This window comes from Silene latifolia, chromosome 11 (genome assembly GCF_048544455.1).
Source record: "Silene latifolia isolate original U9 population chromosome 11, ASM4854445v1, whole genome shotgun sequence".
Classification (NCBI taxonomy): Eukaryota; Viridiplantae; Streptophyta; class Magnoliopsida; order Caryophyllales; family Caryophyllaceae; genus Silene; species Silene latifolia.
Genome location: NC_133536.1, coordinates 203,810,935 through 203,883,023, shown reverse-complemented (window position 1 = coordinate 203,883,023; position 72,089 = coordinate 203,810,935). Strand labels below are relative to the sequence as shown.

General features: G+C 37.7%; 3 protein-coding genes across 5 annotated transcripts; 1 reads left to right on the top strand and 2 right to left on the bottom strand.

Moving 5' to 3' along the window:
- Window positions 1–16,198: 16,198 nt before the first annotated feature.
- On the top strand, window positions 16,199–18,167 carry LOC141614709 (uncharacterized). Its single transcript, XM_074433454.1, has 2 exons — window positions 16,199–16,768; window positions 18,024–18,167. The coding sequence occupies exons 1-2, from the start codon at window positions 16,199–16,201 to the stop codon at window positions 18,165–18,167; spliced, it is 714 nt and encodes a 237-aa protein (XP_074289555.1).
- Window positions 18,168–19,065: 898 nt separating this feature from the next.
- Window positions 19,066–23,758, bottom strand: LOC141612380 (uncharacterized). The gene is made up of 3 exons (XM_074431141.1): window positions 23,376–23,758; window positions 22,357–22,740; window positions 19,066–19,867 (listed from the first exon to the last, which is right to left on the bottom strand). Exons 1-3 carry the CDS (start codon window positions 23,649–23,651, stop codon window positions 19,226–19,228), a joined length of 1,302 nt encoding a protein of 433 aa, XP_074287242.1. The 5' UTR covers window positions 23,652–23,758; the 3' UTR covers window positions 19,066–19,225.
- A 28,182-nt stretch (window positions 23,759–51,940) lies between these two features.
- Window positions 51,941–67,927, bottom strand: LOC141612381 (uncharacterized). 3 transcript variants are annotated; one of them, XM_074431143.1, is made up of 3 exons: window positions 67,042–67,631; window positions 66,386–66,494; window positions 51,941–52,536 (listed from the first exon to the last, which is right to left on the bottom strand). In XM_074431143.1, exons 1-3 carry the CDS (start codon window positions 67,428–67,430, stop codon window positions 52,528–52,530), a joined length of 507 nt encoding a protein of 168 aa, XP_074287244.1. In that variant the 5' UTR covers window positions 67,431–67,631; the 3' UTR covers window positions 51,941–52,527. The 3 variants fall into 3 exon arrangements, 2 of the variants coding, with proteins under 2 accessions (XP_074287244.1, XP_074287243.1); XM_074431142.1 differs by lacking the exon at window positions 66,386–66,494 and having other exon boundaries at window positions 67,042–67,612; XR_012529078.1 differs by lacking the exons at window positions 51,941–52,536; window positions 66,386–66,494 and adding an exon at window positions 65,306–65,748 and having other exon boundaries at window positions 67,042–67,927.
- Between the last annotated feature and the right edge of the window lie 4,162 nt (window positions 67,928–72,089).

The following is a 72,089-nucleotide window of genomic DNA, read 5'->3' as shown; positions in this document are numbered from 1 at the left end:
ACCCATCCTCCGATGATCAGCAGATAACAACAATTATGAACATATGCAATCTCAATCAATTAACGATCGAGTAGGAGAAACCCTACCTTTTCGCAATCCGCTATGCTGCAATCAATCATACAATATGCATAACAATTACCACATCGTCACCTACAACAATGATAATCAACAATCACATAACGCAAACACTATATGCAAAACTCCATTTCCCCCAAATTCATAATCAAAGACAAACCCTAGAACAATCATCAACAAACATGGGGATAAAGACTTACCGACGGAGGAATAAAGGATCGAATGCGATTGCTACGATTATCCACACACACATAGAGAGATTCGGAGTGATTAGAGCGTCGTACGATGATTAGGTTTTGTAAATTATGTTTTAGGAAACTGCTTAACGAAATATATATCGTTCTAATTACTTCTGAATCAAACCACTGGAATATTACTCGCCAGACCGGATACTCGGTCGAGTAAAGTGTATACTCGGCCGAGTATCCTCTACTCGGTCGAGTATTCTTCATACTCGGCCGAGTATTCCTCGGCAGAACCAAAACAGACTACACCATTGACACTACTCGGCCGAGTAGGCTCTACTCGGTCGAGTACTTAGCTTATAAAAATCCGTAGTGTTACAATCTTCCCCCCTTAAAAAGAACTTCGTCCCCGAAGTTCAACCCATACATAAAAACGAACATACTAACTCGGTCAAGACACAACAATGCTACTAAGAACTCAAAACAAAACCCCAACCTATAAAACATGAAACCATGAACTCTTAACACCAACTCCACCAACTATTCCTACCTCCACACATTGCTCACGATATCGTGTCAACTACATTATAACTCTCTCGACACTAACTCCATACACTACCAACACCAACGCTGCTAGCTCTACTAACATATCATCCACTAGAAAATCCAATATCAAGATACTCATAACATCAAACGGAATGTTACATTCTACCACCCTTAAAAGGAACTTCGTCCTCGAAGTTTACTCACACTCATAACATCATCATCCAACTGTCATCACTATAGAACTCATAAACATCATCATCCAACTGTGAACACCATCGAAATATTCTCACACTCCTAAGCTTCACACTACTACAAGCACGGCCATGCCCTTTTAACAAAATCAATCACAACAAAGATCCATCCTTTATGCTACACCAACATTCTACTTCCAAATATACTACGACATGCACAACCCTCAAACGCTCTTTGCCGCATTCTACTCCTCTTAAAACATATGTTACGTCCTCGTAACTCACTAATACTAGATTCTCAGCTATGTCCTCTCATTATCTTCATCACCACCACATATCAAAGATAACCTCCTATACCCTCACACCTATAACCATTCCTATTTCCAAGGCTCTCTTACTTAAACAGTTCTCATACCTCAACTCATTCTGCACTCCATCTAGCCAATACCACAAAATCCTGATCATAACAAACACTCTAACTCTTCCACATTACCGCAACACGACATACCTCTCTATATAAACTATAAAAAACTCTTATCGCCAAAAGCATAACTCACGATCCACACTTGTTACGTACACTCACACTAGATCCTCAAGTTTCTTTCTTTCATTACCGCAAGACTCATACATAACTTAACACGACACTAATTACCCAACACCCTACTCTCACTGTCTCAACAAAGGATTATGAACCACCTACATATATCAGATCATTACCACACATGTTCTACGAATCACTTGCTATTACCATGTCTACCAAAGCCTCATCTAGAACAAGATCAAAATTACTGTAACAACCTATCACAACTGTGTCCCATCAACAGAATATCACTATACCATGACAACAATGAAAACATATACAACTCTCTTAAACTGGTAAGAAACATCAACAAACAAAACAACAGTCTACATGTCTAACTGAAACTCACAAGAAACAACAGCAACACAACAACAATCTGTGCATAACTGGTCTGTACTTTCGGAACTCAAATCGTAACCCCCCGTATACTCCACCACAACCGGTGACGGCATCGCAACACCGCCACCAACAGCCGCACCGCAGCGCAAAAATGTCCGCCTCACAACACGAAGTACCGTGCCCGGATCACCACCCGAGGCACAACAACCACATCGATAAACATCACACCCACATATAATTCCCACAAACACTGACTCAGTATAACTCTCCGGACAAGAAAACTTACTCAAAACTGCTTTACTTGATCATAACACAACATATTATACGGAATAAACATACAAGAATCTCATGCATATCATCTATACCTTTTCACGGAATGAACATGTATCATCAATATACATACGATTTTAACTATCCATGCCAGATCAATCAAATTATTACCTTTTGAACCTCATTCCATTAGTATACCGTACCAAACATAAATTACAAAACATTCATATAACAACTTTATAATTATCATACCATACCACTTCTTGTGAGGTCAGGACCTCACACAAACATTTACACATATCATAGACCCGTAATCACATCCAACTAGTTAATCCTGATCACGTAAGTTACCCCCCGATAAAGGTTACCTCTCGCTTGAGTTTAACTCGCATGCCCCTCATAACACATTCTCCCATTCGCATATCCATCACCCCATGCCAAATGTAACCATACCATTAATACTCAACCACTAACAACCGCCTCATATAACCACATCTTATGCTCTCTCACAACTATACACATCAACCTGGTCTCTACAAAATCAACCTCTTTAGAATTGCTACATTTCTAATAGACCATCACCCTTAACCACTAGTCAATAACGATAACACTACCATTGTCCGGACATCAGCCTCTTACACTCATCTCTAAACATCACGATTTCTTTCCTAACTTTGGTCAACATCCCTAGTAACGAACATCAAATCCATCAACAAAATTACCTCAACGTTCTTCCCAATACTATTCTTAGTTGTATTATTACCCGACTCACCACCAAGATTTCATATCGTGCAAATTCTCTACCCAACTTTTACTTTAATTAATCCCTCGAAACTCCTGACTAATCATGTTGTTCTGAAACTCCTATATAACCATTAATTCAAATCCTCATGCTAGTATCATACATCTCGACGATTCCTTACTTTATATCACATAACTCCGGTGAACATTTTCTTAGTTTACTCCCCTTGTTCTTTTCTTTTACCCTCGACAAACTCCCTTAATAATTCAACTCTTCGTTATTTCTATCTAACTCTCTAGTGCTCCGGTTACCTTCACATTGCTCCAAACTCAAATCCCATTATTTTTATGTCGATATCATCTCATTCTTTCTTACCATGGGTCTTCTATCATTATACTATAACTCTCAATTGTCACTAATCTATCCATAAAATCAACGTTTAATGTTCAAACAATTGCATCTTCCTTTTTACATCACTAGAAAACCAAAAATTCATCTCATACCGTTAATTGCCCAAGGAATTACTCACTAGGCTCACATCGTGATATTCCAAATTCCCAAATCAACTACTATATACTCATCGCGGCATAACTTGACCTCACTATACACTATTCATTTCCATCTCTCTATAGCGACCTTTTATCACATATGTCCTTAAGCAACTCAATCCAAACCGTCTCCCTCCATAAATCCTTACACATCCCGATACGCCACTATTCGTATCACTCATCTCAATCTTTCATTCTCACATTTCTTTACACTTACATCACCCTTGCCCATATGCATTTACTTTTATATTACTCAACCTATGACTATATCACTCATCATATCTCACAAAACATGCTCCTTGTCTCAATGAGCTCATCAATCTACTCTTTTCTTGTTCCACTAACGCTCACAACCACATATAACTCATGTCCTTTATATCCAACACATATCCCTTCATAAGCCGGCATTCTCCCTAACATAGCATTTGGTAACTTACGTATCAAGATCGTCGCATATATAAAAGAATAATTTAAGACCCAAAACATACATGTACACATACCCTACGACTCAAAACAATGTAAGAACATAATCAGCGATTAAAAATTATGGTAAAACATAGCCACCGTCTCAAAACGGCCGCCCACTGAGGTACTCGGTCAAGTACGTGGCATACTAGGCCGAGTACAGGGTACTCGGTCGAGTAACTATATTACTCGGTCGAGTTTTCGACTCCAGAAGCAAACTCAATTGTCGAAGAAGGATTACTCGGTCGAGTATTGGGAATACTCGGCCGAGTAGACCTTACTCGGTCGAGTATGATACTACTCGGCCGAGTTCACGACTCCAGACGCTAAACAGTATTATCACAGAGAAATTACTCGGCCGAATATGGAATACTCGGTCGAGTATAAAAGATACTCGGCCGAGTAGGGACTACTCGGTCGAGTATCGGCGCAGTTCTCCTCACCGTCCAGTTTTCGTAAAATAGTCATATCTTACTCGTTACTTGGTCATTTTGGGCGTGTGACCTATCGTTAGAATCGTAAGAGGACAAGATATCACCTCAACTTGGAATCACAGCCATATCATTTCTAGAACTCGACTTATGACAGTCTTAAGACAACCCTTCCGTAATCGGTTTTCATACAAATCAAATTTTCTCAACCAAAACAATTTGAACATGCATAAGGCAACAACAACAACTCAATACTTCAAGAAGCCAGTACATAGAGGCACTTTTATCATGCTCACATTAAAATTAAACACGACATTCACATATATAGTCGCATGACCTTAATCACCTGCTTCTACCAACAATCAAGCATTAAAATCATCATGTTCATATGCACATGTACCACTACCATACTTCATGTTCAACATTGTATTAAACAGGTAACATGATCACATTATTCATGTTCAATATCAACCAGATATGATTTCACAATTCACCTTTCATATTTTACCATGTTCCAACACTTAACATGCCAACATATTCATGCTCAATGTTTAACATCAACAATCCTCGATGCATCTTTCAACGACTATCACATTCCACTTCTTTCATCATTTCATCCAACCATGCACAAGATTCAAACTATAGATATCAAACTCACATGACTCAAACATACAACAGTTCCCCCCATGTGACCGGCTTGAGATCGTAAGGGCCTTAATGCGACTTCGGGACGTCTCCCAAGTCTTTGCGGCAGCTCCAAACAACTCTCCCCGGGTTCATTTTATTTAGACTCCCTAAGTTCATTGAGTTCATTAGTTTTAGGTGCCGGAATCGTCGGCTCTGATACCACTTTGTAACACCCCCTCATACCAAGGTACCTTACCAGGACTACCCCAGCATGAAAGGTTGTTACCATCTCGGTTGCCCGAGGTTAGTATATATCAAAAGCAACAGTCCAAACACATTTATTGATGTACGTAATTATAAAAGTTACATAGTCTCCAAAATCTAACAAACGAATTATCCGAATGGCAACAACTACAATAACAATAACTAAGGCTCATGATGGTGTCATCTAATCCAGCGTGGTGACTCTCCCATGACTGCCCCAAGCTCAATAAATGTATCACCCGTCACAATCGCTCACCATCCCCGAATGGATCACCGCAGTTTTACAAAACAACAACACGGAGTCAGTACTACACAATCAATATAAGACAACAAACAATACAACCAGTTGATCATCGATCTCACACAGTAACCGACTACACACCGAAGTGTGTAGCCCTGCCAGATTACCCATCGCAACAAGTAATCCTCGCCGCCAGTGGGTGACCGTAGCCCATCCCCACCTAGTCCAGCTCATCAACGAGCGACTAACAATCCCTGTCCCTTAATGTGCACATCCCCTCCCGTGACGGGTTCCACGGAGGGCGAACTAGGGTGTGAAGCCACTCCCCAAGTGACTCCACCACAATCAATCACACACCCCGATCATCCGGTTGTCACAACACCACAACCGTCACAACACAACCACATCAACACGGTCTCCACAACACCCATCCTCCGATGATCGTGAGATAACAACAATTATGAACATATGCAATCTCAATCAATTAACAAGATCGAGTAGGAGAAACCCTACCTTTTCGCAATCCGCTATCCGCAATCAATCATACAATATGCATAACAATTACCACATCGTCACCTACAACAATGATAATCAACAATCACATAACGCAAACACTATATGCAAAACCCCATTTCCCCCAAATTCATAATCAAAGACAAACCCTAGAACAATCATCAACAAACATGGGGATAAAGACTTACCGACGGAGGAATAAAGGATCGAATGCGATTGCTACGATTATCCACACACACATAGAGAGATTCGGAGTGATTAGAGCGTCGTACGATGATTAGGTTTTGTAAATTATGTTTTAGGAAACTGCTTAACGAAATATATATCGTTCTAATTACTTCTGAATCAAACCACTGGAATATTACTCGCCAGACCGGATACTCGGTCGAGTAAAGTGTATACTCGGCCGAGTATCCTCTACTCGGTCGAGTATTCTTCATACTCGTCCGAGTATTCCTCGGCAGAACCAAAACAGACTACACCATTGACACTACTCGGCCGAGTAGGCTCTACTCGGTCGAGTACTTAGCCTATAAAAATCCGTAGTGTTACAGTTGCAATCGTGGATCTATGAGTATTTTCCTATGTTCAGACCCGGTCCACCTTTGGCAATTGACCCTACTTAGCCTCGGTCGTGTTCTTGGAGATCCGTTGGTCCCTTCTCTCAAAATGCGGAGAAATTGTTGGAGTATCGGAGGTTGTTAGATGGGCTTACTTGTGCTTCCATTAGGTGGGATCCGTACGGGCCGCGTCAGGAGCAGTATCATCCTCGTACTTTGTATACCGGTTGTATTCGTTTCATGGACATAGCGGAGCCGTACCCGGCTGATCGGTGTTTCTTGACGTTTGGGTATGTGCAGATCATACCCAATCCCATTATGAGATTGACAAGCGCATCGTCCGGCCGGGGATAGGGTACGAGGTTAGGGCGGGGTTACGGAGACCGATCATCTTTGGGATTCTTTGGGAGGATCACGTGGTTCGGCTTTCTCGTAAATCGAGACCGATTACTATCCGGGTGAGACGGAGCAGATTTTGTGACTTGGTATAATGGGAATTCTCACCCGTTGATCATTGATCCCGACCACCATGACGCCCCCGCGCCACATGAGGATTTTGATATCCTGCCGAGGTAATAATATTACTTACAGTTCTTGTAATTATTGTTTAACTTTTTTACTATTCCTCGATAATGTTTATAATGTTTTAGTTGTTCTTGTCAATTTGCAGATCGCACGTCTTTGTAATGTTTCAATTTTACGAGGCCAAAAAAAAATTAAGGATGACAAGAAAGCTTGACTTGCCTTCCTCCGCAAGATGATGAAGAACGTCGCCCCATTGATTGAGAGGGCTGGGGATATCATACGTCAGCGAGGACCTCGTCAAACACCCGGTGATGTTGTTCGGCGTAGAGAGATGGTGTGTACACGATAGCGATGAAGAGGATGATAAGTAGTCGGGAGACTAGTTTGTGTTTGTTTTCATTTATGTTGTACGTTTTTGAAGACATTTTTTATGTTGGATGATTATGTTAGTTGACTATTTGAACGTTGTTTATTTCAAAAAACATGACGGTTTTAAATTAAAATTTCTTAAATTTCTTAAATTTCTTGAATACATAGCAATCGATGCAAATTCATACATTTATGGAAATAGTAACTACTTCATGACAATGGCCAACATAATGAAAACAAACAAATACAAGATACACTTGAAATAAAACTTCATCATCCTTGTCATTTCCGAAATCTCTTTTTACCTACCTATCACTTGCTCTTTCATGACATTTCCACTTGATGCATCATCACCTTCATCTTGACATGCTATATTCAACTTTGTTGTTATTGTTAAATGATCTTCAGTCAACCACGACACAAAACGATTGCAAGTTAGGCACTTAAAAAAAGCTTTCTTCGGATTAGTAGCTGTCCCGGAAATCATGATGATAGCGTTTCTTTGACAACGATTGCAAATTTGATTCTTAAAATCAAGGCCTTCAATTGGTCGGGTTCCCCACATTGAGGATGATGTTGACATAAGTAAAGATTTGAAGAAAAAAATGGAAGATGATGAAGATGATTGGAAAATAGAAAAGGTTGAAGATGAGTGCAAAATTACAACATTATGTAGATGTTTATATAGGGAAAAATGTGACCGTTATAATTCAAATTTTACCGTTATAATTCAAAAATAGCCGTTATAATTCAAATGTTACCGTTATAATTCAAATATTACCGTTATAATTCAAAATAACCGTTACAATTCAAAAACAGCCGTTATAATTCAAATTTTACCGTTATAATTCAAAAATAGCCGTTATAATTCAAATTTTACCGTTATAATTCAAATTTTACCGTTATAATTCAAAATAGCCGTTATAATTCAAAATAGCCGTTATAATTCAAAATAACCGTTGTAATTCAAAAATAACCGTTACAATTAATAGGTTATAAATAGGCCATTCTATGTCAATTTCAATCACAACATCCAAATCATCTTCACTCACTACAATACTAATTATTCACTCACAACATCCAATCCTAAAATGGTTCTCACAAATGCTAAAAAAATCAGAGTTTATCAAATAAGAATCGATTTAATTGTTCAAAATTTACCAATTCTAATTGAGCGTCTTGAATCGGTGGTTCCCAAAGTGACACCGTATGGCTCATGCTTGAAGAACCTCCAATTGGGACCCCCGTATAATTTTACAAGGAAATCCGGATCATGTTCTAACTCCGCAGATTAGAGATGAGGTTGTTTCGATGAAGTACTAAACGAGAAGATGTGGGAGTTTCGTAGGTTGAAAAGTGATATCTTTACATATTTTGAGCGCATTCTCACCGTGATCGATTACCCAAGACTATCGGACTTATGTTTGGTAGAGTCTTAGGGGCAAGGAATTTCAGTATCTCTACTTGAATGATTTATTGACTCAATATATGTCTACCCAACCTGAAGAAATTGAGATTCAAGATCATGAAGAAGATGAGGAATCGTCATCTTCATCATCGGAAGATAATTAAGTTCGGTAGTTATTTAATTATGTTATGTTTTAAGTAATAATCGTTTATGGTATGGGTTTGGGGTTTGGGGTTTAGGGTTTGGGGTTTGGGGTTTAGGGTTTGGGGTTTGGGGTTTAGGGTTTGGGGTTTAGGGTTTGGGGTTTAGGGTTTGGGGTTTGGGGTTTAGGGTTTAGGGTTTGGGGTTTGGGGTTTAATTATGTTTTCATTGGTTTATGTTTTAAGTATGTCAAAACGCGTTTTAAGGAATATTTTTATTAAAATATGTCAAATTATGTTTTAAGGATTGTTTTAATTAAATTACGTTTTAAGTCAATTAATCGGATGCAGAGGATAATAAACTACAATAATCGGATAATTAAATAAAAAAAATATAAGATACAATATTCAGATATATAAAATAGAAGGTACAATAATCGGACAAATAAAAGCTAAGAACACCTCGCGAAATCGCGCCATAATCGGATCTGATGTCGATACAGGCCATTATAATGATCTACGCTTGCATCATGTACCCAACAGGGGGCTATTGGAGGCATAGGTGACAAGGGGCGTACTCGGAGCCGCAAATAGTGGTTTCCCGCATGTAATACCCATAAGACACCGTATGGGGCACGTACTCCGGGGGGGGCTCGTAGAGGCAAATAAGTAAAACTACTATTCCAATGTCGCTTACTTAACTGATCGTCAAATGCAGAAATACAACATATCACCCAATTGTACATCGTAGCATAACCATATAGATCGAAACCGTCCATCCAATTACCCGAGCCACACGGTATCTGATCCATAAATGTAATTCTAGCTACCTCCGCATCAAATCTCCCTGGGCCATAGATATGATCACGGTAATCGGGACTACGAATTTCCCTAAGTAAATCTGTTCTAGCCATCGTGAAATGAGATTGGTCACCCCGAACAGCATGTGAGATAACTCGAAAACCACAATGACCGTCTCCGTAAGGATTAAACCATGCTTCTACATACTCGTGAAAAAATTAAGGCAGGAAGTCACGATAAGGAAAATACCTCAAATCACCAATGGTGTAGTCGACCTCAAATCTGGAAAATAATCGCTGAATCCCCGTCAACCGCCTCGATCTAGATAACTCCAACGAGTGTCGGATCTCAACATGTTGCGTTTCCATCAAAGAATGAAACCGACTCGGATGCTATCAATCGCGTTTCGCTATTCACCATCTCTTCAAATTCGCATGAGCCGACTCAACCCGGGATGTAGAAGTATTGCCAAAATGAGTTATGTTGTTCGTTCTATACTTGGCCCATTTTTCCAAGTGCGGGAACCATTGCCTCTCAATATAAGCCGCCACTCCCGCCCATTCCCTTGCCAATTTGCCCCACGCAACATTAAACTTATCTTCGGTCTCCGCCTCGACAACCGCAGTAAACAAGTTAAAAGTTACGTGCTTAGCCCAACTATCTTGACCCGTGATATCAAGTGCTTTCGTCTCCACGTTAGAATATATATGCCAAAGACATAGCAAGTGAGACGAATCCGGAAAAACAATGGGAATCGCGTTCAACAAACCTCTCTCGCAATCAGTAACAATAACATTAGGTTGAACGGCATCATTGAGCAGAGCCTTCAGTTTCCGTAGGACCCACAGATATTTCTCCTCCGACTCATGCGTCACAAGAGCATACGCGATGACAAAGCTCTTCCCGACGGGTGTGACTCCAACCATCTCAACAAGCGGAAGACGGTATTCATTTGTCTTGTACGTGGAATCGATCTGTACCACATAATAGTATGATCGAAACATCTTAACCGCTTCTGGATGAGCCATGAACACGTGGGTTAGCTCATCGGTCTCCTCATCAGTGACCCAATAATGAACGTACTTATGCTGAACCGCAAGTGCTAACATCTGTTGTGCCGGGTTTCTCCCATCTCTTTCCTCGACCCTTACTTTCTGAGAACGGTTGTAGATTTGTCGCCGATTAGGTCTTGACTTTTCCGGATTCCGCTGATGCAAACCCGCACTAATAATAGCCGGTATAACGTGAGCTCTAACTTGGGCATCGATATAAGCCAACTCCTCGTCATCAAACTTTGCAAAGTATCGTCATTAAATCCACAATACAACGGTAAACCATGATCATGAAACCGGATCTCATCACAAGTCGCCACTTATTCTCTTCTAATTCAACAACTTTCATTGAAAATTTGCAATTGCACCACGCGGTAGCGTGTTACCCTCATTAAAGAATCAAAGCATCCTTATTTACGGGACCTTTTCCACCCATCCGACAAACAAAATAACGTTGTCTCAAATTCGTGTTACGACCAACTTTCTTGTTGCTTGCTTTTTTTATACCAAACCCGAGTCGGAGCCCGATCTCATATGCCCAATTAAACGCTTCAATACTAGATGCAAAAAATCTGGTTGTCGTAAAATGATCTGAGTAATCAACACCGTCTCCATCGTTAATCACCTGCGCACGCATTTCAACAAGTTAGTTATTAATTCAATTATTTGCTACGGGACTAGTCGAAGTAAATATAAAATAATATAAAATTAATACAAACACGGTAATAAGTTATTTTTTACAAAACGAGTCGGAAATGTTAAAGATAAAAATTTCATATAAAGACGGTAATTAATTAATTCAATTGTTTTATAATACAAAAACGGCATTTAATTATTTTGTACACAACGAGTCGGAAATAACGGAAATTAATTATAATTATTTGAATTGTCGGAAACTATAAAAAATAAAAAATTTTAATACAAAGACGGAAATTAATTATTTTATACAAAACGAGTCGGAAACAAAAAAAAAAAAACAAAAAAAAAAAAAAAAAGTAACGAGAAACTCTAAAAAAAAAAAAAAAAAAAAAAAAAAAAAAAAAAAAAAACAACAATGGGCCAGACGAAGAATTCCTTCGTCCAACACCAAGCCCAGACGAAGGAATCCTTCGTCCAACACCAAGCCCAGACGAAGGAATCCTTCGTCCAAACCCACCAAGAGACGAGCCCTTGCTTCGTCTGGACTGGGCCTGGGACGATGAACCCCCACGTCTCAGCCCAGTTCCGTGTTCTTTCTTTTTTTTTTTTTTTTTTTTTCAATTGCTTTTTCATATAAATCCGTCACAAATTCTATCATAATTCCGTCTACATTCATGGCATCTATCCTAATTCGGGATTCAAACGATAATAAAACATAAATTTTTAACAAAACTAAATCGTAAACTAACCTCGTTACTATCTTCATTGTTGAAATCGTTGTTAAAATCGTTCCCGTTCATGTTGTTAATTACAAAACCCGACTTTTTTTTTTTTTTTTTTTTGAAATATTTTAGTGAGACGGTGACTTGTGTTTTAGTGAGACGGTATTTTCATTTCTATTTTGAGACGGAAATTGCATTTTGGTGAGACCAATATGGAGTCATGATATGGAGGGCAAACTTGGAATTTTACGTTAATTGTCGACGATATTTAGTAATTTGTCGACGACGTATAGCAGGACCCTTTTGCAGTAGGTTTCATGTGGTCTTGGACCATATGTGCCTTGGTCCTATAAACCCAATCACTTACTATTCGTCGTTGTCATTGGTAAATTATCGATTACACCCACGCTTAATCCACTTTTTTACTTTTAATTTTTTTTTATTAAATTACACCCAAATTAATATCTCATGTTATAATTTGCACCCAAAGCCATTTTCAGGTAAAAAAATTTATGAAGTGACGAAATTGTCCCCGCGTTTATAACTATCACACAAGTTGTGCCTCTTCATTTACTTCCCTTCTTTTACCCGTTTAACCTAATTTCATCAAAATATTTCCCCCAAAAAATTCCCCCAAAATTCTGCAATAATCCAAGTTAAACCGTAATTATTGATCGATTGTTCATCCATCACCATTTATCACTTTAGTAATTGATGTAAGTTGTCCTATTTCTTCTTTAGTAATTGTTCATCCATCACCATTCCCCCAAAATTCCGAAATTTATTAACTACAAATTAATTACACGGAAACAAAACAATGGAGGATGAGGAACATAATGAACAAAATCAAATTGGGGAATGAATGAGAGAGAATGATGAAGAAGGGAATGAATGAGGAGAAGGATGAACATATATGCTTTATAAAGGAAGGAATAAGGGCAAAATCGTCATAAATGAAATGTTTAAACCAAAAAATTTGAAATTTGACGGAAATTTGGCCTGAATCCGATATTGGGTGCAAATTATAACTTGAGATATTAATTTTCCATTTAAAATAATCTATACATAACAACTGTATTCCTATTATTAATTTCGTGACGGAAAAAAAAAATTATTTTAAAATAATTTGATGTAGTTAAAATATTTTCATAAAAAACACAATTCATGGAATTATTCAGTTCTTTTGATTTATTTTAATATTAATTATTTTTTATAAAAATTCGTGAGATATAAATCTAAAATCTATAACTAATGCACTAGAAATTAAAAGGCCTATATTTACCGCGCATTTGCACGGGATCTACACTAGTTTGGGTGTAATTTAATAAAAAAAATTAACATGAGAGTAAATGTAAAAAAGTGGATTAAGCGTGGGTGTAATCGATAATTTACTCTAATTTTGATGAAGTACCCAAACTACCCTTTCCCAAATCCACCTAAACTGGAAAGGATAACAATTGACTGAGACACCAAAAATAAAATAGGATAATAAATGACCGGGACAGAGGGAGTAATTTCGTTGATGACATATAGTAGCTTCCCTTGCACAAGTCTAAGGTAGCAGACTGGCAGTCTGAATGCTTCCCCCACAACTTAATCTTCCTGGGCAAGATTTATGGTTTATAAAAAGGACTCAGTAAAAACTTGCTCACTGTTGACATCGTGGTATTTTCAACTCCGTCTGACTCAATCGTTTGTTTACCTTTTCTAATTCTTGGTGAGAGTTAGTTTGTGTTACAAATCCAACATTTGGCTGTTTTTACAGGGGTTGGCCTTACTGAAAGCGTCTTTTATTTGAGATCATCGATACAGTTCTTACTAAGATCAAACAATGGCTGCAGTTTCCGGTACTTATCTTATTTTTCTCTATGCATTACTTTCATTTCCGTAAACTGCAGCTAATCACTTTTTTAAGTATGTGATTAACAGGGAATGAGGTAAAAATGAGCTTGAAGATTGTAGTAGACATCAAGGCAAGAAAGGTAGTATTCGCCGAAGCCAAAAAGGAATTTGTCGATATTCTGTTCAACATGTTATCATTGCCGCTGTCAACTGTCGCCAAGCTTCTTAACTCGAAAGGCATGATGCCATGATGGGGTGCCTTGGATCCCTCTATAAAAGTGTCGAGTCTCTCGACAGCGAGTATTTTGAGCCGAATCATAGCAAACATTCAGTGCTGAACTCTAAAATGCCTGTCATTGTTCCCTTGTTGTCTGTCAACGATGAACCTAGTAACAATCCAGCAATCTAATACTAACGACTCGTCTTGTTAAATAGTTTCCTATCGATTTCCTTGTGATTTATTTCATTATTATTTCTGACTGTAATTTTATGTCTTATTATTTCCTTATTGACATTTTGTAGAGTTAATGCATATATTGCTAATAAAATAAGGAATAAAATAATAAAATATAAATGCAATCGATTTCATTGTACTAATAGAAATTTCCTTTTATTTACTTCTAAAAATATATCATCATCGTCATTATATATAAACTAACTCTATGAAATTAAAGTTTAACCTAAAAAAAAGTTGACAAAAACCCCTAAGCAAAAGCATAGCCATGGTGACTACTAGATTTGTAGGCATCTTTGTGTGCATGTTCCTTGTTCTCTCCCTCCTCACCATCGTTAATGGTAGATTTTTATGTTCTTTTGTTTTTTTTAACATTGTTTTCGTTTTCGTACATTCAAGTTTGACTTTTACCCTACACAAATTCTTACTTAAGACCGTCTTAAGTTAAGACGACACTCACAATCGATTTAAATAATTTTAAGAATGAAAGAGATTGTGAGAGGTCTTAACTTAAAACCGCCTTAACATATTGATGGTTTTAAGTTGATGATTTACGTTGATTGACTGAAACATTTTTTTGTCATTTTTTACTTTTGTATATTTTCGTTTTTGTTTTGAGATAAACTATTCATGCATTCCGTGTTATTGTCAAACTTAATTATGCATAATATACTACCTAGCAAAATTATAAAAAAACTACTCCGTATTATTAACATTATTATATAGTCGTACATATTTTTTTTACCGTGTTATTCTTATGGGACAATTTAACGCATGGAGTTCTCATTTTTTTCCCCATATATACGAATATATAGATCCAAAGTTGTTTTAGGACGATAAGTTCATAATTGATATTGTTAAGTCATTTATTAGTCGTAAGTATAACGCTTTTTTTACATAACTTTTTCCGGTGGTGTTACTTGCAGGAGGGCGAGATCCAGCGTGCGGACCTAGGGTGGAATATATAAATCATAAGTTAGGAAGCAGGAAATTGATAACTTTAGATAGTTGCAAGCACTATGATAAAGATCAATGTATGAGTGGGGCTGACTGTTGGTGTTGCATGCAATGGCCAGGCGGTTTAGCTTTATGTTATCCAACTCCAGAGAGATGTCATTATTGTTGTGTCCCACCATAAATTGTTAGTCCGTATCACTTTTGGACTTATATAATAAAAATTTAATATTATTTACAGAATTCTTATTGTATCCTGATTTTATTAGTATTTTTGATGGTTATTTTACGTTAAGTATGTTCGGGACTTGTGAATGTGCATGAAATAGAGACGGAAATAAATTGAAAACATTTGGAAGACCATCTCTTTATTGTTTACGATGGTTATCTTTTTTACTCGATGCTAATTTACATAATGTGCTCCTAGCTTCATTCAACCGTTATATATTTTGAAATGGACAACTGTGCACAATTGGAAAAGCTTCATTGTACTTCGAATGTACTTTTCACCAACATCTTATATACTCTATTAATTAACAAAATAGCCAGGTTGATACAGTCAAATCAGCCCCTTGAGTAATGTGATGAGTCATTGATTGACCAGCATTACTATATGATGCTCTAACAATTCAACAGCATTGCTTCTGCAACTTCTGTCAAAGAAGGTTTAACCGTGATTTTCATCTAATTAAGTGCAGTTAAAAACATTTCAAGTATGGCATTAACCGGGAATGAGGTGAAGGTGAGCTTGAAGATTGTAGTAGACATCAAGGCAAGAAAGGTAGTATTTGCAGAAGCCAAAAAAGATTTTGTCGATTTTCTCTTCTACATATTATCATTACCACTATCAACTGTCGTCAAGCTTCTTAATGAGAAAGGCATGATGGGGTGTCTTGGATCCCTGTACAAAAGTGTTGAGTCGCTTGACACCGAGTATTTTGAGCCAAATCATAACAAACATTCTGTGCTCAGTTCGAAACTGCCTGTTGTCGTTCCCTTGTTATCTCTCAATGATGTTCCTAGTAGTATTACCTTTTACAAATGTCCTGCTCATCAGAGTGCTACTTATGAACCAAGGGTAGATTGTTGTACACGAGGAATGACTCTACAGAGTTTTAATTACCTGAAAGAAATATCAAGAAATGAAGGATTCGTTAAGGCGGTCGTGGCTTATATGGTGATGGATGATTTAGAGGTGAAACCGTTGTCCATTACTCTCATCAAGGACCATGTCAATGATTTCGATTACTTTGAGGAGATGCAAGTCCAAGTTGGTGTCAAGGAGGTAACATACTAACATTATTACCCCTTTTTTTTTTTTGCTATGTGAGACTTTTTCTTGATACGGACAGGCTCCGAACATAGATCATTAGTAGCACTTCTTAATGACTTTGTCAGCTGTAGATGTCAACAAGCTTAGTTGGTAAAGTCATGAACGGTGGTACCATGATCTGGGTTTAAACCCCATCAGCATAAAAATCGCCCTTGTGAGTTGTGACTTCATTTACACCAAAAAAATGACTTTGCCAGCTCGATAAAGGTGACGACCTGGTGACACCCCTTCGTTTTCTTTCTTTCTTTGATAATGATCCCAAACTAATTAAGGCGTTATTTGGTGGTTTTGTAGGCCTTAGCGATGTTAAAAGCTTCTTTGGAAACAAAGGCTGTTTTGACCACTGTCTTTCTAGGGAAGAGCTAAGGATCATCGAAATTTCAGTAATTGATACTCAGGAGTCAGGATCGACACGTCTTGTTAAACAGTTTCCTATCGATTTCCATGTGATTTGTAACGTCAGTTTGTGTGTCCTTTGGCACGTACTGTCTTGATCAAAAGGGCTTTTTAATCCAAACTCGTGTTAAAAGTGTACAATTTCCCTCTACTGTTTATTAATTCTGACTGTAAAATTAAGTATGAGATGATTTCTGTGTGCAGCTTACACATGATTTGTAAGATTGACAATCTGTCTTGTACAACGACTTAGTGCAGTGAAAACAACAGTAATACATCATCACCTCGGAGACAAGTATGACATCAGAAACTAACTCGTAACAAGCAAAAAAAGCGTAATTTGAAGAAGGTGGTTGACATTTATTCAGTACAACTGCACAAGCCTTTAAAAATGAGGCCTCTGTATAAATATTAACTCGAGTATATCTAGAAATCTCGAGTTTTAATGTATAGTTGTTCCGAGTATATCAAGAAATCTTGAAAGCAAATAGTTTGTGAAAGATGTCACTAATGCAATATTTCAAGCATGACTATGCCTAGCAGCATTCCGGAAAGCTAAGATTTATTTCAAGTTCTGTTCACGGAAGCAGGAAAACAGTGTCGATTTCCTGTTCCATATACTGTCAGTCTAGTTGCTGACGTGGGCGAGGGGATTCGAACTCGTGACCTATTGTCAAGATAACTTCCCTCTTTCATTATTTTTCTGACTGTAAATTTATGTCGCTGAGATGATTTATTGATTTACGGTCTGTTTTACAACCACTAGGCTTTTCGTCTAACTACAGTAAAACAGATTTACAGTCTGTTGTAGAACGACTGGGCTTTTCGTCTAACTGCAGTAAAAACAGGTCTAACTGCAGTGAAAACAGATTTACAGTCTGTTGTGGTCAACTGGGCTTTTCGTGTAACTGCAGTAAAAACAGCAGAATACACTATCATCTCAGAAATACATTAAATTTAGTAACTCGGGAACAAACGAAAAAACTTAGTTTGAAGGTTATAGACGTTAAATTTAGTACAAGCCTTTAAAAAGAGGCTTCTGTATTATATTATATATTAAATTAGAATGTTTTTCCAAAATGGGGCGTAAACACAAACAAATTAACGAAATAGGTTGAGTTTCAAAGTATTTACCCAAAATGGGTCCACGTCATCATCGAACCTAGACTCGGATTCAAGTCGCTCTCCCGCTCAACGACCTTACCCAAAGTGTCACTTAATGTCCACCCAAACCTCAGTATGCTACTTAAACGGCAAGTCGCTCCGGGAGTGAGCGATTTTAGCTCAAATCGCCTACCCCCACAGCGACTTAGGTGTTTGCAAAAAAAAAAAAAAAAAAAAAAGAAAGGCTGTTAAGGAGAGTCGAACACAGGACCTTCCACAAAACTAACACTTTATTCAATATTACCTAACCATCAGTGCAAGAAAGTTTATATGTTAAAGGGAAGTGATTAAAGATTATATTGAGTAATCGTTATTCAAGTCCCAAAACACATTTATTGCTGTTAGCATTAAATATGGAAATTTAATCCCCTTAATAAGACATCACTTTACACTTGGTGTTATGGTAAGGGGTGTGAAAGAAATGTTAGTAGGTTCCGTGTTCCATTCCCATCAGCTACAATTCACTTGTCTTTTTTTTTTCTTCTTTTTTTTTTTTTTTTTTTGGCTAAGTCGCCCAGCCGCTGAGCGTTTTTCCTTCAAGTCGCTCTCCCGCTGAGCGACCTTAATCCTGAACCTACCATCGCCAAAACCGAGCCTACGTGGACCCATTTTTGGTAATTAGTTTCAAAGTTACCCTATTTCGTTAAATTGTTTGTTATTAAAACCCATTTTGGAAAAAAATTCATTAAATTAAATTAAATCCTGTATATAGCTAAAAAATCCGGAGTTTTGATGTACAGTTTACAGTCATATGTGTACATTTGATTCACCCCTCTCCTAAAATAAGGCATTATATGAGTATTATAATTCGATATGTACAAAATGCGCACAAAATTTGAGACGGGAAGTTCATAACTCTCCACTGTCATCCAAATTTTCAGAATAATCATCATCAACAGCGACAACCTTTGCAGTGTTAACCACCTTAGGGTTAACAGGCTTGATGGCATTTCGCGCTTTTGTAGCTGATTTTGTATTCGTTGCTGCAACAGCCGGGAATGCTACTTCGTCGTCTTTATTCAGATCAGCCGGGGGTAAGAAGCAATCCATGGTCAATCCCTTGATGTTAAAGTCAACTTCTTCGATAGACCAAATCTCCTCCATACGCGTCCTGGAATGGTTTTCAGAGTTCTCGCCATATCTGAACAAAGAAACAGAAGTCTTTCCTGAATGTGCAATGTTAATACCGTCTATTGTCCGGTAGTCTTCGATTGAGGACTCCATAGTAGTCTCCCAGAAGATGCAGTTGCTTTTCGAGGCTTTTATTCTGAGAAGGTGAGAATCCTCTAACTGAACCAAGAGTCCTGTCCTTTGGCTGAAGTATCCCCATATTGTATGACGAATAATCTCTACGTTGCTGCTGCTCCTTGCTTCTAGTGTTGTCGGGTTTGCTTCTAGCTTAAGCACGAAGCAATCCTCGTCGTTTACAGTTCTTTCACCGATGCAGATAGAGTTGGTGAATAAATTTGCTGTTAGCCTTGGATCAAGTCCCTGTCATGAGAATCCCAGGGACTTGTTAGCAAAAAGTACAAATGTAAGGGATTAAACTTTAAAGGGTTAGTCTCAAATGTAAGGCCTTCTCAAATAAGCACATACAATGGCTTTTGTGACATTTAGGGTGTGTTTTGATAGCAAAAGTGGAGAGAAAGGGAGGGGAGGGGGAAGGAGGGAAGGGGAAGGGAGAGAAGGGAAGGGGAGGGGGAATGGAGTGTGGTTGTTTGGATACAATTTCCCTCCAAATCTTGCCTATTGTGGAGAGATTTTCATTAGGCTTGGAGGAGGGAAATTGGATCCCTCCAAATCTCTCCCCCTCCATTTCTCCTCACCCTCATTTGCTATCCAAATAAGTGATTTTAAATCCTCTACTCTCCCTCCCTTTCTTTTCCCTCCAAATACATCAATCCAAACACACCCTTAGGGTCCAGCAAAAGACCAAAGTAATGTTAAAAGAGCGGAAGTATGCGATACGGGTGCGTATTCAACTCTCAGACTCAGCTATTTTAATGAAAACACATAGTTTGGCTTTAAATGAGGTAGTTAAATGTCATACTCATGTCCAAGTATCGAGCGTTTGACAAGGGTGCGCGGTGGAAGTTACAATCAAGCCTTGCAAAATGAACATGACATTATTGAAATTGAGAACTATGTTACTCACTCTCGTTTAGAAGTATCCGACACAGGTATGTATCCAAGCTCAGACCCAACTATTTAACAAAAGTCAACATATTTTGACTTTAAATGAGATGGGCAAATGTCATATTCATGTGTCATGTCCATGTGTCGAGTGTCGGACACAGGTATGGAATTAGAAGAGTCAGGGTAACATAGATTGAGACTTATTAACAGATTGATTGAGATTGAGAAGGGTAGGGAAGTGCAACTAAGCAATGTTATGACTTTAGATAGTACTTAATCTTTCTTTAATAAAAAGGAACGCGCATTGGCATTGCTGTTGGGTTGGTGAATTAAGAAAGCAAGTTAGAACACATAAGGTCCTCTGTTTCCAAAAGTCAAAAGCAAAACCCAAAGTAAACAAAAAGTACCAACCTAGGATCCACATAGATAACAACCCACTATCAAAGAACCCGTTAATCGAGCACAGATTCTTAAATGAGGTGTATAAGTTATTACAACGGTCCTACGGGAGACTAACTGGGAAAGGAAATCTTTTTCGACATAAAAGAGAAGGCCCGGCATTTAGGGATGGCAATTATGACTCAAATCGAACCGAACCCGAATCGAGCCGAAGGAAAAAATTCGATCCAAACCCACTCTTTAAAACCCATTCCCGATCCACTATTTAAAAACCCATATCCATATCCACCATTGGAAAACCCGGACCAAATCCAAACCCGATCCATTCATACCCGAACCCGATCCAAGTGGATATTATTGAAAATTTAGGTTTTATTAACCTTGAAATTTAAATTTTCTTATATAAGATTAAATTTTTATGTAGTCAAATCAAGTTTCGTATTGGGTTTTGGATTATGTAGTGGATCGGGTATGGATTTGGAGCGGGTATGGGTTTGAAAAAAGTATAATGGATTGGGTATGGATTTTAAAATTTTGGATATGGATCGGGTATGGATATGGATCTGTGATCCAATAAGTAAATGGATCGGGTTTGGATCATGCAAAACCCGATCCAACCCGACCCATTGCCATCCCTACCGGCATTGTTACTTGCTTGCTATTTTAGACGATCGAGTAAATCGACTCATTATTAATGTAAGAAGATTTCCATATCTCAATTAAGAGTCTAGATAATAATCATTTGATAGTCAACAAAAATCATTACATAAGTTCAATGTTTTTCAAGAAGTGAACAGATTCTCAATTAAAGTCATAATTATGAATGATTATAACTAATGATCATTCTTTATCAGGACAAAAGATGCACATTATAGTACTTAATCACACAAATCAGATGATGGATTTATGCCCTGTTTGGTAATCAGCGGATTAATAATTTCAGTATAAGCAGATTGCAAAAGCAGATTATAAATGGCAGATTTTATAGAAGGTTTGACTAGCATATTATAATTAGCAGAATTGATTTGAGTGTTTGGTAATTGGCATATTACGATTAGTAGATTGTTAGTTTTCTTTGTAAAATGGGGAAAAATTTCCTATTTTACAATATGCTAACCAATATCTTTGGGAGTAAGCGAGATATTGTAAAACAAAGATATTAACCCCAAATATGCTGTTTCAATATGCTGTTTACCAAACACTAAAATTAGCATATTGATTGGTCAAACATGCTAAAAGCCTTGAATATGCTAAAATTTGGCAATATGTTTACCAAACAGCGCCTTAATATTCCCTCTGTCCCAATCATTTGTTACCTTTTTTATTCATTGTAAAAGGTATTTTAATCAAACGTAAACAAATGACTAGAACAGAGGGAATAATTAAAAAACACAATACAAGTATAATAAAATTGTGAATAGCAAAGGGAGGAAGAATGTGTATACCTGCAAGGAACGCCGGAGAGGCCGTGGCGGTCCTCGAGAAGCGTGTGAGTTATGCCAAGGGGTCTGCCTCCAAGCAACCTTACCATCACTGCCAGCACTAATCTTAGTACCGGAAACCACGAGCTCTAAACACCACAAATCAGGCCTTTTCGACCATAAAACAAACCCGCCTATTTCGCCACCATGTTTCTTCCCTTTGACCTTCACCACCTTGGTGTTATCCGCTTTTGGGTTGTTTGTCGCTAACCCCTCGCCTGCGCTGAATTCTGATGCTGTCATCCTTACCTTACCCATCGCGTACATGCTGTCAGTCGAGTTCAACGCGTGATCTCCTCCCATTGCTGCAATGTACTGGTGAATTATGTATTTTGCCATTGATGACTCCTGTTGTGACAAATTCATCAAAACACATGATGGTTTTTGTATAACCCATAATGAAAATTGAATTGTTTACGTTTTTCAAAATTCTCCTAGCTTGTTTTGAAAAACGTAAACAATTCAATGGAACAGAGGGAGTGCATCACATAAGGAAAAAAGCGCGCAGATAGTTCAACAAGTCATTTTCATTTATTCCATCGTAATCAAAACAGATGACGGTCAATATTAAACCAAAAAAACGCCCTCAATTCCTCAAGCACTTCCAAGACCGACATGTTAAGGGGTCGGACAATATAGGAAGACGGTTATTGGATGACTCATAATGAAAATTGAATCAATTAACTGCTACTTCTTTTATTCCATTGAATTACGTTTTTCAAAATTCTCATAGCTTGTTTTGAAAAAACGTAAACAATTCAATAAAACAGAGCATCACATAAGAAAAAAGCGCAGACAGTTCAATAAGTCATTTTCATTTATTCCATCCTAATCAAAAACTAAAAATAACAAACTTAAGAAAATCATACTTTATCAAAATTTCTATAATTACCAATTTAATTGTTTCCCACTACAGCCACGGCAAAACTAAACATAATTTCAGAAAACTCGAAAAAACGATACAAGAAAGAAATAAAGCATACAATTTGATGGTCTTTAGCGGATTTAGCGACTTTGTGATCAGAAGGGATAGGCAAAGGGATCAAAGGAGCGCCAATAACACCAAGAAGAAGCTGAATTTGGGAATTACGATCAGCAAAAGGTAATCTAGCCGGAGAATGACTCGGGTCGGATTTCATCCAAGATTTCATGTTAGGCCATTTATTCTTGGCAGCCGGGAACATTTCTTCGGGGATTGGGACTTCGAGAACGGTGTCAAGTCCGTCTTCCCGGTCGAAATTGGGACACAATGTCCTCATTTTTTTACTGCCTGTAAATTTAGGAAGTAAAAAACAGAGAGAGGAGAATAAAAAGATGGAATGTTGGGAGAAATTAAAGAGGTAGAGAAAAAATGAATAGAGAAGGTTGGTTTAAAAGGGAGAGAAGCTTGAAAGTGATGGATAGTGAAGAAGAGTATGATGGATTAACGTGGTGAGAGCTATTTGAATTTAGGTTATATATTGGGAGGGAATTTGTCAAGGCAAGCTTGTCTCTCTTTTTGATTTGTTTCGATCGGGATGTAACCGAGTCGATCTGAGCTCGAGTAGTCTAGCTTGAATGGGTTTGAGATAGGCTCGGATATCTCAACACAACTCGAACATTATATTACTTTCGGTTCTCATTTTGTTAAAATCTACTCCTTTATCCCAGTCATTTATTTACATATTATATATTTGGGTGTCTCATTCATTTGTTTACCTTTTTATATTATGAATGTTTTTTAAGGGTAATTTGTTCATGTACATAACCTATTGCTTACTTGTCAATTTTCATTCAATAATAATATCCACAAATGGTCTACCCTTCTTTCATTGGTCTTTGTGCTAAAATCAAAGGTAAACAAACAACCGAGACGATGGAAGTAACTAATAAAACATTTGTAAAACAAATAAAAACAAAATAGTACTCCATGTGTCCCAGTGAATGGTTTACCGTTGCTTTATTTGTGGGGGAAATAAAGCAAGTGTAAACTATTGACTAGGACGAGGAAGTATAATTATTATAGAATACAAAAATAAATATAATCTAAAATAAATATATTAGAAAATGTTCCAATTTGAGTCTTTCAGAAGTCGAGATTAGGTCGGATTTTACTCATTTACACTCTCATTCTCTATATTTCACCAAGTTTAGTTTTCCACTATTTCACAGAGTTTAATATGGTATCGTGACAATATCAACTAATTTAATTAGTAATCAAATCACAATGGTAAGAGAGTGATGACCTTGATTTGAATTCGTATACAAATTTGTTATCCTATCCGGCTTAAATTCAGAATAAATAAGTGAAATTACTCTCTAAAATAATTTATTTTAAATAACAACCCAATGACCCAACTAAAGTCAATTTGGATCCTATCCATTACTTTTTCTCTATTTTATCTTTAATCCACTCATATTTTAATATATTTTCTTTTTCTAATTATTAAAACTTTATTTTTATAAAACGATTACAATCATTGAATCATCACAAGTTTTGATCCGGACCGTTAATAAAAAATAAAGGCCCATTTCTTTTGAGAAAATGGAGAGAATCCGGACCGAACTCAAGTTACCATGCATTTCTTCACCCCAGTACTTTCTTTCTATAATCAATTCAATTCTTTACTCTAAATTTTTATACCACTTGCACACTTTGATTGTTTGGCGTAACTTTTATATTGTCACTTGTTCATCATCGTAGTAACTTCTACGGAGTAATTTGGTTTAGAGGGGATTCCACCACACTCAAGTGCATGACAAAATTAGAAATTAACTCATAAAGGTTAAAGGATCATAAAATTGCATATTCTCTCCGTCTCAATAATTTATTTTTTAATTAAAATACCCCTCATAATAATAAATATAAAAGATAAACAAGTAATCGAGACGGAAACAGTAATTATAGATCAAAAGTCGAACCATGCAATCATTATCATAACCCTTATGTGGATGAAGATAGGCTATTCAGACGGTTCAAGTCACCGAATTATGGCATAAATTAACGGGTTAGTTTGGTGTAATGTTTAGATTGAAAAAGACTGAAACAATAGAGTGAGAATAAAAGATTATAAGAATGCCTGTCTAATTGACGGCCATTGACTACTGCCTGCACGTTGTGACTTGTGAGTACCGGGTTGATAATGGACGTGCAATTTTTGATATCATATCATCTAATTTTCCATATATTTTTCATTTTTATTATTTTAATTTAATGATTTCATAAATTGGAATAATCCAATTTGCACTGTTTATCTTTTTTATTTTGTTTTTGTTTTCTCGAGTCCAAACAAGGGTATTTTAAGAGGAATAGCGCAAATATTGCAAATTCGAGATTAATTTTGGAAAAATCGTTTACAAGATTAAATCATTGCTCACATGAGATCTATTAGGCCCATTAAGGTTGTCTAGGTTTAGGGTTTACAATAATAGAGTTTATTATATATATGCCCATGTACTGAGTCTCAATGAATCATCAATAACACAAATCTCTATCTTTATGAATTATCATAAAATAAGAGATATTATTATTGTCTTATGGAATAAGTTTAGATCTAGGGTTAAGGTTTGAGTCAGTACTATAAATACGGTGTCATGTATTCATATCATAACACAATATTATCAATAACAAAAGTACGTTTATGAAATACTCTCCCTTATAAAATCTATCAAGATCACACTCTAGGTCTCTAGCTATACACAAAATCTCATTGAAGACGGGCGATATCCGTCACAAGCTTATGACAGATACCGTTCTCTCACAAAATGCCCATTGAGAGATGAGTGGGAAGCACATGGGGGTGCCCCACCTTGTCTCCTCTCCTTTTTTGTGAGAGATCACAAACTTTTGACATAATTAGTCTGTCACAAGCAAGACTAGCTGCTAGCTATATACTCTGCGATTATGCAACCCATTTGATATAGACATGACTAGTAGAGTAAAAAGTTGGCTAGCAATAGATACATCAATAAAAACTAAGTTCGACTCACATTCTCAGCTGATATTGGTAAGGAATAATCGCAAACTAAATTTTTCTAGGGGATTTGGTATAATTCTAGAAATTCCCATTTGAAAGGGGGGATGGATCATGAAGTGCCAATCAATTAAAGGAGTATCTAATTTGTTGCAATATGGACATGTTGGTTTGGTCATTTTAAGTAGTGATGTTTTCTTATGAATAAGAATTTCAATTGAATTAGTTGCAAAAATACCAAGGATTTGGCAGACGGCCGCTTAAAGAAAGGCAAAAACATGAAGCAAAACTCGCATTAATTAATAAATGTAAATTACTCGACTAAAATGTTAGGTGTACTTCAAGTCTTCAACCTTAAGGCCGGTACTCTAGCAAATGTAGCAATCCCACCAACAATAATATTATTTTTTAAATCCAAGAGGGATAAGTCCATGCATGACTATATGGAGGATGTTGACTTGGTTTTGTGTAAATTTAAGAATTATTCATATTATTACAAACTTATAATGTTTATTTATAGTTAATTATTAATTTATTATTATGTGTCTCTATGAACCATTACTCTATAACGTTTCTTTGTGAATTACTTTGTACTATACGGAATATACAAGATAAACGGTAAAAAAGTTAGGTCTATATAATTAATATACTCATATTTTACAGAAACTTAACTCACCAAACCTTGGCACTATTAGAACAAAATTAGCGTTTTTAATTTGGCATAAGCAACCAGAAGCCGATTGGGCGGGTAGGCAGTGTAGGCACGTGCCTACCCATTGGATATCTTAAATTTATATTTATAATTAATTTCAAAAAAAAAAATGTATAGTATTCAAAATCAAGGTTACACAAATATTATGTTAAACCAAATGGGTTTGGTGTAGTGGTTGCTCACTTCATCCCTTAACCATGAGGTCAGGGGTTCGATCCCTGCCTATGGGAATGGAGCGAGGGGATTATACACTGTTGTCGACGGTGGACACCCCGGTTTACACCAAAAACAAATATTATGTTAAGAAAAATAAAAATATATCATAAATGAAAATTCTTACTTTGAAAATGTATCTTTTTATTCCTCTTTTGCTCTCATTACTTAATGTAACACCCCCTCATACCAAGGTACCTTACCAGGACTACCCAAGCATGAAAGACTGTTACCATCTCGGTTGCCCGAGGTTAGTATAGATCAAAAGCGTCCGTCCTAAACACATTTATTAGAAGTACTGTAAAGTATTAATGTTTACAACAATTCAAATCGAAACCAAAACCAATAAAGTGAATACAACTGAGGACAACTACAAAATCATAGCTAAGACTCGTGACTGTGATACTACAACCGGTGATGACGACTTCCCCATGACCGCCAAGCTCACCAAAAGCAATACTCACAAAACGTCTGCTCACCATCCCCGAATGGATCACCGCAGGTTTTACAAAACAACAACAACGGGTCGGTACTACTCAATCAATCTAAGACAACAAACAAGTACCACCGGTGATCATCGATCTCACACGATAAGAATCGACTACACACCGAAGTGTGTAGCCCTGCCAGATTACCCATCGCAACAGGTAATCCTCGCCGCCAGTGGGTGACCGCAGCCCATCCCCACCTAGTCCAGCTCATCAATGAGCGACTAACAATCCCTGTCCCTTAATGTGCACATCCCCTCCCGTGACGGGTTCCACGGAGGGCGAACTAGGGTGTGAAGCCACTCCCGCAAGTGACTCCACCACAATCACACACACACAGCATCATAGCTGTCACAACACCACAACCGTCACAACACAACCACACCAACACCGTCTCCACAACACCCATCCTCCGATGATCAGCAGATAACAACAATTATGAACATATGCAATCTCAATCAATTAAAAGATCGAGTAGGAGAAACCCTACCTTTTCGCAACCGCTTACGCCGCAATCAACCATACAAATGCATAACAAATACCACATCGTCACCTACAACAACAATTACATGATTCCAATCACTAACTGCAAAACCCCATTTCCCCCAATTCATGATCAAAGGCAAACCCTAGACTTAAACACCAACAATCATGGGAATAAAGACTTACCAACGAAAGGATGAATGATTGAATGCGATTGCTAAGATTGTCCATACATACACAAAGGAGAGATTGGGAGTGATTAGAGCGTCGTACGTTTGATTAGATTTTGTAAAATGATGTTTTAGAAACTGTTTATCGAATAAATAACCCCTAACTACTCCCGCATCAAACCGCTGAAATAACACTCGATTTAACCGGATACTCGGTCGAGTATAGAGCATACTCGGCCGAGTATCCTCTACTCGGTCGAGTATTCATCATCATACTCGCCGAGTATTCCTCTGCAGAAGCCAAACATAACATGCACTTAGCACTACTCGGCCGAGTAGGCTCTACTCGGTCGAGTGCTTAGCTTAATAAAATCCGTAGTATTACAATCTTCCCCCCTTAAAAGAACTTCGTCCCCGAAGTTCCAACCCAACCTATAAAACGTGGACATTTAACACTAACTCCACAAACCACTCTTCCTTCCACAACATGGCTCAGGATATCGTCTCAACTATAGCATAGGCTCCCAATACTGACTCCATAACATTACCAAATAACCACAATATAATGTTGCCAACCTTGTCTCACTTCCATAACACTCAATAGCACTCAATACCAAGACAATCCACAAAAGAAGATCAACCGTCAAAACGGAATGTTACATTCTACCATCCTTAAAACGAACTTCGTCCTCGAAGTTTACTCAAACCCATAAACATCATCTTCCAACTGTCAAAACTATCGGACTCATAATCATCATCATTCAACTGTCAACACTATTGAAATATTCTCTCATTCCTAAACATCGAACTACTACAAGCATAGCCATCCATTCCTTATGCTACACCAACACTCTACGTCCAATAATATTACGACATGCACAACCCTCAAACGCTCTTTGCCGCATCCTACTCCTCTTAAGACACATGTTACGTCCTCGTAACTCACTAATACTAGATCCTTAGCTATACCTCTCATTATTTTCATCACCACCACATGTGAAAGATACCCACCTATAATCTAACACTTACTATATCCAAGGCTCTCTTACTTAAACAGTTCTCATACCTCAACTCATTCTGCACTCCATCTAACCAATGCCACACAATCCTGATCATAACAAACACTCTAACTCTTCCACATTACCGCAACACGACATACCTCTCTATATAAACTATATAAACTCTTATCGCCAAAAGCATAATTCACGATCCACACTTGTTACGTACACTCACACTAGATCCTCAAGTTCCTTTCTTTCATTACCGCAAGACTCATACATAACTTAACACGACATGAAATACCCAACACCCTACACTCACTGTCTCAACAAAGGATTATGAACCATCTGCATATATCAGATCATTACCACACATGTTCTACGAATCACTTGCCATTACCATGTCTACCAAAGCCTCATCTAGAACAAGATCAAAATTATCGTGACAACCTATCACAATCGTGTCCCATCAACACAATATCACTATACCATGATAACAACGAAAACATATACAACTCTCTTTCATATCATACTCTACCCTCATTCCCAAATCGAAATCGTAAGAAACATCAACAAACAAAACAAAGTCTTTATGTTCAACCAAAACTCACAAGGAACAACAGCAAACAAAACAACAATCTATGTTTAACTGCTATGCACTTTCGAAAACTCGTATCATAATCATCTCACCTACTCCACCACAACCGGTGACGGCATCACAACACCGCCACCAACAGCCGCACCGCAGTGCGAAAATACCCGCATCACAACATTAAGTACCGTGCCCGGATCACCACCCGAGGTACCACAACTACACCGATAGACATCACAACATACACAATCCCATAAACACTGACTCAATATAACATCTCGGACAAGAAAAACTTACTCAAGACTGCTTTACTAGATCACAACACCATATATCATACGAAATAAATAGACAAGAATCTCATGCATACCATCCATACTTTTTCATGGAATAAACATATATTATGAATACACATGCAAGTATAACCAGTTATGTCAGACCACCCAAACTATCACTTTTGATCATCATTCCATTAAGTTACCATATCCAACATATATTACCGAACATTCAGATAACAACATTATAACTATCACACCATACCGCTTCTCGTGAGATCACAACCTCACACAAACATTTATATACATCTTAGACCCATAATCACATCCAACTAGTTAATCCTGATCACGTAAGTTACCAATTGACAATGAATATCTCTTTTCCAGGCTTAACTCAGGTGCCCTTCATAACATATCTTCTCTTACACACAATTATCACCACCCGGCGAACGTAGCCATATCATATGTACCCAACTATCAGCGAACACCTCATATATCCATACCTTAAACTCCCTCACAACCAAACATTAATCACCTCCACAAAATCAACCTCATTAGAACAACTAACTTCCCTAAAATAACATCGTCCTCAACCACTAGTGACAATACTATGACACCAACATCTTTCATGTGACTACTCTCTTACTATCACTTCTTAATATAACAATCCGTTTCCTCCCTTTAGTTATCATCCCAAACAACGAACATCAAATATATCAACAAAATCACCTCGACACTATTTCCAATTCCATCCTTTATCATATCGCTACCTAACTCTCCACCAAAATCTCAGATCTTGCAACACTTCACAAGCTTCCTATTTCCCTTAATACCTCGAAACTCACGGCTAACACGTCGTCCTGCTCTCCTATATAACCATTAACTCACACCCTCTAGTGGGGATATCGTACATTTCATAATTTCCTACTTTCATGCTCATTAGCTTCGGTCAACGTTCTCTCAACTTACTTCCATCCTTCTTTCTACCTTTTTACTCAATAATACCAGTTAATAATTTTTCTCCTTTCTCTTTCTACCTATCTCTGTAGTAATTTGTTTATTTTCCATAGCTCCACAACTCTAATTCCATTAATTCATATCAATATCCTATCATTCTTCTTAGCATTTATCATCCCTCATCTTGCTTCACACTCACCCTTGTCACCATCAAGTCCACGCACTAACAGTTACTCTTCAATTAGTCGTATCTCCTTTTCGCATTTCTAGAAACCAAAATTCGCTTCATACCGTTTGTCCAAAGAATTACACACTAGGCTCACCCCTTGATATTCCAACTTCCCAAATTAGCCACTATCTACAAATCTACATCGCGACATAACTTCCTTTAAGTTCACTATATACCTCTCTTTCCTATCTTCTTACAACAACCTTCCATTACATATATCCTTAAGCAACTCTATCCTAACTGTCTTCCTCCATAAATCCTTACACATCCAAATATGCCACTATTCGTATCCCTTATCTCAATCTATCATTCTCATGCTTCTTTACACTTACATCACCCTTGCCCATATACACTTACTTTTATACTACTCAACACACGACTATATCACTCATCATATCTCACAAAACATGCTCTTTACCTCGACTAGCTCATCATTCTTCCCTTTTCTTTTTCCACTATCCTTCACAACCACATTAACATATGTCTTCCTTACCCAACACATGTCCCTCATAAGCCATCATTCTCCATGTCATAACTTCCGGTAACTTACGTATCAAGACCGTCTCACATATAAAAGAATGCGTTATGACTCAAAACATACATGTGTATATACCCTACGACTCAAAACAATGTAAAAACATAGCCACCGGCTCAAAACAAAAGTAAGAACATAGCCACCGACTCAAAACAAAAGTAAGAATATAGCCACCGACTCAAAATGGCCGCCCAAAGAGGTACTCGGTCGAGTACATAACATACTAGGTCGAGTACAAGGTACTCGGTCGAGTAACTATATTACTCGGTCGAGTTTCGACTCCAGAAGCAAACTCAATTGTCGCAGAAGGATTACTCGGTCGAGTATTGGGAATACTCGGCCGAGTAGACCTTACTCGGTCGAGTATGAGACTACTCGGCCGAGTTCACGACTCCAGACGCTAAACAGTATTATCACAGAGAGATTACTCGGCCGAATATGGAACACTCGGTCGAGTATAAAAGATACTCGGCCGAGTAGGGACTACTCGGTCGAGTATCGCGCAGATTCTCAGACCGTCCAGTTTTTAAAACAGTCATATCTTACTCGTTACTTGGTCAATCTGGGCGTGTGACCTATCGTTAGAATCGTAAGTGGACAAGCTATCACCTCAACTTGGAATCACAGCAATATCATTTCTAGAACTCGACTTATGACAGTTTTAAGACAACCCTTCCAAACATCGGTTTGTATACAGCTCAAAATTCCTTAACAAAACAACTTAAACATGCATAAAACAAATAATAACGACCCAATACTTCTAAAAACCAGTACATAGGTGAACGTTTACCATACCCACATCAAAATTAAACACAATATTCATATGCATAGACGGAAGACCTTAATCACATGCTACTACCAACAACCAACATTAACATCATCATGATTATATACGCATGTATCACTACCCTTTTGAAAGCCACATAATAAACATTTAACATGCCAACATATTTCATACCAAATCCGTTTCAACAAGTTTCACCATGTCTTACACATGTTTCCACACATCTCACTTCCTTTCACACGATTCAACCATTCAAGTTCCACATGCCACACACACGCATCGAAAAGACTCACAATAAATTCCCCCTGGTGACCGGCTTGAGATTGTGAGGGCCATAGTGCGACTTCGGGACGTCTCCCAAGTCTTTGCGGTAGCTCCAAACAACTCTCCCCGGGTTCATTTTATTTTGACTCTCTAAGTTCATTGAGTTCATTAGTTTTAGGTGCCGGAATCGTCGGCTCTGATACCACTTTGTAACACCCCCTCATACCAAGGTACCTTACCAGGACTACCCAAGCATGAAAGACTGTTACCATCTCGGTTGCCCGAGGTTAGTATAGATCAAAAGCGTCCGTCCTAAACACATTTATTAGAAGTACTGTAAAGTATTAATGTTTACAACAATTCAAATCGAAACCAAAACCAATAAAGTGAATACAACTGAGGACAACTACAAAATCATAGCTAAGACTCGTGACTGTGATACTACAACTGGTGATGACGACTTCCCCATGACCGCCCAAGCTCACCAAAAGCAATACACAAATCCGTCTGCTCACCATCCCCGAATGGATCACCGCAGTTTTACAAAACAACAACAACGGGGTCGTACTACTCAATCAATCTAAGACAACAAACAAGTACCACCGGTGATCATCGATCTCACACAAGAACCGACTACACACCGAAGTGTGTAGCCCCGCCGATTACCCATCGCAACGGGTAATCCTCGCCGCCGATGGGTGACCGCACCCATCCCCACCTAGTCCAGCTCATCAATGAGCGACTAACAATCCCTTCCCTTAATGTGCACATCCCCTCCCGTGACGGGTTCCACGGAGGGCGAACTAGGGTGTGAAGCCACTCCCGCAAGTGACTCCACCACAATCACACACACAAGATCATAGTTGTCACAACACCACAACCGTCACAACACAACCACACCAACACCGTCTCCACAACACCCATCCTCCGATGATCGCCAGATAACAACAATTATGAACATATGCAATCTCAATCAATTAATGAGATCGAGTAGGAGAAACCCTACCTTTTCGCAATCCGCTTACGCTGCAATCAACCATACAAATGCATAACAAATACCACATCGTCACCTACAACAACAATTACATGATTCCAATCACTAACTGCAAAACCCCATTTCCCCCAATTCATGATCAAAGGCAAACCCTAGACTTAAACACCAACAATCATGGGAATAAAGACTTACCAACGAAAGGATGAATGATTGAATGCGATTGCTAAGATTGTCCATACATACACAAAGGAGAGATTGGGAGTGATTAGAGCGTCGTACGTTTGATTAGATTTTGTAAAATGATGTTTTAGAAACTGTTTATCGAATAAATAACCCCTAACTACTCCCGCATCAAACCGCTGAAATAACACTCGACGAACCGGATACTCGGTCGAGTATAGAGCATACTCGGCCGAGTATCCTCTACTCGGTCGAGTATTCATCATACTCGGCCGAGTATTCCTCGGCAGAAGCCAAACATAACATGCACTTAGCACTACTCGGCCGAGTAGGCTCTACTCGGTCGAGTGCTTAGCTTAATAAAATCCGTAGTATTACACTTAATCCGGAGATAAACGTAATTGTCTATTAACATTAGTCCTGAAACTATATTTAGAGTATACTTGACCTAGTTTGCTTAAAATGAGTTTCTATTTTTTAAACTTAATTTTTCAAAAATAGTTTTCAAGAAACGGAAACATCAAATTAATGCTTCTATTTTTATGGGCAAAAACATGGTATTTGAGTTTTTGAGAATCTGCTATTAGCTTTAAAATTTATGATAGATTTGGCCAAAAAGTATTGGGGTAATGTTGTTATTTATTTGGCCAAAAAGTATTTTTTAAGTACAAAATCACTTTGAAAAGCAAGCCAAACACACTTACTCTTGGTTTTAGGTTCTTCTATCTATATATTACCTCATTACTTTCTTCATTCTTTATTCAACTTTATCACCGAGATGATAATCAAATTAATATTGTTATTAAGGATGACATCACATAAGATAGTTACTGACCTCGTCTATTTAAGCATGAGGCCGGTAAACATTCATAACAAAAAGATTAATCATTATTATTATTATTATTCCCTCTGTTCTGGTAAATAGTTTACATTTACTTAATTTTTATTTGCCTTATTTTGTGAGGGCCGAGGAAAATGAAGCAAATGTAAACTATTGACTGGGATGTAGGAAGTAATATGTATTTAATAATGAACATATATATAATTGTTTCTTTTAAGTATCGTACGAATTAAAATAGCCAAGTATTAGTCGAATATTTACAAGTATTACTCATAATAATTGGGTTGTAGTATAGGAAAAGGACATAAACAATCAACAAGGTCTCATAGTTTGATTTCGTTTTCCAATAGAAAAAGACAAGAGTACTTGGATTTCTTCTTACAGAAGAACGTGCATTGCATTATTACATAATCATCGTCTAATTAATTAATTAAACTAATTTCTCAAAAACTAAACTCTTTTGCTTGGCCTTATTTGCTTAATTGTTACATTTACATAATAAAAGATACGAAGAATCTACTAATGTTTGTTTCCATTAGAAGACTAATGAGTAATGACATATATTATCGTAAATAATAAAGGTTACGGCGAGAAAACGACATAATTCGATTTTTGGTTATGAACCACGCACCAGTGATTTAGGCTTTAGCTGGTGATATTTTGGAGGGGTGAATAGTATATGAAAAATGTTCAGTCGGGGGCACTTTCCTAGTTGTTGCACTCTCATATCACTTATTTGACGACGCGTTTCAGGTAGCTTGTTTGACTAGGTACTCGTAATTTATTTTGACCAATATTTTAACTAATTATATTTTCTTGGAAGTGTTTAATAGGTAGCTTGTCAAATATTTGTTCTAATTTTACTCTTGCTTAATTATTATACAAGTATAGAACAACATTAAACAATAAACATGTTCTTTCATGTAAGATTATCAGATTTTAGTTACCTTTTCAACTAGTTAGGTTTATCAAACATTTTAAAGTTAGTTAATGAGCTACTATCTCTTGATCATCATAAAAGAATAGAAATGTAAAAAAAAAGGTGGAATATAGTCATTTTAATTTTCAACTACCTTTTTAAAAAATTTAGCCTTGTTTGTTGCTAATTCTTCTTTCTACTCCATCAAAAATGTATGGTTGCAAAATTCAGGATTTAGGATTCATGATATCACTACCATTGTATATTTGTAGATTATCATGTTACGAGATATCGAGATAGGTTGAAATATCTACATATTTATAATTAGGAAATAAGGTATCGTGATATATTTAGAGAATAATATTGATATGATATCGTATAGTGTTTCCTTTAATAGGAGATCTTAGGTTTACATTTGAGTTTATATAAATGACACATATCGATTGTATCGAGGCACGACGAACGATTATCAATAATACAATTACTTTATGTAATTCTTCCCTCTCCGATTTTAATATTTCAATCATGAATCATACCTTATTACGATTTAGCAAAACATCTGCTAAATCGTAATAATTCTTATCAGAAACTTGGCTAGAAACCTAGTTAAATTCACGTATATGATCCCTTAACGATGAAGTAGGGTGAAATCGCATAATATATGTAAGATCTTAAAACTTAATTGACGGCTTGTATGTATGTTGCGATAAAATCTGAGCATGTACGTATAATAGTGGTGTAGCACTTAACGCTTTGCGATTCCAGCTACGCGTATCTTTGTACAAAATCTTCCTAACCGGCTAGCTTAAGGTTGTATTCGTGAATGTAATCAAATCTTATATATTCTGATTTTCTATTTGTCTCTTGTATCCAGTGGTGGATCTGGAAAGGGTTAGCAGGGTCGCTCGCCCTCATTGAAGGCCAGAAGTTTGAAAGCTTTTAGTTAAAAAATTTCTACTTTTTTCGAGGTCACTTGCACCATTACCCGATCGCATCTTCTGAGATTTTTCGCCTTTACTGAAGTCAATTTCTGGATCCGCCACTGCTTGTATTCAAACTCCAACCTCAAATATTGTACCTTGGCAACGTGCATGCATGGTTATCGATCTTGCATAAGATTTGAGACAAAATATAGCATATCAAACTATGGAACTCTTTTTTATTGGTTTGAAGATTTGTTTGTGGATTTGATATTTTGATGTATCCACAATAATTACTCTAAATTTATAATAATAATATCAAAAAAGAAAAAAAACTCAAATGAGGTTGGTATCTGTGTATAATTAATTATCAAACTAGTGTAGATCCCCGTGCTACAGCACGGTATTTTTTAGTTTTGTTTTATAAAGAGACATTCTCATTAAATTAATTGCATAAATTAATTGTACCTTTAATGTTATAATGTACTAATACTACGTATAATCTTAGTAAGAGATAGAAAATGAAAGTTTATTTATTTTTGTCTTAAACCATTTTTATATTACTTTACTATAAAAATTAACTCTATAATACTGGAGTATATCATTGCATGAAACTAATTTATGACATTAAATTTCAATTAAGTGATGTAAAAATGTAATATAATTAAAACGCATATAAACCTTATAAAAAAAACAGGTAAAAACAGTATACCACGCACTTAAAAAGACGATTTACGAATAAGTAGACTAATATATTTTTTTTAATTAAAAAAATACATTAGAATTGTTACGTCCTTTAAAATATACATCATATTTAGAGTGTAACTGATGAAGGATAATATAAGAAACAGATTTACGTAATTTTAAGGTGTAAGTGATGACAATAATTATGTTAAAGACTGCATAAGAAGTAGGTTTCCGTAATTTTAGAGTGTAACTGATAAAGAATAATATTTATGGAATTGAAAATGATTGCATAATAAATTATGGATTTTAATGAAAAAGTCATAAATATGAATTTTAATTAAAAAATTAGAGTTTAATTATAAGAATATATTAATTGAAAAGATAATAATGTAATGAAAAAAAAAATGTACTTGTTACCTTATTTAGCTAGATGCTTTTTGGAGGGAAAACTAAGAGGATTTTTATTCTCTTAGTAGTAGGGGGATGAGGTCGGTATCTGTGTATAAATAATTATAATCCGTTGATTATGATTATATGACCTTATATTCGCTTTAATACAGAGTGTCGTCTAAATTAATTCTCTTTTTTTTTTTGTGAGAGAAACACGACGGGTTTTACTTCATTAATAGTAAATCCAAAGATACAAAGCTTGAAGCTTCATTAACCAAGTGGTGTTAGTTCAGTGGTAGCCGGGTTAAACCTTGAAGCTTGCAGAAATGCAGGAGTTGAGAAGTCCCGGGTTCGACTACCAACTGGGGCGATGATCACTTGGCCACTGCAGCACCCGAAGGGGATGGCTTACATTGTCCATGTGGTGGTGCGGGAATGCATGGGTCCGGGAGAATTCAAACCCCTCGTCATCAAAAAATAAAAAAGATACAAAGCTAACAGCGCTATAAGGAAATGTACCAGACTAAACGGCGAGCGCATGGGAACATGAGCTAAAGTATGCGCCACCATATTATTTTTCCTATTAGTATACGACCATCTAATAGAACTGAAAAAAAAACATAATGAAAAAATATCCTTAAACACTGAAACCACATCACTACGGCCCTCCTTATACTGCTGCAAATTTTGAATAATGCCCAGATTATCGCTTTCCAAGACGAGCTTTTGGACTCCTGCTCGTCTCGCCTCTTGCACGCCTTTCGGAACTGTCATCGCCTTTGCCATTGTCGGGTCCCAATGCTCCTTGAATTGCTCTGCATATCCCCACTGGACAACGCCTTCAGTATCCCTGCATACAACCCCAATCTCCGCTCATTTCCCCTCACACACACTCGTATCGACATTCACCTTTAGCTCCCCCCTCTTGTGGTCGTACCGAGCCCTCACCCTCCTTTGCCCCTCATCTGCCCCCTGACTGTCACCCACCTCCTCCCTTATCTCCTCAATTATTCCCCAAATCCGTCTCAATACATCAAGAATACGGATTTGTTTCCCCTCAAAAACCCACGTGTTCCTACTTTCTCACACTACCCATCACGTTACCATAAACACCACCCTCTCGCTTTCATTGTAATCCTCCCAACTCGCTTCCACCCACTCCCTCACCCACTCGCGCCCATCCGCCATCGGTGTCTCCAGCCCAACCCCCTCACATATCCCTCCCACCCACCCACATTCCCGGAACAAGTAAAGACTCGTTTCAGCTTTCGCCAAACAAATAGGACACGTAACATCTCCATTCCCCTCCCGTCTAGCCACGTTCGACTTAGTATCTAAAGCGTCCCTGCACATTTGCCAAGCAAAGAGCTATTCCAAATCTTTGACCACAACCATGTCTCCTTATTAGCTTTCGATGTACTCCTCTCTTGAGCTACTTTATTCATTAGCTTACGATAGGCCGAACGAGCAGAGTGTATACCATCCTTTTCAAGGTCCCAACACCATCCATCTCCATCTCGTATAAGGCTAAGACGTATGTTCAGAACTCGTTCATGTTCAAAAGGCAGTAGCATCATTCGGATTTTATGAGTATCCCACCCAGACCCATCCGTCAGCCACCACCATACCACTGTCCCAGTTCCCGCGAGGTGAAATAATTCGTATAGAATGAGTGTTCGGGATCCAAGGGTCCTTCCAAATCCTGGTTCTCAAGCCGTCTCTAATACACCGCCTAAGACCCTTGCACAAAACACCCTTAGCTTCCCAAATACCTCACCGTGTATAGCTTGGATTTCGACCTAAATTCGCTTCCATGAAATTACCATTAGGAAAATATCGAGCCGTCATAACTCTCAACCAGAGGCAAGAGTTATTTGTTGTAAGCCACCATGCTTGTTTTCCTAATAGAGCCATGTTGAATTTATTATAATCGCGAAATTCGAGACCACCTGAGAACTTTGGTACACACAATTTCCGCCAAGGTGCCCATGGTATTTTCCTTTTCCCCTGCTCGCTGCCCCACAAAAAATTAGAGACATAAGACGTAGCTCCTCACAAAAATTAATCGGGAACTTAAATACGTTCATTGCGAAAGTAGGGATTGATTGGGCTATAACCTTTATCAACACCACCCTACCCGCTTTTGATAAAATATTCACATGCCATCCTTACAATTTCTTATTTGTTCCGAATAGTATCGGTAATAGCCTTTTTCGAGTGACCCACTATCGTTGGCAGTCCCAAATACTTCTCATGCTTCTCCACTATACCCACACCCAAAACCTGAGCAATTTCCTGTTTTCTAATATGCCTAGTGCCCCGACTAAATGAAACCGAAGTTTTATCCATGTTTACCAGCTGCCCTGAGATAGCCTCATATCTTTGTAGAATACGCAACACCGACCTCACGCCCTCAACCTTAGCCTTCACAAATAGGATGCTATTATCTGCAAACAAAAGGTGTGAAATAATAGGCACATTAGGAGTTATTCTTATACCATGTACACTACGTCAAATCTGGCCATCAATAACGAGCGTATCACAACGGTTTAGTGCTTATAATAAGGGAATTTGGAGCCATCATGCCTCTCCCGTTGGTCGAACACTTAGATTACCGTTTTCCAAATATTGGCGGAAACTAAAACCGCGCTAATAAGAATCACGGCTTCCCTCGAAAACCGTTGTTATTATATTGTGACAACGGCTGTTTAAGAAACCGTTATAAAAAACGTTTTAACGGTTTTCAAAAACTCGTTATAGAATCACCCTTATCAACGGTTGTTAGACAACCGTTACCAGTTTAAGAAAACGGCATTTCGAAAACCGTTACTAAATAACACCAGCAACGGTTTGTGGTACCCGTTGTTATGTTATAGCTACGGGTTTCTTGTAACCGTTATCATTTTCTATTATGAAAGACGGTTCCTCTGTACCCATTGTTATTTATCATTTACGGGTTAAGTATAACCGTTGTAAACAATTTTTCAATGTTTAATATTCAACCAATGCATGTATGATAAATATTGAACCGTTGCATGCATTGTTTTGTTTGACCATTATTACTATGCGTCCATTATTATATTCACACATGCATATATATTTTCCTATAAATATCACTTATAATGTGATCAATTAACCATATCCACCAATTCAAAGTTTAATTAATTATAGCCTATAATTTAATTAAAAATATTACACTTCGATCACCATGTCGTCGTCGTCTTCTACACCCGCCGAATCACAATCAAATACCCGCTATGTCCATCCTATTACCTGTATTATACACAACCTTCCAATCAAATATGTTGACAATGGTATGGCTTTTTTGAGAAATTTTACTTGGATGAGAGATATGCTTTGTCAAGGCGGTTATACGAACGTTAAAAAGGTCCATCCAGGTTGGGCTAAAGGTGGTTTTCTTGGGTACGCAATTATTGACTTCGAAAGTCATGGGAAGAAGCATGACACTTATCGTCAAGCGAGAAAACTTCAAGCAAGATACGAGGATCATGATGCTGGGAAGAAAAATTATTATACGGATGATGGGTTACAAGCGCAATATTTATGGATTGCAACCGATTGTGACATTAATCTATTAAGAACATATCAGCACTATATTGACACTGTGCCTCGTTCATGGGAGGCGGAACAAGTGCCTCCTAATAATCCGCATATTGAATTCCCAATATTTATCTCAATCGCAGGAGAATTACAAGATGATTATGTTGATTAATTATTATTATTCTAATTAATGTTGTTGAAACCGTGCGTCTTCTAATTTCTTGTTATGTATGTGTTTTTCTTGAATATGCGTGATAATATATTTTATTTTTTAATTATTTATTGCAAATTACGTAAGCTTAAAATATTTGTTAATAAGTCAACTTTTACATTAATTAGTTAATTAATGTTTAGGAATTAATTACCAACGGTTTTGAAAAAAATTATAAATGTGACTATAAATGTTAAAGTATCCTTTATTAACATCCATTAATCAAATCACAATATTTCATCCCCATTACAAAAATTTGAAACAACATGGCAATGAACACTAATTTTATCAACAACGAAGAATGGTTTACACAAACGATTGCAGATGATGAGAAGGTTCTCGCCGATCAACACCCATTAATCAAAGTATCCGTTGAACATCAACGGAATTATTGGATTAAGAGGTGTGAAGCAGTTCGGCTTGTCAACCAAGCCTCATCATCATCATCTTCATACCCTCGTCGGCCTATTACTCGCAACTTGGCTGCAGTGAGATATTTGTTAAGTTGTACTATTCCAACCTTATCTCCACATGCAAGTGATGTCCTTGCATATATTTAATCTGTTATTGCAAAATATGAAGCCAATGACCTGGAAGTTAGCGGTATACGAGAGTGGCTTAGTTGGTGGCAGGTTGAGAAGCGCTTTTTACTCTTAACTGGGGTTGTTCCGGCTTATTATAGATCTTCTGATTTCTGATAAATGATGTAATGTATTTGGTTTAAAATTAAATGAAATGATCATTTTGAAAATGTTGAATTATGCTTGTTTGATTTGCTTCCATTTTTTGAACTCCATAGATCAGTATGTAATCAATTGTGAAGCTATAACTGTCTCAACAGATAAAATACTCGTTAACCACGGTTTTCCTACAACTATTGTCAATTGTGAAGCTATAACTTCAACGTGGATTGTTCATTAACAACGGTTCTCCTACAATCGTTGTCAATCGTGACGTTCTAACTTCAATGTGGACCGTTCATTAATTGTTTGACCATACGACTCAATATATTAAAAAAATAAATACATGTAAGATATGACCATACGACTCAATATATTAAAAAAAATATGTACATGTAAAATATGACAACGTGGTTTTTTAAGCCGTGGTGAATATTTCTCATTATTCTTGATTTGACCAATGCACGGACTGTTCATCTAACCGATGCATGTCTATATATGTACGAACTGTTCATTTATTTTTTATTGAATCGTCGTTGCATTATTGGTGGGTTTGAATCAACGCTGCATCTTAACAATAATTTAATTTTGTTCCAAAATTACGGCTGTTAACCAAGGTAAAAATATTGCGAGTCCATGGGTGCAGAGGGATCGTAAGTTGTTAGAAGAAGCAGAAAATAAAAGATTAAGGAAATTGCGTCGTCAACCGAGATATATTGAAAGCGAGAAGAAAATGGATGCGTTACGAGAAAGGTTAAAGGAATAATGTCCTTTCCATTTCATTAAGTTCCCCCCTAAACATATAATTCTTGAAGGTACATATGAGAATTCATCGGCTTTCGAAGTTGGTTCTTCTGAGGATTTGATGGTGGGGTATATATTACCCAGATGCGATTGATATGTATCTACCGTGAGTGAAGCAACAAAAGCTTGGCGTCAATGATGGTTTAGGTCATCGAAGGTGATGTCGGATTTGGAGGAAAAGACCGGAGTTGAAATGGACTCCTACACCGTCATTAATGGGAAGAGATATTGTCAATGACGTAGTGTATTTTGGAATATGGTTAATTGATGAGAATAATCCAACCTATTGCTCACCTTCTCAAAATAATCCATACTATTAATTATCCTATAATAATCTCATTTATACGATCATTTATCTTTTATTGCCCTAAGTGAAGGGCAACCTGTTTAGTAGGTCACTCCTTCATTCTAAGTCTTTATAAACTTGATTCTTCAGTTTACCCCCTTTATTTTACCCAACATTCTACATCTCCCAAGTTTTTCACCTCTTTTAATTTATCTTCTTCATTCACCATTTATCTCCCATTATTGATCAACTCTAAGTAGCAAGATGATACATCTGACAATATTTTCTTGATCCAATTTTCGCATCTTAGCTTTAATCCATTAATTGAATATCAACTCCCTCAAAAAAATAATTGAAAATCAGCAATAATTTAATTACATCAAAACCGCACAAAAGTGAAAACCAATTTTTAGCAATTGAAGTTCGATGCCGCTGCTTGAATGTGACACGCAACATAAGGGAGCACGGTATAGAACAATGGAGATGGTTTTGCATTTTGGGTGTCGCGTTGAGGCTATTGTGTGAGTGATGCGGCCTGTTTATAAGCTTGCTTGGGCTCAGTTGCAGAGGAGAAGTGCTTGGTGGCGGTTGTAGAATTGGATCAGCGGGTTTCGGATTAATTGAAGCGCCTGTTATTCGTTGTTGGTGTTAAGGGCGGAGGTGCAGGTGCGCGAGTCGAGTTCGAGTCGTAGTGTCGATGGGTGTTGCTACTGTTAGAGATTGATATTGTTGGCCTGGAGTGATTGAATGGTGAATGGAGATGAGTTTCAATTATTTTGCCATGGAAAAAGATGGAAGAGGAGAGGACAATATCAATTTTGACATTGATTTGTTCAATTGATTTAAAAATAAAGAAATTTGGAGGTAGAAAAGAAAGAATAGATTTGGGGACATAGAAATTTAGGAAGAAATATGGAGAAATTATTGCTCCTGTTGAAACAAGAATCACAGTAAACTAAAGGAGGAAGAAGAAGATTGTATAAAGAAAGAATAAAAAAATTAGGTAACCTAGAAAATTTTTGAGTTTACAGGTGATAATAGGTAATTTAGAGGACGGGATCATTTCTAGTTAAATGATGGTATAAATAAGATTATTATGGGATAATTAATAGTTTGGATTATTTTGAGAAGGTGAGCAATAAGTTGGATTATTCTCATCAATTAACCCTTTGGAATATTTGATTAATGTATGTTTATTAATTACCCATTGTGTTGTATTTAGGAAACTAAATAAGGAAAAAAGTTTTTAATATATGCATTTACATTGGGTTGTGTATAATTTAGTCTTGAATTCCTAACTTAATACCAAATATGGAAGTTATTTAATGTTTAAATACAACCCAATGGGTTGTACACTATCAAATTCTGTTTAATTAAAAAACAACGGTTGCACATAAACCGTTGTATAAGAATTAAGAAGATGCCTTTATTTTTTGGAGGCAAAAACTGGACACAATGAAAGATAAAAGACGACGGTTACACACCAACCGTTGTATTATAATGAAAACAATTACGGGTTTTTATTCAACCGTTGTCATATGGTAATATAAAGAAGGCGGTTTGGCTTCAACCGTGTTTATTAGTTTCAATTAAATCGGTCCTCAACCAACAACACATGCAAACCTTCTCCTTGCTCACTTAAAACCCTCGAACACTGAGTTTCCCTAGAACCACTAGTCTTCTCCATCGTCGTCGCCATCCCCATTGCCTCCGTCGTCCCCTCCGTCATCGCCAGATCAACCCGACTTCTCCTCTTTGAAGAAGTAATAAACCCTGCTCCTTCGTCTCATTAACTTAATGTCTTTATTTTCTTTTTTAGTTGTGATATTATCCCCTAATTATCTTAGGTTTATTGTGTGTTAAACAACACCTATTATTTTAAGTATATTGTGTGTTAAACAACACCTATATTTTTAGGTATACTGTGTGATCATTCATTTGAGACGGTGCTCCTACTATGTCGACTTAATGTTTAAAGTTAGTAGTTTATTAATTTCTGGTTTAGATATGGGTGGAAAGCGGAAAAGAAAAGATAGGATAAAGTCAGGCGAAAAAGATTCAGGTGATGAGAATAATTTGCAATCGGTTACTGGGGGCACTACAAAAAAAACGTCTCGATGCGACGGACATACTGCGACGGAAGATTAATCCGTAGCAAATTTAAACCTGCGACGGATCCTGCGACGGGCCTCATATTCTGCGACGGACCTGCGACGGATTGTCCGTTGCAGCCAATTTTCCCAGACCGCCAAATTTTCTGACATGGCGGGAAGGTCTGCGACGGAATTTCCGTCGCTATATTAAAATAATATTAAATTCTGCGACGGAAATTCCGTCGCTGCATTAAAATAATAATTTTTCTGCGACGGAATTTCCGTCGCAGACTTTTTTAAGTGTCCAGCTGTACACCTCTAAACACGCTGGAAAAATAATATTATTTTATTCCTGCGACGGAAATTCCGTCGCAGGATTTATTATTATTTTAATTTTGCGACGGAAATTCCGTCGCAGACATTCTTTATACGGGCTGCAGCGTCATCCTTCTCCTTCATTATCACTCTTCAATTATTTCGTCTCCCTCAATCACAAAATCCCAAAATTCCGTCTCCCTCAATCCCACCACCACCACTCCCACCACCACCCTACTTCCCAAATCACTCCTATTTCTCCTTTCCCTTTTCCCTTTTCCCCTTTCTTCTTCTTTCCCCTTTCTTCTCCTTTCCCCTTTCTTTTTTTTTTTCTGCCGCTGTTCCGCCGCCGCCGCCGCTCCCTTCCTTTGTCTCCTTCTCTTAATTAATATAAGGTTTGTTTAATTAATTTTACTTTTGATTAATTAGGGTTTATGGTTATTATTTTGATTAATTATGATTAGTTTAGGATGCTTAGTAAAATTAGGATTGTTTAGTTTAGTTGAAAGCCAATTTAGGATGTTTAGAATTGTTTAGTTTAGTTGAAAGCCAATTTAGGATGTTTAGGATTGTTTAGTTTAGTGAAATTTAGTTAAAAGCCAATTTAGGATGTTTAAATCAATTTTATAATGCTTAATTATGGTTTAGGGAATTATATTTTTGGTTTGCATGAAGTGAGCTAAGTATTTCAAAGCTCTTTTAAATCGATTATAGTTGATGGTAGTGAAATTTTGATGTAAATAATTAAATAAAATGAGGCTACTCGACATTGAAGCAATTTTGAATTCATCTATTGCTCATAAAAATAGAGAAAAAATTTCATAAAAATGTCTTAAATTAAAGGTGGAATATTATAACGAAAAAAAGGTCTAATATTAATAAATGTATAACGACTTTGAAAGTAGTTTGTAGTATAGAAAAATATATTTACCCATAAATCAACATTAATGAATCATAGTGGACAAATACAACATAATACTTTGCGTTTATGACATTGTCATAGCATTTAGGATTATTAGAGTAGTTAATTTAGTTTAGTTAAAAGCCAATTTATGATATTTAAACCAATTTTAGGATGCTTACTCTACTTTTGCTTAGTTTTATAAGGTTTATTAGTAATTATTAAGTTTGTTTTGATAAGTTGTGTTTTTTTGTGTCATGTTTATTTTTTTTACAAATATTAATTCATCTTATGCTTGTGTTGTGATTGTTAATATATTTTTGACCTAGTACCCGTTCAGGGATTACACATTAGATGATGATGATGATGATGACTAGGATTTATATTAGTTGTAGATGTTTTGTACCCTTTCTTTCAATCTTATTACTTTGTTGGTACTATTAGTTGTAGATGCCGTATAGCTTAATTTAATGAAATCTAGTTTGTTTTCATTCAATCTTACTTTGCCAATTTCTTATTTGGTAGCTATTATTTGATTATTTGATTTCTTACTTTGCCAATTTCTTATTTTGTTGCTATTATTTGAAGCTTTGATTTCTTACTTTGCCAATTTCTTTTTTTGTTGATATTATTTGATTATTTGATTTTTTACTTTGCCAATTTCTTACTTTGCCAATTTGTTATTTGGTTGCTATTATTTGATTTCTAACAATGTTGAAGAATTTAGTTGATTTCTATGGCGTCGAGGAGACGAAGACATGGTAGTAATAGTAATGCAGGAAACCAAGGACAGGGAAACGAGAATGAAGAAATACCAGCAGTTGACAAAATTCCTCTCGATTCTCTTGAGCAAGAAGGCGTTTGGTAAGTATGTTATTTTTTCGCAATTAATTATTTTTATAACGATTTATAAATATTTATTATCTTCTCATTCTTTTTTTTCAGGTTCAGTAATGAAAAAGTTGTGAACTTGATATCGGAAACTATTGGATGCAACTACAAAGAACATGCTCCTAATTGGAAATCGGCGTCATCTACTCTAAAGAAGGATTGGTGGAATTGGTTTGAGGTATTAGCAATTGTCATTTAATTTAATATTAGGTATTTTATTCATTTATTTTATATTTATTTACAATAAAGTTTATTTTCTAACTTTATTGTTTATTGAACAGTGGCGTGTTAGTTACGATCCTCGTGACAAGGCAAGGGTTAAGAAGGCTTGGGAAGATGCCATGAAGACTCGTTTACGGCAAATGATTTATCGAGCTTATCATAAGGAAGAGCATGAAAAGCCGGATTGGATTAGTGTTGACTTGCACCGTCAATTGAAGAATAGACCACTTGAAGATCCTAGTTTCACGGGAAGATCGGAGCAGAATTCGGCCAACCGTAGGTCGGGAAGTGACGAGAAAGGGAAGGCGTTGGCTACTCACGTAATGGGTCGAAAAAACACTTTGCAATATATGGACTCAATGGTAATTTCTTCACTTCCTTTTTTAATTTATTACCTTTTTTTTCTTTAACTTTATTTAAAGTTAGTAATTATATTTAACAAGTATCAAAATTGTAGATTGATAAAGATGGGAAAGGAGATATTCCGTCCGCTTTGCAGTTGTTGGAGAAGACAAGGAAGCATAGCACAAAAGGATGGTTATCCAAAAAAAACTGGTCAACTCTTCGTAAGTTGCTATAATTATTTAATTTTTAGCTCATTTTTTCAATCATGATTATTTAGTAGATGGTATCTAATCTTTCGTTTTTTATTGATATAGGGTAAAATCATGTCAAAGAAAACTGAGATTCAAAGTCAAGGGGTCGAGAACATTGATGATAATGAAATTTATATTGAAGAACATGGAGGGTTTGATAAGAAAGGTAGAGTACTTGGCGCGGGAAATGCAGCACCACAAATCTGGGAGCACCAACGCCGCTCGACTGGTAACCTCTTTTCTACTCCTCATACTCCGGGTTTTGTTGGTAGAGTCGCAAAAGAGAATGCGCGACTAAAGCAATCCGAGGCCGAACAATCTCAAAGGCTTGCGGCAATAGAGGAGTTCTTGAGCCAACAAGGTTTTACCACTCAAACTTGTAACCCCAGAGGTGTATCTCAAGCTAGAAATGACTTTGATGATGATGGTGGCGACAATGCTAGGCTTACTCCTACTCACGTGTATTGATTAGTAGTTGTTTGTTGATCTCCTACCTTGTAGTTTATGGACTTATTTAGCTTTCTTTGTTGAACAATTATTGTACTAAACGGTTGTAAACCTTTTATTTTAAGTTAATGCGAAGACTTTGTTTGGAAATCTCGTCTTGAACGAGTTGTGAATTTTTCAATTGCTGGATTTTCTGTATGTTTGTAGGAAACCGGGAGTATATGTAATTGCTTTCAAAGCAATTTGGGCGCTGGAAAAGCACTGTAAACCCACTGGTTATTTCTTCCCTGCGACGGAAAATCCGTCGCAAATGTTGACTTTCTGGTTGACTTAAGTGCCTACGTGGCCTCCATGAACAGTGATCTGCGACGGAAAATCCGTCGCAGATATTGACTTTTAGGTTGACCATTAGGTCCACGTGGCCTCCCATGAACAGTGTATGGCGACGGAATTTCCGTCGCAAGTCTCTTCTTTGCGACGGGTTTTTGCGACGCTTTGATCCGTCGCAGATATTTAGTTGCAACGGAATTCCCGTCGCAAAACCAAATTTTGCGACGAAATAAAGCGACGGATTAAATCCGTCGCAAGATCTATTTTTGCGACGGGATTGACATATTTGCGACGGAGTTTTCCGTCGCTATGGAACCTTTTCTTTGTAGTGGGGAAGACGTCATAGGGTTTCCCTAGAAGCAATAAAGAGAGGAATACCTAATAAACTTCAATGGGATCCATTAACGGGGCTGCCAGATGGTACCTATGCTGCAAATTTCGCGAGTTGGATTGGTTGTTGTGTGAGAGAGTATATGCCTCTCGGTTTGCCGCGTCTCAATCAGTTGAGTGAAGACTTGAAGGAAAAACTAAGGGAGAGAATAAAGATATATATACAATAATAAATGATTTAGATGAAATTATCTTAGTATTCGATACGTGATATTAGCCGAAACTAACCAAATATACTCACCATATATGCAGTTAGCTTACACTGTCCTCAAACACATTGATGGTTACCTACAAAAAAAGATAGGGGGTCGAAAATGATAAATTTTAGGCGGGGAAATTTAGAGTTCCACCTATTCTTTTAGTAGATAGTGGATTGAAAATGATATTATCTTGATTGGAATAAAAGAAGAATGAGAAAGAAGTTATAAAGTTGTTCCAATGCATAAAACTCCAAAGATGGCGGGAAATAATATGTAACATTTATTCCTTGACAAAATTATCAAAATATATCCAGTCCCCTAAAATTACGATAGAGATTTCATATTTGACCCAATCTCGGCAAATTAGGTATGGATTTCAAATTGAAAATCTCATCATATTAGGTTCAGATTATGGTAAGTTTTCAAAATTTACAAATTTGTTTCATTCTACATTTCTCCTACCATTTATATTGCATTTATATTATTGACGTTATATATGTAATGCATATATTGATTATTTAATTATTAATTAGTAATTAGTAATATTAGCTTATTAGATGACACTTGGCAAAAGAAATACTTACCTCCCATTCACTCCAAGGGTAACATGGACTCACTTTTCTTCTTACAAAAAGTGGGTTCATGTTACCTTTGGAGTGGATGGGAGGGAGTATGACGATAACACGTGGTAATAGATAAGACATCCGGGTTCAATTTATGGGTAGAGTAAAGTTGAATGGAGGAAATTTATGATTTGATGATCTAAGGTGGCCTCTTCAAATCATGGGCTCCAAATTCCAAGTGGTACACCAACAAATGATATGGGAGAGAGAGCTTGTTGATTATCCACTTTTTTAAGTTGATGGGCTTTTGAGTGCTTTTCCATGAGGGAGTGTATTTAACTATCAAATTATTAAGGGCCCATTTGTTTGAACGGGACTGAAACAAATTGAAATGGAATGAAATATTATGGTGGAATTAGATCTAGTAAACGGGTTAATCGGGACAGATTCGGGTTGGGTTAGTTTGAGTCGGGTCGGGTTAATCTCGTGTTTGTTGGCTTCAGGTTGGGTTAATTTGGGTTCGGGTCATTTCGGGTTAACTATAATCGAGTTATTCATGGATAATAATCAGTTTGCGACAATAACATTCTTCGGATCGGATTATAGAAGGTCGAGTCAATTCGAGTTTCGGGCCAAGCTCGGTGTATGAGTTTGGGTGTGGGGTCGGGTTAATCTTTGCAGGTCTGGGTGGAGTAGACTTTTTTTTTTTATTGAAACTTCTGGTATGCTAGATTAAGATATACAAATTAATTCTTGTTTTCACCAGAGTTATGCTCTGAATAGAGACGGGAATGGAATTCCAAAGGTGCGTTTGAGTTAGAATAGATAAACCAATTTCGTTTAATTCCAACTTCAAATGACCAACCAAACACTAGAATGGATAGACCAATTTCGTTTCATTCCAACTCCTCCATTTAAACATCAATCTCAAGTTCTCAGCCATTAATTTTAACTTTTGATTAAGACGATCATCTCATAACGCCTATAGGCTATAGCCACGCTCGCTAGAAATCAGGGCCAAGAAATTAGACTTTAAAATTTTATAAGGCCCAACACAGTTACCATTTTTTTTTGGTCTAAACCATCCGGTAATCCGAACCACATTGGGCCGACTAATCCGGATTTCGGGGCGTGTCCAAGGATTACGGTATTTAAACCCCTCCCAATCGCAGTTGTGGGAGATCGATCCGCAGACCTCCCTACCAAGCGCAGCCCCATGCTACCACTGCGCCAACTAACGATTGGTACACAGTTACCATTTTTGAGGTGACAAGAAATAACACAAGCTATGACGCCATTTTCACCCTTATACCCAACTGAAATCAAACCCCGTTCCCGTCATCCTCACGCGTTGAAGTTAACGTCCTAACCAAGAACGGCCGCATTCCCACCATCCAATTTCAGATGAGAAGCATATACAGATATTCTCATTTCTCAACCATCAGTCCATCGGCTTTACATTTGATTAAATTTCAGGTCGTTAGAACCTTAGAGGCTGTTACCCCTGTTACAAATCAAAACAAAGGTTACATAATCAGGCTAGATTCCGGTGATGATTGCACAAAAGGTACAACAAGGATTACATTCACTAAAAGGCTGTGGGGCCTAACCTAGAGATCGATATAAACAAGTCTTACCAATAACGCTACAACCCTAGACAACACTCTTACGTGGAAGGATACCTACTAACCGAGTAGCCCTGGCTAAACTAACTCGGATTAACCCGAACTACATGATATACCTGAAATGACTTGCCTACTTCCCTACTTCAATTACACGCGTGCCGGAACTAGTTAATATTGCTTCTATACAGTTCACATACTCGCAGAGTCACTGCTGTATCAGGCGGGAACATTGAAATGAAAGAGCCATGAAATGACAAACGCAAAGACCATGCACGCCAGCAAGAAATTCAAGAACTTATGTCCTTGCCAGAAATGTCGAGTCTCTGCTGGATGAAGTGGCACGCTAGCTGTTGGTACACTATCATTAACCTCGCTCCGTGATTCCATTAGCTCCACCTCATTCACCCCAGCTACGTTCCGAGCCGTTGAGCCACATATCTCACAGGTTCTGCATTTATTAAAGGTTTAAGAAGGTAGAAATAGTTGAGAAAAAAAGGAAGTTGATACTGCAAGAAGTCTACTGTCATCAGTTATCATTCAGGCTTACAAAACTAATCGGTAAACCGGTATTCTGCGGTGAGGATAAGTTATTATCAAACAGATGTCAATAATGTCATAGCCAACTGATGAGCTCCCATTTCTACTACTTATTGGCACTATTTTGAGCTCATTTGGTAACATTTAGGGGTGGTTTGTGACGATTTTTACATTGTTTAACCAATTCCGAGTGCTTTGCCATTTAGCATGATTCAAGTGGAGATCAAGAAGCCAATAATTAGAAGAGGAATATCCAAGGAAGAGCCAAGAATAGGCTTGAAGAAACGCACCAAAGAGGCCTTCCAAAGGAGCAAAGGAATCAAGAAAGAAAGGCGGACTCCAGCAGCAAACTCGCACCGTGCGAGTTTCCAGACATCAAAACTCGCACGGTGCGATTTTTCTGGGTTTGATGAAGTTTGTTGCCGTTTTGTATTACGGGCTTCTCTTTTGTTAAGCCCATAAGTATTAGGTTACGGTAGACTATAAATACAATGTTGGGAAGTAGGTTAATCATCTTTGGCTTTTTGAATTAATCAAGTTGTAATTTTGGGGAATTATTTCATCTTTTTGAATTGGGTTAGATCTAATTATGAGGAACTAATCTCCTCTCTTAATCCGACTCAAGGTTTAATCTTTTGGTTGTAAGACTCTTTAATCCTTCCTTAATTATTATTATTGTTCTTAATCTCTTTGTGTTTATTGTTTGGAATTTTGGAATCCTTGTTTATGTTGAGTAATTAAGTGTGATTTCCTTGTTGCTTAATTAATCAAGTTCCTTAATTTATTGTTGTTGGGTTTATTAAGTGTGATTTCCTTGTAATCCCATGTTGCAACAACTTGTTATTAGACTAATGAATGTGATTTCTTCTTGGTTTAATTAACATTAAAGAGATTAAGTTGTAATTGCTCATTAATTGTGATTTCATTGTGAGTAATTTCACCTATTAGATTCCTAATGCTTTATCTTCTTGTTAATGAATCTATGTGTGTGATTTCCACTAGATGAATTGATAAGTTGGGTCAATTATTAAGTGTGATTTCCTTGTGATTGACTTCTAATTAAGGGAATTTGGAGATTTAATCTCACTAATAGGACAATAATATTGATTAAAAGGATTGATTGAAGGGTTTTGTCAACTAAAGTGCCAAACTTTGGGTCGGGTTAAGTCTTTCTCAAATTGATAAATTTCCATCCTTGAACCATCTTGATTGATTGTTTAGTTGCATAGCACTCTTGTTTGAAATTCTCTTGCTTTGGTTACAATTGAAAACTCAACTCAAAACCCCCCCTTTTTATTTACTTGTTGTTATTGTTGTCACAATTGTTCTAAGTACTCTTTTAATTTCACTATTGCAAAACCCATCTTCTCTTGGGTTCGATCCCTTGCTTGCTATTGTACTAAGTTATAATTGGTGCTAATTAGTGTGTTTAGTGGTTTATAAATTGTTAATTTGGCCGTCTTTTAGTGCGACATTTTAGGCGTGTCAAATTTTGGCGCCGTTGCCGGGGAAGGTAACGGTTTTGCTAAGTGTGTTACTTGTGCTTAGAATAGTTGTTTTAGTTACTCTTTGTTTCTTGTTGCTATTGTCTTGTTCATCACTTGTGTGAACTTTTTGATTGTGTGCTCTTGTGTAGAGTTGTTTATGGTCAATACTAGGAATTCAAGTGAACCTCTTTTTCCATTCAACCCGGAAATTCAAAGATCTCTTGCTTGGATAGGAGGAGGTATTAGAAGAGACAACCCGGTTACTGAAGAAATTGATTCCGGTTTTCAACAAGACCAAAGAGAAGATAACAACATCCCTTTTGAACAACCCATACCCATTCAAATCATCATGGAGGCACAACCACATAATGATGGAGAGGACCCACCACCAAGGCCTAGAACTATTAAAGAACTCACCGCCCCGGATCTCACACAAGTGCCCTTGTGTATCTCCTTTCCGGCCTTGGCGGAAAATGCCACCTTTGAGTTGAAGTCCGGGCTAATTCACCAATTGCCCCAATTCCATGGTCTTAGCACGGAAGATCCCAACAAGCATCTCAACAAATTTCATGTTGTTTGCTCAAGCATGAAGCCTAATGGGGTTACCGATGAGCAACTTCAACTAAGGGCCTTCCCTTTCTCACTCAAGGACGCGGCAAATGATTGGCTTTATTATCTCCCTACCGGGAGCATCACCACTTGGAATCTAATGAAGAAGGCTTTCTTAGAAAAGTATTTTCCCGCTAGTCTCTCATCTCAATTGAAGAAAGAAATAAGTAATGTTGAGCAATTGGATGGGGAGAACTTGTATGAGTATTGGGAGAGGTTTAAACAACTTCTTGCTAGTTGCCCATACCATGGATATACCGACCACGACCTTCTCTTGAACTTTTGTGGTGGCTTACTTGAGGATGATGCTAGGATGATTAAAGCCGCCACCCAAGGTGGAATTGAGTACATGTCGGTCCAAGAAGCAAATGAGTTGATTGAAAGGTTGGTGGGAAGCTCTAGGAATTTTGGGAGGAGAATTAAGAAGACGAGTGGAACATTCTCTTCAAAGCAAGGTTCCAACCATATGGAGGAGAAAGTTGATTTTCTTACCAATTTGGTCAAGGAACTTACAAAAGGAGGTGGGAGTACTTCTCATGTGAAGTTTTGTGGTCTTTGTAATGACCCAACTCATCCCACCGATGGATGTCCATCTTTGCAAACGGAGGAGGCAATTGAAGCGGTGAAGGCTATTGGGTTTAGGAAGTTTGACCCCTATTCTAACACTTACAATGAAGGGTGGAAAGCTCATCCAAACATGGGGTGGGGTGGAAACCAAAACCAAAATCAAAACCAAAAAGGGGCTTCAAACTCTTCATTTCAAAAGCCAAATCAAAATCAAAACCAACCCCAAAATTCCTTGGAAGAAATGATGAAGACTCTTGCTATGAATCAAATGACAATGCAAAAAGAAAGCCAAGTCTTGCTACAAAATACCAAGGAATTGCAAAGTGCCATGCTTCAACAAAACCGACTAACCGACTCTAGATTTGTTAACCTTGAGACCCAAGTTGGTCAAATCCTCACTACACTCAATTCTCAACCCAAACAAGGAGGGAGCCTCCCTTCTCATACCATTCCTCCACCCAACAAGGAACAAGCAAAAGCGGTGTCTTTGAGGAATGGTAGAGAGTTGGAAGAGGCACCCAAAGCTCCTAAGAAGACAAGACCACCTCCAATTGTTCATGAAGTGGAGGATGTGATTGAAGATGAAATTGAAGTGGTAGTGGAACAAGGGGAAGCACTTTCACCTCAACAAGTAAGGGTACATGAACCTCTTCCGGAATATGAGCCACAAGCTCCATTTCCAAGTGCTTTGAATGATACAAGGATAATTGACAAGAAGACTTCAAGCCTTTATGATATCTTTCGTAAAGTGGAGGTAAACATTCCTCTTCTTGATCTTCTTAGTAGTGTACCCAAGCATGCAAAATTTTTGAAAGAATTGTGCACTACTAAGAGGACCAACAAGGCTAAGAGCATGAAAAAGGTAAGGGCTAGTGAACATGTGTCGGCAATGTTTCAAAAACGGTTGCCACAAAAATGTAGTGATCCGGGCATGTTCACCATCCCTTGCAAAATTGGTGATTTGGATTGTCAACATGCTATGCTTGATCTAGGTGCATCCATTAATGTCTTGCCCAACTACCTTTATGAGTCACTTAAGTTGGGACCTTTGAAACCGACTCGTACGGTCATTTCTTTGGCCGATAGGTCCAATATCTATCCTAAAGGGGTTGTGGAGGATGTCTTGGTGAAGGTGGGGGGAATGCTTTTCCCCGCCGACTTCTATGTGATTGAAATGGAACCCGAGAAAGGCTCCACTCCCATCCTATTGGGAAGGCCTTTCATGAGAACTTCTAACACCAAGATTGATGTATCTAGTGGCCGCCTCACAATGGAATTTGAGGGGGAAAAGATTGAGTATAGCATACATGAGGCCATGAAATACCCATCCGAGACTTCATCTTTGTGTTTTCTTGAAATTTTTGAGCCAATTGTGCAAACCGTGTATGAATTGTGCAAAGTTGATCCATTAAATGTTGTTTTGACTAATGGATTGGTTGGAGAAGATACGGGGTATGCTTTGTCTTGTGATGTGCGAGAAACAATCAAGGACTTAGAGGAAAATCCCCCAATGGAAGAATGGGAAGAAGAGGAAGAAACCCAGGACTATACGAGAGAACTCGCACCGTGCGAGTTCTGGGGATGGGAAACTCGCACCGTGCGAGTTATGCCCTGTCCAGGAAATTTTCTTCCTTTCTTCCAAATTGTTAGAAGAGCTACCAAAGGAGAAACCTGTTCCCTCTATTGTCAAGCCTCCTACTGTTGAATTGAAGCCCTTACCAAGCCACTTGAAGTATGCATTTCTAGGAAGTGAAGAGACTTTACCGGTGATTATTTCAAGCAAGCTTACTAAGGAGCAAGAAGAGGCTCTCATCCGAGTTCTTAAGCAACACAAGGAAGCAATTGGGTGGACAATGGCCGACATCAAAGGCATTAGTCCCACCTTATGCATGCACCGGATTCTTCTTGAAGATGAAGCAAAGCCCGTTAGACAACCACAAAGGCGTTTGAATCCTCCAATGATGGATGTTGTGAAGAAAGAGGTACTCAAGCTCCTTCATGTAGGTATGATCTATCCTATCTCTGATAGTCAATGGGTTAGTCCAACCCAAGTTGTCCCAAAGAAATCCGGGCTAACGGTAGTCGAGAATCATGAAGGTGTTTTGACCCCCACTCGAGTTCAAAATGGGTGGAGGGTGTGCATCGACTACCGTAGGCTCAATGCCGTGACCCGAAAAGATCATTTCCCGCTTCCTTTCATGGATCAAATGTTGGAGAGGTTAGCGGGAAAATCTTTTTATTGTTTTTTGGATGGCTACTCGGGCTATTTTCAAATTCCAATTGCACCCGAGGACCAAACAAAAACCACCTTCACATGTCCTTTTGGAACGTTTGCCTATAGAAAGATGCCTTTCGGTCTTTGTAATGCTCCGGGAACGTTCCAAAGGTGCATGATGAGTATCTTTTCGGATCATGTTGAGGACTTTATTGAGGTATTCATGGACGATTTCACCGTTCATGGCCAATCTTTTGAGGATTGTTTGAGTCATCTCACTTAGGTCTTGCAAAGATGTATTGAAACCAACCTTGTACTCAACCATGAAAAGTGTCATTTTATGGTTGAGGAAGGAATAGTGTTGGGACATGTTGTTTCCTCTAGGGGAATTGAGGTTGATAAGGCAAAGGTCGATACCATTCGCACCTTGCCTTATCCTACTAATGTGCGTGAAGTGAGATCTTTCCTAGGTCATGCCGGGTTCTACCGGCGTTTCATTAAGGATTTCTCCAAAATTGCCTCTCCTCTATGCAAGCTACTTCAAAAAGATTGTGAATTTGTCATGAGTGAAGATTGCAAGGGAGCTTTTGACATGCTCAAGGAGAAACTTATTTCGGCACCTATAATTCAACCCCCCAATTGGAATGAACCGTTTGAGATCATGTCGGATGCAAGCAATTATGCCCTTGGCGCGGTACTTGGCCAAAGGGTAGGAAGAGCACCTCATGTCATTCAATATGCATCGACAATGATGAATGAAGCTCAAAGGAATTATACAACTACCGAGAAAGAATTTCTTGCGGTGGTGTTTGCCTTAGAGAAATTCCGATCTTATATCCTTGGAGCCAAGGTCATCATCTTCACGGATCATGCCGCTTTGAGGCACCTTGTCTCAAAGAAAGAATCCAAGCCCCGTTTGATGAGATGGGTACTACTCTTGAGTGAGTTTGACGTTGAACTCAAGGACAAGAAAGGCTCCACCAACACGGTGGCGGATCATCTTAGTAGAATCATCCAAGAAGACTCCTTGGTACCACAAAGCTCAATAAAGGAGACCTTCCCGGATGAAGCCCTTCTTGCCTTGATGTCTACCGAACCTTGGTATGCACATATCGTAAATTACTTGGTCTTGGGCAAATTTCCACCGGGTTTGTCTCGACATCAAAGAGACAAAATCAAGAGTGATTCCAAGTACTATGTGTGGGATGATCCTTATTTGTGGAAATTTTGTGCCGATCAAGTGATAAGGAGGTGTGTTAGGACAGAAATCATGTCAATTCTCCGGTTTAGTCACGAATATGCTTGTGGCGGGCATTTTGGAGCCAAGAAAACGGCTAGAAAGGTGTTGGAAAGCGGTTTCTTTTGGCCCACATTATTCCGAGATGCTCAAGCCATGGTGAAGACATGCGATAGATGCCAAAGAGTTGGTAATATTTCAAAAAGAGGAGAAATGCCCCAAACACCCATGATCTATTGCGAAATATTTGATGTGTGGGGTATTGACTTCATGGGGCCATTTCCCGCTTCTTGTGGTAATATTTATATACTTTTGGCGGTGGATTATGTCTCCAAGTGGGTGGAGGCTAAGGCCACCAAGACCGATGATGCAAAGGTGGTTGGAGAATTCATCAAAACCAACATCTTTTCTCGATTTGGTTTTCCAAAAGCTTTGATAAGCGGACCAAAGAGGCACTCACTTTTGCAACAAAGCCATTGGAGCTCTTCTCAAAAAGTATGGGGTACTTCATAAAGTCTCAACCGCCTATCACCCTCAAACCAACGGTCAAGCCGAGGTTTCTAATAGGGAGATTAAGGCTATCCTTGAGAAGACGGTGAATCCCGACCGCAAGGATTGGAGCTTGAGGTTAGATGATGCCTTGTGGGCCTATCGCACGGCTTACAAAACGCCAATCGGGATGTCACCTTACCGCTTACTTTTTGGGAAATCATGTCATCTACCCGTGGAGGTTGAGCATCGAGCTTATTGGGCGGTCAAGTCATTCAACTTGCAATTGGATGAAGCGGGTCTTCATAGGAAACTTCAATTACAAGAGTTGGAGGAAATTCGGAATGATGCCTATGAGAATGCGTCCATTTACAAGGCAAGAACAAGAGCATGGCATGATAATATGATTTCAAGAAGAGTGTTCCAAGAGGGAGAGAAAGTCTTACTTTTCCAAAATCGACTTAGACTTTTCTCCGGGAAATTGAGGTCTAGGTGGATGGGACCATATGAAGTAGTGAAGGTTTTTCAACATGGCGCAATTGAAATCAAATGCTTGAAATCCGGAAAAGTGTTGAAAGTGAATGGGCAAAGGCTAAAGCATTATCATGAAGGAATTGAAGTAGGTGAAGTGGAAACGGTTCACCTTGTTGATCCAATTTACTCAAATTGATGAAAGTGCAACTTTGTCGAGCCATCGACGTTAAATAAACGGCAAAAGTTTGTAAATATTTCTTTCCTTTGCATATTTAAATTCCGCATTGCATTGTTTATATTGCATTTGTCATGTTGCATTGTTTATATTGCATTTCTCATGTTTAAATTTATTGCATCCTTTACTTTTTGCATAATAAATTAAATCATTTGCATTTTCACCAATGTTTTTGGCAAATTAGAATGGTTTAATGTGTGTTTTAGTGTTAGGATATCAACTCAAGGGCATATGTGAAGAAAGGAAGGAAGAATGATGGGTAAAAGAATTTGCTAGAGTGAAGAATTTTGCAACGAAAAATGCACATCCAGCAGAGAACTCGCACGGTGCGAGTTTTCTGAGTCTGTTTCTCGCACCGTGCGAATTTGGCAGAATCACTCGATAACAGCTAAAATTTCACACGACACCTTCACTTGTTCTTCCCCAATTCATTCAACATTCAACCTCTCTCTTCACACTAACCCTAAACACCCAAAATCCACCATCAAAATCCTTCTCAAATCACCCAAATCCTTCAATTTACCTTCAAGTTTCATCAACTTTCATCTCCCAACATCGATTTGGGTAAGGTAAATTGCAATAATTCGAGGAATCACCATCATTTTCGAGCTAGGGTTTGGAAAAATTGAAGAAGTGGAAGATTTGGGTTTGCAATTTGGTTTTAAGGGACGATTTTGAGCAATTTGGGTTAGCATTCTTCACCAAACAACCCAAGCAAGGATCAAAGGGAGGTATAAACACCTTATTCTTCTCCTTGTCAATTCTAGCTACTAAAATTCGAATTTGTGCTCCATCAATTCGAATATTAGTTGTGTTTTTGTGTTTGATTCGTCCTTAAAACAATCCCTTTTAACTAGTGAGGTGTTCTTTTCTAGCAAATAGCTAATTAGCACAACAAATTTTGTAGTGCATATTAGGTGTTTGATCAATTGCCTCACCCAAAATTTTGTTCAAAAATTGTGTTTTTCTGAGATTCTACTTGTTCTACTATGGGAAAAGGAAAAGAAAGTGCGGCTTCCTCCTCGAAAGGATCCAAGGGAGCCGCGGATTATGATGAAAGTGAGTATTCGGGAAAGGAGGGCCTCCGAGACAAGGCCCTCTCAAATTGGAGAAAGTTTGCCGCGGTTTCTACCGTGGCACAAACCAAATTTCTTGATGAGAACCTTCTTATTAAGTTGGGAATGCTTCCCATAACTCGCATGCTTTTAGAAAAGGTCGGACTTGAGGCCTATATTCATGTTGCCGCACCCACCCGAAAGGGTGTCACTTTTGAGTTTTTGTCATCGTTGGAAAAAGTAAAATTGGGAAGGGACAAGGTCCCGGGGATCAAATTCCGGGCTTGTCGCCTTGTCCATACCATGACTTATGATGAGGTACGGGAGGCCTTACATATCACTAAGGCTCCCGTGAAGGAAAAACTTGACAAAGCTTTGATGAGTACTTTTTGGAGCGATATCACGGGTGATGAACGTCACGGAAATTCAAAGAACACCACCATCCCCAACCCGGTCTTACGCCTCCTTAGCCGTTACATAAACACAAATTTCTTGGTCATGACCGAACCAACCAAAATGCAATACCACCAAATTCAAACTCTTTGGTCAATGACCCCGGAAGGGAGGGGAGTGCCGGATTGGGTGGAATTGTTTGTGGATGGGTGCCTTGAATTGCAAAAGACCCCCAAAGGAACCATTTTTATCGGGGGTATGATCGATTTAATCGTGCAAAAGACGGGTGTGCCTTTTCCACCCAATGCTTACCCTCTTTATGGTAGTGGTCTCATAGACTACCCTTATTTGTATTTACCCCGTCCCTCCAACTTACCACCCTTGGGTTGCGGGAGTGCAAAGGATTTCTACATGCCCCCCGATGATGATTTTGTGTACCTTTGGGTTGATAGAGCCCAAGTAGTTGAGCCGGAAGAGGATGAGGGAGGAGAGCAACCACAAGTGGGGGGGGCTTTGACTTTTGGTGACATGCCTCATGATGCACCATTTGATGAACCCATGCCTAATGCCCCCTATGATGAGCCACATTTCACTCCTCCCCCTATGCAACAACAACAACAACAACCACAATATCCTTTTCCGGGCCACCAATTCGACTACCCGGGTTTTCAATCATGGCAAACCAACATTACCAACCGAGTCTCAAGCATTGAATCTACCATCTCCCAAATGCAAATAACGGAGAATGCTCGGTGGGGAATCACCGAAAACCGCTACCACCACTATCAAGAAGACTTGGAAGAGATGCGTTATACTTCAAACGCAACTTTTGATATGGTGGCCGCAATGAATGCCCAATTTATGCAACAATTCCCCACCCAATATGAAGGGTACAATGAGGCTAAGGTTGAGGAGACAAACGCCGAAAGGGCGAGGATGAGAAGTAGAAGAGAAGCAAGGAGAAGAGGAGGACCTCCCGACTATGGAGGTGCCTCAAGCTCACACCCATGAGTGAGTTTAGGGTGTTCACCACACACTTTGGGGACAAAGTGAAGAATTAAGTGTGGGGTGGGCATGAGTTGGTATCATGTGTATATATTGTAATATATTTCAATTCCATGCATTGTATTTCAATTAAAAAAAAAAAAAAAAAAAAAAAAAAAAAAAAAAAAAAAAAAAACGAAAAAGAAAAAGAAAGAAAAGAAAACCCGGCTAGGATGAAAACCCGAAAGGGCATCCTAGGCAAAAATGGGAAAGTGGCCGAGGTCGGAGTGAAAACCCGAAAGGGCGCTCCGGGCAAAATGAAGAAAAGAGTGCGAGCCACGAGAGTAGAGGTGAGGAAAAGAGCTAAACCGAAAACCCGAGAGGGCGGTTTAGGCAAAATGAGAGAATTAGAAAAAATTAAAAAAATCATGTGACCTCTTTGAAGCCTTGAAATCATGTCACATACTTGACTATTTCCATTGAAGTTGGTGACATAAGTGGTGGAGCTCTAGAAGGCCGGAAGGGTAGGATAGTGATATGCCAAGACTAGGAGGGGGATTTGGAAGCTTACTTTGTTACTAGTGCTTGGTATACTTGGAGCATGGGATTGTGTTGACTTGTATTGTACTTTGTTGGGAAGTTGTGTTTTGATTGATGAGTTGTGGAGTTGTTGTGAATTGTTGAAGAATGGAGGTGTTTTGAGGTTGCCAAATTGGTTGAAAGGAGATGCTTTAGTGACCATGGTGGCCTAGTTTTACCAAGTGGAGTGATAAGGGGGAGTAATAAGGAGGAAGTGTTGAGTTTTGGGAATGATGTATTGGTGAAATTGGTGGACTTAGGACCATCTTAGTTGAGGGATGACATAAGGAAGGGGCGTGAGAGAAGAGAGGTTCATATTGGTGGTTTTTGGGTCACTTAGTCATTTATTGGAGCTATGAAGGAAAGTGACCATGAGCTTAGTTGAGGGATGATATAAGAAGGAAGAAGTGAGGTGAAGAGAGGGGATTAGGAATGCCCATACTTCTTGGCCTAGGTGGTGAGTAGTTTTTATTCTAGTTTGCTCGGGACGAGCAAAAGGGCTAAGTGTGGGGTGTTTGATGAGCTCCCATTTCTACTACTTATTGGCACTATTTTGAGCTCATTTGGTAACATTTAGGGGTGGTTTGTGACGATTTTTACATTGTTTAACCAATTCCGAGTGCTTTGCCATTTAGCATGATTCAAGTGGAGATCAAGAAGCCAATAATTAGAAGAGGAATATCCAAGGAAAAGCCAAGAATAGGCTTGAAGAAACGCACCAAAGAGGCCTTCCAAAGGAGCAAAGGAATCAAGAAAGAAAGGCGGACTCCAGCAGCAAACTCGCACCGTGCGAGTTTCCAGACATCAAAACTCGCACGGTGCGATTTTTCTGGGTTTGATGAAGTTTGTTGCCGTTTTGTATTACGGGCTTCTCTTTTGTTAAGCCCATAAGTATTAGGTTACGGTAGACTATAAATACAATGTTGGGAAGTAGGTTAATCATCTTTGGCTTTTTGAATTAATCAAGTTGTAATTTTGGGGAATTATTTCATCTTTTTGAATTGGGTTAGATCTAATTATGAGGAACTAATCTCCTCTCTTAATCCGACTCAAGGTTTAATCTTTTGGTTGTAAGACTCTTTAATCCTTCCTTAATTATTATTATTGTTCTTAATCTCTTTGTGTTTATTGTTTGGAATTTTGGAATCCTTGTTTATGTTGAGTAATTAAGTGTGATTTCCTTGTTGCTTAATTAATCAAGTTCCTTAATTTATTGTTGTTGGGTTTATTAAGTGTGATTTCCTTGTAATCCCATGTTGCAACAACTTGTTATTAGACTAATGAATGTGATTTCTTCTTGGTTTAATTAACATTAAAGAGATTAAGTTGTAATTGCTCATTAATTGTGATTTCATTGTGAGTAATTTCACCTATTAGATTCCTAATGCTTTATCTTCTTGTTAATGAATCTATGTGTGTGATTTCCACTAGATGAATTGATAAGTTGGGTCAATTATTAAGTGTGATTTCCTTGTGATTGACTTCTAATTAAGGGAATTTGGAGATTTAATCTCACTAATAGGACAATAATATTGATTAAAAGGATTGATTGAAGGGTTTTGTCAACTAAAGTGCCAAACTTTGGGTCGGGTTAAGTCTTTCTCAAATTGATAAATTTCCATCCTTGAACCATCTTGATTGATTGTTTACTTGCATAGCACTCTTGTTTGAAATTCTCTTGCTTTGGTTACAATTGAAAACTCAACTCAAAACCCCCCCTTTTTATTTACTTGTTGTTATTGTTGTCACAATTGTTCTAAGTACTCTTTTAATTTCACTATTGCAAAACCCATCTTCTCTTGGGTTCGATCCCTTGCTTGCTATTGTACTAAGTTATAATTGGTGCTAATTAGTGTGTTTAGTGGTTTATAAATTGTTAATTTGGCCGTCTTTTAGTGCGACATTTTAGGCGTGTCACCAACACTTGAGAAAGCTCTGTTATACATGACTCGGATACATGGCTACACAGATAGAATTACATATCACCTGTCAAAGGCAAATCTTAGTTGCAATGAGCGTTGACACTAACATACCTCATCAGCTCTTTTCGAGAAAAATAAAAAAGCGTAATAAGCTACTCGTATAAAACAGACCTCTTTACATTCACCAATGCAAGTACCAAGAGAGTAGGTCGAGAAATTGGAGACCATGAGAAACAACAAAGTGAAAAAAAAAAAAAAAAAAAAAGAGGCAAGAGCAGCACCACATTTGATTAAATGTGTAGGCTTAGCCATAAGCATCGGCTTATAACTAAGGTTTACCCTATTTGGATGTAGTGACTTGGATGGAAAGGGAAGGAAGCCAGGAAGGTAACTAATTCAATTAATTTTTGGAAGCAAAGAACAGGCAAGTTTCTGCAACTGCTTAGGATAAAACATATATGGAGTACAATCTAACAAAAATACAGTCAAGTATTTTTACGAAATGACCAAGGCACGCATTAATGCCACAAAGAACATCACAAGTTGATGGAAATAGCGCAACAAAATAAGTTACTACCCTTTATGCCTTCCACCAAAAAATGTTTGTTCCCGTTGACGAATGTGTGTTACGTTAAATGAAAGAAGGATATTCCTAGATACAAATGAGTTTGCAACAATCCACAAATCGACCATTATGTGGCTATCATTCGGTCGTGATTTGAACAACCACCTTACCACCGTATTTAGTGTTGTTGAGCCTTTAACGTCTGGACACTGGAGTATACAAGCATACTAAAGATAGACCGAGAAGACATGAAAAGGATATCTTCTTCAATTCATATGACAAAATTCAGATAGATCTCACCATAATTATTACCTAACACGCAAAAGTCAGCAAACTCATTAACAAAAGGCAGAAATAGCCAATATAGTCATATAGAAATGGACCAAAGAGTACTCACGGAGATATCTTAATCCAAACGTAACGAACTAAAGACAAGAATCTAAGAAAATTAGATAAACAATCCTACCACTATGGTCCTTTCATCTTTCGCTTTTGTTAGTTGATTCGTTCATTCAATTGATGCCACTTTACTTTCTTTACAACATTTCTTTCTTTTCTCCAACAAACTAAACCTTTTCAATTGATTCGTTTATCCTCATCCTAACTTTACACCATTAGTATCACTTTCACATAACTATACAACGCATTTTCAACATCTTTTCCCAATCCAACCTACCATTCAGCACACAAAAGGGAAGGGAATAAAGAAAATGAAACCCATAAACAAAATATCTAGGCATCAATGATGAATCAGTATACTAGTAAGACTCAGCATTTCAAATCCATTACCATTGCGAATTTTCCCATTATTGGAACCAAAAATTAGGAGTTACCATTCAGCACACGAAAGGGAAGGGAATAAAGAAAATCTAACTCATAAACAAAATATCCAGGCATCAATGAATGCACCAAACTATTACTAAATACATCCAGTATTCCAGTGGCAAACCTTACTAAACGATCGAGTTAAATGAGGGGGAAAAGTCGGATATTTTAACTTTCTAGTTTCTACATTGCTCGAGTCGCGACTGCCCATGCTAACCCCCTTCATTCCGCCACTGAATACATCATAGATTAACACCACAAGATTAACCATAAATTAAAAAAACAATTTCTTAACAGACACTAATTTTGAAACAACCAGGTTTAATACTCCTATATTAAATTAGCAACAAAATTCTTCGTCAAAGCAACTTCACAACCAATCAATCTTAATTTTGAAAATCAATTTTTAATCAGATTCAAATTAATAAAACATCAACCAACCAACAAACAACATACTCCCTCCGTCCCTCTCATTTGTGACAAATGGATCAAATTAGTGTGGAGGATCCAATTGCCCATTAAAAATATTTCTAACACAAAAATGGAATATGCAAACAAATGATCGGGACGGAGGGAGTATCTACAACAATCAATTAGAATTAACAAAATAATTATAAGCAGTGACGGAACTAAAGGGGTTAGCAGGGAGGGTCGCCCACTCGGATAAAATCCTGAAACATTTACTCCCTTCGTCTCAATCATTTATTTACCTTTGTTTACTCTTGTGTGGGCTATTTTAATCAAACGTAAACAAATGATTCGGAAAATAAGGGAACGTACTTGTTACCGCGAATTTTGAACCAAGTATTAGCACAATGTTGATGAGCAACAGCTAAATCATCCTTACAACAACACCCTAATTCAATTGCTAACCCGTTTTCTAATAAACTCATATGACATATTCTACACTCTTTCTCCATATTTGATAAATCCACACTCACTTTCCCACCTTCCACCACCTCCGCCGTGTCTACCGCCGTGTCGCCGATATCTGCGCCGAGTTCTAGGTCGACGAACTCGTCGTCGTCGAGTGAACACTCTGATAAGTAACATGAAGAAGAAGGGGAGGATGATGCTGAGTCAGCAGTTGAGGTGGCGGTTGATTCGTCGGAATATTTGCCGGAGACGGAGCTCCGGCGAGGGGAAACTGGTGTTAGTGTCGCTGCCATTGTTTCGATTTCGGGTTCATATATTGTTTATATGAACGCGGTGAATTTGTGGGTTAGCTTGTACAAGATTTTTGTGGATTTTTTAAAGTGGGCAAAACTCTGGTTTTGGGATTAAATAGTCGGCATGGATAAGTAGGAAAAGTAGAGGAGAGGAAAAGTACAGGAGAAGAGTGAGCAGGGGGAGAGGAGACAAATGGAAGTATTTCTCCCAACTCCCAAGTAGCAAATGGATCCATCGGGTCGGGTTAGTTTCGGTCGGGTTATTTCAGGTCTGTTATGTATTTCGGGTTAGGTCGGGTCGGGTTAATTTGTGTTTCGGGTTAATTTTGGGTGATCTATTATCGGGTCATTTTGGGCCGGGTCATTTTCGAGTATGGGTCATTTTGGGTCGGGACGCCTTCGGATTAATGGTTAAAACAATTTAGTTAGTACTCGTATTATTTTGATTAAGAAATACTTCATCCATTCAACTCCACTTTACCACTTTCCATTTTCTACACTATTCACAACTTAACATTCAATTTTAATTCTCTCAATACATAAGCGAAAATATATTCATGTGAGATCTTGTTTCATTCGCCTTTACGAGTACATTAAAAATATCTACCTTTTATAATTTCTGCAAATACGTAGCTAACGATATTTATTGCGTGAAACACGCGTTGGCAAACGTGAAAAAGTAGAGTAGTAGAGTGGAGTTGAATGGAGGAAGTACTATTTTGCAAATTTAACTATTTATTAAGAATGGTGGTAACGAATGAAACTCTATCGTGATGCATATAACATAATATAACTTAATACTTGTCGTTTCGGGTCACATTAAGTCATTTTGAATAGGGCCAATTATGAGTCGGGTCATCTCGGGTCGGGTCAACACTGGGTCAATCAAGGTTCAGGTCGGGTTAATTCGGGTTCGGGTCATAATTGAGTCAAGCATGTTTGGGTCACTTTCGGATCTCGGGTCGGGTCAGCTTTGCGAGGTCTGCCAAGTACCAAGTCGGGGTCGGGACGGGTCGCTTCGGATTTGAGACATTTTTCGGATTAACTATTATTAAGTTATTTATAGATAATAATCAATGTACAACAACAAGTATTTGGTTCGGCTTATATTGGGTCGGTACATTCGAGTTCAGATCAAGCTCGGGGTTTGATTTCGGCTGTTAAATCGGGTTATTCGGGCTGATTTTCAGTTTTGTCAGGTCTACACCCAAGTCCAAGGTCCCACCCTTCAAATTAGAGGTGAGGAAAAAGTAAAAACTAAACCTTCTTTAAAAATCAAAACCGAAATTAGAACCGTGTCCAAATCTCAAAACTTGACAAATCGGTTTATTTTAGGTTTCGAATTAAAAACTCAAAAATTTCATCTTACTAAGAGAAGAGTTCACATAATTTTTTTAATGAAATAATAATGTAATAATGATTTGAAATCCAACACCGTCAATTTTTCACCAAATGATAGTCTACACTCTATAGATATTTTGAGCGTAGTATCTTCTTTTAAAATGTTTGAAAGACATTCAAAACTAATATACTTTGTAATTTATTTAACACAAATTTATTATTATTATTAATAAAATTGATCTTTTACTCAAAAAAAAAAATTAACATAAATTTATTGACACTTTATTACGGTGCATGTTTGAAAAATATCACTACATCCACCATTGATGAATACATTTTTTTTTTATCTTGGGGACCTTGGGGTGATTATAGTGATTTATTTATTTATCTATTTATTTCTACATCTACCGGTTATTTATTTATCTATTCTATTTCTGGGTGTCTTTGTCATTTATTTATCTTTTTATTTTAGGTGACTTTTTATGAATAATTTGATCAGACACATCCATTATAATCCACTTGTCATCCACGAACAATTACCACAAATAATTCCCTCTCCCTTTTTTATTCTTTCTACTAAAATAAAAGTTTAACAAATGATCGGAACAAATAAAGTAATTCTCGACACAAAGTTTGATAAAAATGACTAGGATGGATGTTGTAGGTCTATCTAATCTAAGACGGGCTAAAATAATGGCCGCGACATGTATTTAAACTTGAAGGGCCATTTAAGCAATGTTCACGAAACTGTAATGGGCTTTAAAGTTATTCATGGTGGGCTAGGGCTGAGCATCTATCAAATCGGACCAGACCGAAAAAAATATTTAGGTGGACCGAAGACTTGACCTAAAAAATTCGGTCTTGGACAAGACGACCGAACCTTATTTTTCGGTCCACATCGGTCTTAAATTAAAATGGACCAAAATTTATAATTTTTCATCTTTTATTTATGATAATTAAAATTTAATTTCATTAAATCAAATAAACTAGTTGATTAAAGTATCTTTAGCATACAAAACCACTAATATTAAGTTTATGATATTGTTTTGAAAATAAAATACCTAATTGCTTTAAAAAGTTATGAAAATTAGTCACAAAACACCGAAATTTCGGTCAATTTGGTCCAGATCGAAATTAACCCGTCTTGGACCGAATCAGACTAAAGACCAAAACTTCAGAAAGTGTGGACCAAGTACTGGACCTAAATGAATTCAGTCTGGATTCGGTCCAGACCAAATGGTGCGATCCGGTCCATTTTTTCATCCCGAACCTAAACTTGCCCAGTCCTAATTGGAACTCTGAGCTTTATAATAAAGTCCTTGAGATTATGTGCATAGCTTATAGCTAAATAATACAATCAGTTACAATATAACCAGTTATATAGTCTATCTATTGTTAAAAAGCAATTTGGATTCTCTCTATTACTTTCTCTTCATTTTCTCTCTAGTACACTCTTATTCTAACTGTTGGGTTTGTGCCTTGATTCTGCTAACCGCCGCTTCGTATAACTATGCGGGGGTTGAACAGTATCCGTATCTGTTATTGGGCTAGGTCTGTCTTGGGCCTTTATTAGGTCATTCTGTATTAGGTCTTAGAGAGTATTATATAAACTCTCTAAGCCTCTACCTACTTGATTATCTTTATCATACCGTCGAATCAGAATCGAAAACTCCTCACATATCAATAAAACTCTCTCCCTTCTGCCCTGTGGACGTAGCTAACACACCGTTAGTGAACCACGTAAATCTGTGTGTTTTGTCTTTATTGTTTTATTTGTTCTTTCTTGCTTCTGTTACAACACTAACTTATTTTACTTTTATGAAATAATTAACCATTAAATTGTCCCAAGATTTAATCCGGATCGTTCGAAAGTAATGGAGGTCCATTTCTTTTCAAGTAATGGAGAGAATCCGGCCCAGTTAAAAAGAATGGGGTAAGAAGTTCTTCAAGTCAAGGGCGTATGATTCAGCTTCAGTCATCTGCAATTTTGATTTTTGACCAAGTTACATGAAGTCATGAAAGCTGGGATTTGTAGGGTAAATATCCCTGCATTGATGTTTGCATTAAGCAACCGTAGAACGCTTTGTTTGATATATACACTATACATGCTGCATGCACCACAAAGTCAATACAAACTATCACGGTTTTAACAAATTTAAACATATTGATGGGGCATATTCGCATGGCCGAAATCAACATATTGAAGCAAGTCAAAGGTATCCGCAAGAAAGTCAAACGACTTTCACAGTCTAGCCGACGGAGCCCATCGGCTGTCACCTGGTCTCGGCGACAACCCGCCCGGTAAGGGCACATATCCGCGTACTCATATCCAAGACCCTCGGCGAGCCACGCCACGGGTCCATCGGCCGAGGGTACAATGGTCTTTCCACGATAGCCACTTGGCCACTTGGCACTACGTGACAAAAGGTGAAAGCGCATAAATACTCCTCAACCTTCATTGAGGAAAGGATCCACAAATTGACCTAATAACCACTATTCATCCTGGTAATATCTTCTGTCTATCTCTACAATATCTCTTTAGCCAAGTTACAACAACTTCTCTCTAAGTTTTACCGACTTGAGCGTCGAGTGAGTACGCTCGGCCAAAGCCGAGCCCTCAGTTTGTTCATCGTTTCAGGAGACCGCAAGGAGGATTCAAGCAAGGACATCATTCTACTAGCTACGAGTGGTAACAAATATCTGCTCTGGAATTATACCCGGAACACATATGATCTACTATTTGTTCAATAGATAAATTGAAGATCATGGGTTAAATACCTATACTGACCAACTAGTTTTAATCCCGTGCAAAAAATGCACGGTTATACTATCAAAATTTTAGACAGACGGATATAGTTATAGAGAGTTGAATAGAGAGTCGTATTTTTAATGACTTGATAAATGAATTAATTTCTATGTTATTATGATAATCTAAACCCATGTAAATTTGAACATTATGATGTTTAAAACATTAACTTTAACTAAAAGTATACAAAAAATGATTACATTCTCTGTCAAGTCATATATAACATTTTAAATTTGAAATATAAATTACGTACATTAGATATTAATTAAGATATTGTACATATGCTGAACCCGCGACATTTCACATAACCTACATTTTAATATAATAAAGTGTAGATTAGAATTTCATTTTTTTTAGCCTCTATGTATGTTTTTTAGTCTTCAAGCTTCTCTTACGTTTTATATTTTTTCTTAAAAGATACTTTAATCTGTCAACAAAGAAAAAATTGTATTGAGAGAAAATTAAATAAATCAATGCAAGTTTGTGGTAGGGTCCACCTATAGAAAATGCAA

Excerpts from the sequence above, each read along its gene's own strand:
- LOC141612380 (XM_074431141.1), bottom strand. The coding sequence starts at position 23,651 with ATGAGGACATTGTGTCCCAATTTCGACCGGGAAGACGGACTTGACACC. Across the intron at positions 22,741-23,375 it reads CCGCTAAAGACCATCAAATT|GAGTCATCAATGGCAAAATA; the intron begins GTATGCTTTATT and ends TTGTCACAACAG. Across the intron at positions 19,868-22,356 it reads CTCTCCGGCGTTCCTTGCAG|GGACTTGATCCAAGGCTAAC; the intron begins GTATACACATTC and ends TTCTCATGACAG.
- LOC141614709 (XM_074433454.1), top strand. The coding sequence starts at position 16,199 with ATGGCATTAACCGGGAATGAGGTGAAGGTGAGCTTGAAGATTGTAGTA. Across the intron at positions 16,769-18,023 it reads TCCAAGTTGGTGTCAAGGAG|AACGACTGGGCTTTTCGTCT; the intron begins GTAACATACTAA and ends AGTCTGTTGTAG.
- LOC141612381 (XM_074431142.1), bottom strand. The coding sequence starts at position 67,430 with ATGGCAGCGACACTAACACCAGTTTCCCCTCGCCGGAGCTCCGTCTCC. Across the intron at positions 52,537-67,041 it reads TTCAAAATTCGCGGTAACAA|AACCTGTGAGATATGTGGCT; the intron begins GTACGTTCCCTT and ends TAATAAATGCAG.